Source organism: Chenopodium album, chromosome 6 (genome assembly GCF_948465745.1).
Source record: "Chenopodium album chromosome 6, dcCheAlbu1.1, whole genome shotgun sequence".
NCBI lineage: Eukaryota > Viridiplantae > Streptophyta > Magnoliopsida > Caryophyllales > Amaranthaceae > Chenopodium > Chenopodium album.
In genome coordinates, this window is record NC_137839.1 from 15102538 (window position 1) to 15174462 (window position 71925).

General features: G+C 36.8%; 4 protein-coding genes and 1 long non-coding RNA gene across 7 annotated transcripts; all 5 read left to right on the forward strand.

Moving 5' to 3' along the window:
* Nucleotides 1-1890: 1890 nt before the first annotated feature.
* On the forward strand, nucleotides 1891-3431 carry LOC145634644 (chitinase 5-like). The gene is made up of 2 exons (XM_081686049.1): nucleotides 1891-2296; nucleotides 2899-3431. The coding sequence occupies exons 1-2, from the start codon at nucleotides 1891-1893 to the stop codon at nucleotides 3297-3299; spliced, it is 807 nt and encodes a 268-aa protein (XP_081542175.1). The 3' UTR covers nucleotides 3300-3431.
* Nucleotides 3432-8158: 4727 nt separating this feature from the next.
* On the forward strand, nucleotides 8159-19523 carry LOC145635901 (DEAD-box ATP-dependent RNA helicase 1-like). 3 transcript variants are annotated; one of them, XM_081687273.1, is made up of 10 exons: nucleotides 8159-8298; nucleotides 8675-8813; nucleotides 9285-9519; nucleotides 11782-12036; nucleotides 12725-12879; nucleotides 13245-13422; nucleotides 16252-16439; nucleotides 17715-17919; nucleotides 18447-18549; nucleotides 18890-19523. In XM_081687273.1, exons 2-10 carry the CDS (start codon nucleotides 8695-8697, stop codon nucleotides 19000-19002), a joined length of 1551 nt encoding a protein of 516 aa, XP_081543399.1. In that variant the 5' UTR covers nucleotides 8159-8298; nucleotides 8675-8694; the 3' UTR covers nucleotides 19003-19523. The 3 variants fall into 3 exon arrangements, with proteins under 3 accessions (XP_081543399.1, XP_081543400.1, XP_081543401.1); XM_081687274.1 differs by lacking the exons at nucleotides 18447-18549; nucleotides 18890-19523 and adding an exon at nucleotides 16636-16708 and having other exon boundaries at nucleotides 17715-17913; XM_081687275.1 differs by lacking the exons at nucleotides 18447-18549; nucleotides 18890-19523 and adding an exon at nucleotides 16645-16708 and having other exon boundaries at nucleotides 17715-17913.
* Nucleotides 19524-32272: 12749 nt separating this feature from the next.
* On the forward strand, nucleotides 32273-34329 carry LOC145634645 (uncharacterized). Its single transcript, XM_081686050.1, has 3 exons — nucleotides 32273-32425; nucleotides 33318-33627; nucleotides 33726-34329. Exons 2-3 carry the CDS (start codon nucleotides 33334-33336, stop codon nucleotides 34197-34199), a joined length of 768 nt encoding a protein of 255 aa, XP_081542176.1. The 5' UTR covers nucleotides 32273-32425; nucleotides 33318-33333; the 3' UTR covers nucleotides 34200-34329.
* A 1942-nt stretch (nucleotides 34330-36271) lies between these two features.
* On the forward strand, nucleotides 36272-36930 carry LOC145636717 (uncharacterized). Its single transcript, XM_081688277.1, has 3 exons — nucleotides 36272-36361; nucleotides 36431-36631; nucleotides 36739-36930. Exons 1-3 carry the CDS (start codon nucleotides 36272-36274, stop codon nucleotides 36928-36930), a joined length of 483 nt encoding a protein of 160 aa, XP_081544403.1.
* Nucleotides 36931-37910: 980 nt separating this feature from the next.
* On the forward strand, nucleotides 37911-43739 carry LOC145634646 (uncharacterized). The gene is made up of 3 exons (XR_014113461.1): nucleotides 37911-37943; nucleotides 38099-38178; nucleotides 43581-43739. It is a non-coding gene; the product is annotated as an uncharacterized LOC145634646 (long non-coding RNA).
* Nucleotides 43740-71925: the final 28186 nt, after the last annotated feature.

Here is a 71925-nt window from a genome sequence, read left to right on the forward strand (position 1 = left end):
CTCCATTTCAAAATAAATATCCGAACTTGACTTTTTACATTATTCACATAATTTACTTTGACTAATATTAATAATTTATACATAAGAACAAAAAAATATAGTCATGTGAGTACTTATTAAAATCGTCTCAGTTTATAGTTTCCGAAAATTAACTGCATAATTTATATTAAGGATATTAGGGGCCTAATCAAACATAAACTGACATATTATTTTGAAATAAAGGGAGTACTAACAATCTATTAGAAACATGTTGTACATAAAAACTTATGCAAGCAATGATTCTAAATTAATACGAGTAATAATAAATAATAAATCCAACTTTAATATACAAGCAACCCATAGTCACATATACATTAATTAAAAACCTAATTATTGTACATCTAATAATAATTTAGCAAGAAAACTAACCGTCAAGAACAGGAAATCAAGCGGATTGTCTTAAATATGAATTTTTTTTTTTTTTTTTTTTTTTTTTTTTTTTTTTTGACAAACTTAAATATGATGTTAGAAAAGAAGAAAACCAACTACTTGTTTAAGCAGACAAGTCATCTACATACGTATTTCAAACTTCACTCTTTTTTTTTTTTTTTTTTTTTTTTTTTTTTTTTGTTTATGGTTTTAAAATTCGAGACCATCGTATTAATTGCAAAGCCAAAAATATAAGGGGTTATTTGAGAGGTAAATAGAAGAAATGTTGTGATTTTTAGTATTTCTTAGTTTCTGAATTATTCTTTATTGACCCAAAACAAAAATATTAAAGCTAAGGAAATATTTTTTTAGCTCAATACTGTGAGCTCGACCTCAATCAAAATTTAAATTGATATTACATATTAGTATTAAAATAATCGTAAATTTTATTTGTATACTCTTAGCTTTCACTCTATACGCTTTTTTCAACTTTAATTCCAATCAATTACTTTTCTATGCTTTTTTCCTTTTCAAACAGTTTTTATGATGTTTCATGCTAGCTAATTACAAATTATTTAGGACAAAGACTTTGTCGTCTGTCGTTGTAGTTGTAGTTGTAGTAGTAGTACTGTTGCAATTAAAATAAATGGTTCATCATATACCCCCTGAGTTTCAAGTTAATTCACCACATTCCACACTATTGGACTTACACCATATACCCATGAATTTTTACAAAAATGTATCATAACCCTTGATAATTACAAGATGAGTGTAGTTTGGTTAATTATGACACGAAACCACTCTAGATACCTTACTATTGAAACCATACCCCTTCCTTCCCCAAAATCTGAAACCACCCCAAATATCCAGATTCATCATGTCCATATGATTGATTTTTAGGGTGGGGAAAGGAGATCTAAGGTGGTTTCGTGGGTAGGAGGGAGGGTAGTTCATAGTTGGCTTCGGGGGTGGGGGAAGGGATCTAAAGTGATTTCAGGGCATAATCAACTCTAAAGATTGACAATGCCAAAATCTTTTAGTCAATAAGAATATTTGGTGCATTTTTCAGAGAACTCGAGGATATATGGTGTATTTGAAAAAAATCCATACGTATATGGTGAATAAACAAAATAATCGAGGGTATATAATGAAAACCCGTAAAATAAAAATAATCCAAATTCGAATCAATTTTTTTTTATACCTACTTGTAGTGTTATTGTCCTTTAGCCTCATAATAGTTAATTAGTTTAATAAAATTGTCCTAAGAAATCAATGCAACATTACCTAATTAACAATCTAACTTTTGGATTTGCACAATCCATAAACACAAGCAATAAGCACCTATCCTTAGGTCATAAGCTAGAAAACTTCTTCCTAGATCAATTAAGCTAGTGACCTCACTCTCACTCAATTTCCTTATATAAACCAATGCAATCTGGTGTTTATTTTCCACATTTCATACAAATCCTTATCATTCACAAAATGAGTTCCCTTAGACTAATCATCTTTGCCATGTTCCTCGCGGTTGCTTGTATGTCAAGCACCCTAGTCCAGGCTCAAAACTGTGGCTGTGCCAGTAATTACTGTTGTAGCAGGTACGGTTACTGCGGAAACACAGCTGAATACTGCGGCGAAGGGTGCCAACAAGGCCCTTGTTACTCTTCAGGAGGAGGAGGAGGTGCTGTTACAGTCCGAAGCTTAGTAACAGACGCGTTCTTCAATGGCATCATCAACCAATCACCTTCTAACTGTCCTGGTAGGAACTTCTACAGCAGGAATGCTTTCTTAAACGCTCTCAATAGCTATCCTCAGTTCGGCACTGGATCCTCCGACGTTATCAAACGTGAAGTTGCTGCCTTCTTTGCTCATGTCACCCATGAAACTGGATGTAAGTCTATTGAATACCTTTGCTTTCCTACTCATTTTTATTGTCACAAAAATCATACCAATGTTCGGAGTACATAAAATTAAGGAAATTTTGTGAAAAACCACCTTTAAAATCTTTGTTTTTTTAAAAAGTCATTTTTTTAAAAAAAAAATGTTGTAAAAAAAACACCTAATTTAAAATTTTTGTTGTAATTTGACGTTGACAATAGAACAAATGGCCATTAAATCATTAATATTCAAAGCTCATTTTCTTGCAACAGGTGGTGAATTACAACATAAATTTTAAAGTGGGTGGTGTTTTATAACATTTTTTTAAAAGGTAGTGTTTCACAAAATCCCATATTTAACGGGTGATTTTTGATAAATTTTTTCCTAAATTTGTTTGTCTCATTTGACTTTTTACGTTGTTTAAAACACCTTTAGAAATAAAAATACAATACAGAGCATCTCTAAATGTATATGCACAAAAATTATACTCATAAAAATCTGATATTCTTACTTTAGAGTATTCATTGTAACGAGTCTAATAAGATCCACGTGATCAAATTATTTCACAAAATGTTACACCCAACAAATAATTGATATCCAACTTGCTTCTTGTAGCTTTTTGCTATATAGAGGAGATTGTGAAATCAACCTATTGTGAAAGAAGCGCTGCATGGTCGTGCAATCCAAACAAGCAATACTATGGCAGAGGGCCACTTCAACTCACATGGAACTACAACTATGGAGCAGCCGGTAGAAGCATTGGATTCGACGGTATCAATGCACCAGAAACAGTTGCAAACAACCCTGTTATTGCCTTCAGAACAGCCTTCTGGTTTTGGATGAACAATGTCCACTCTATTATCACCTCCGGCCAAGGGTTCGGTGCCACCATACGAGCTATCAATAGCATCGAATGTAATGGTGGTAATCCAGGTGCTGTCAATGCTCGAATTCAGTACTATAGACAGTATTGTAATCAGTTTGGTGTTTCTCCTGGGAACAATCTCAGTTGCTAAGGATGTTGGCTACTACTCTATGCTACTAATCAACTTATGATTTCTAATTTATGCAAAATAAAAGGATGCCTGCTACAAACTCATACAATGAGCAGGCTTAAAATATGAAATAAAAGTATTTATTATGTTACTGTCTTCAAATTTCAGTTTTTATACGTTTCCTCTGTTTTATTTTTTTAAATTGTATCCTCTGACTATTTTTTTTCACGTCAAGATACGTGGGATCCCCTTCCTACCACACAGGGACGTAGCAAAGGCAGGGCTACTGGGGCAACCGCCCTAGGCCCCAACTTGAAAAGCCCAAGTTCATTTATGAGACAAGGCCCCAATTAAAAAAAAATAATAGACAAGTCATTACAGAAGAATATCAAATGCTTTTTATAGTTCCTTCTTCCATGATTATCCGCCTAATTAATTCACTTTTCAAAGTGATGAATAATTTGATTCTCTTTACAAAAAATTGTATCTCTTCCCAAATTCTAGTCAAATTAATTCCATTCAAATAAAGTTGAAAATTTTAATTACCGGTTATTTTACTCTTTAACTTTCAACGAGCATCAATCTAATTGTATGTAATCCTCTTAGCATGTCCTCCATCACTCATCAAATTCTCTTCTTTCCCTTAATTTTTATTAATATGTATGAATGATTTCAAGAATTATAAAATTGGGGGAAAAAATATCACATTGATTGGTTGTCTTGAACCGTTTCCGAAGAGGCAATGATTAATTTGTAAGTTCATATTCTTATATAATTATGTAATTTTGTAATATTGGGTTGATTTCCATTTAAAAATTGTTTCTACTATCTTGTACTTCATATTTTTTAAACTTGGTGGTTGTGGGTAGAGGTGCTGATGCATGAGGGGTTTGTGAGGCGTTGATTTGGTGGTTAGGGAGTGGTGATGGTGGTGCGGTCGAGTGCGGTGAGGTGGAGGTAGAGAAGCTGATGGTGTCATGGTGGGTTTAAGGTTAAGGTGACTTTATTTTATGCGTTAGTGGGTGTTGGTGAGTGGTGAAAGAATAGAAGATGCAATCACACACATATGGAATAAGGGGAACTTTCGTGCTATGTATCCGGAAAGAAAAAAAATAAAAAATAAAAAATAAAAAAATTTTGCACACCCATTTTTTAATTAGGGCCCCAATTTGTATATTTGCCCTGGGCCACCAAACCTTAGAAACGGGGCTGCTACCACATAAGAGGGGGGGGATGAGGAGCGGAATCCAGGTCACACCTAGGGGAGATGGAGGGATTAACCATACATCCACTCCTGACGCATTCGGAATTAATGAAGGAAATAAAAAAATAAGTGCAATTCCTAATATGAACAAACATATTTGCAAGTGAAAAATATATTAAAAAAAATATAAAAAAAAAAGAAAAAAAAAACTCCCAAATCCACTAGAAAAGAGTAAACGAATATTATTAAAGAAAATCGTTTCGTGTACCCCTGAGGTTTTGAAAAATGTACTATGTATCCTTGAAAACTTTCAAATGCACCAAGTACCCTTGAGGTTTGTAAAAAAGTGCACCACATACCCTGATCGTCTTACAAATGCACATATCATTTACTTATCAAACTAAATTATGTCCACGCACTGACTCATTTTTAATACTCCCTTTGTCCTTTTATTAGATTCATACTACTCACTATTACGTGAGGAATAAATGCTAAAATTAGGAATCTAACTAAGGGACGGAGGGATTACTTTATATTTATGGAGTAAACCGCATAAAAGCATAAATTACATAAAAATTTGAACTACGTTGATCATTCTAAATCCTAAAATTTAAGGTGTGAGAATTTGATTTATCAATTAAGTTTGCTTGATAATTAAATGTTTTAGCATTATACTAGCATTACATTGTAACAATTTAATAGAATTTGATGTTTATAGTCTATATGGGGTTTTAATTTAACAAAATTATCATTTGTTGTATGAGTCTAGGGGTATTTGGTGCAAATTCTTACGAACCTCATAGGTACACCGTGCATTTGAAAGTTTTCAGGGATATACGGTGCATTTTTTTAAAACCTTAAGGGTACACGGAACAATTTCCCTTTTATTAAAATATCAAAACTGCATATTAATGACGGCTCAAACTTTAAATAGTCTAAATAATTCCCTAATACAAAACTCAAGCAAAAATTAAAATATTAAAATCCGAAAAATGTTTAAACGCAGTTACAATGTTATGTCATAGCAAATAGCTATAGTATGTCCTATTTAATATGCTTACAAGTTACAATGCATGTCCTAACAAATAACAAGTCCGAATAAAAACTGTTCAACTAGGTAACCATTAAAAAGTTTTAGCTTATGTACCGTATATAATTTGGTTTTAATTTCCTTGTGAAAAAAGTGGTTTAATTCAATTTTAAAGTGCAAGTCGAAAGTGTCTATTCGTTGCAAATAGTTTATAATGGAGCTAATATAAAAAAATCAAAACCGATTTAATAATTCAGTTCGATTTCAATTAGAGCAACATCATCCAAATTAGAGCAAGTTTAGCCTCAAGGGTTAAGATTTGGGGTGACAACATCATCTTGAGTCTTAAGACTTATGTTTAAGACTTTCCTCATTTTTCTTCTTAAAAATTTCAAGCAAGTATCAAGTTAAGACTTGAGATTGGAACCCACTTCACCCACTTCACTTTTATTTTTATTATCCTTTAAAAAAAAAAAAAAAAAAAAAAAAAAAAAAAAAAAAAAAAAAAAAAAAAAAAAACTTTTCTACATATAATATGTCAAATATTAAAGTCTTATGGCTAAAGTGATAAATTTGTACAAGTCTTAGGGCCTGTTCTGATTGACTGAACTCAACTGAACTCAACTGAACTGAACTTATTAATTAGTGATTTTTAACTACGGATTAGTGATCTTTGATTATGTGTATATACAAATGTACATATTAAAATATTTACGAAAAATATACTATATAATTATGAAATTTATGGAAAATATATTAAAAACTTGAAGCCTCTTAACATTTTAAACACATATACTATTTAATTTAAAAATAAAATAGTATTATGACAAAAGAACACAAAACACTTACATGTATCCAACCCATTTAAACAAATTTTTTAAAAAAATATTTTAAAAAAAAAAACGAAAAGCTAACAGAGGCAACGGCCCAACAGTCCAACACCCTAACCCACTCTCTTTAATGTTTTAATTAATACATTTATCTAACTAGTATCTAACCCCAAATTATTATTATTATTATTATTATTATTATTATTATTATTATTTATTGATTATTATTATTATTATTATTATTATTATTTATTACTTATTGATTATTATTATTATTATTATTATTATTATTATTATTATTATTATTATTATTGTTATTGTTATTATTATTATTATTGTTGTTGTTGTTGTTGTTGTTGTTGTTGTTGTTGTTGTTGTTGTTGTTGTTGTTGTTGTTGTTGTTGTTGTTGTTGTTGTCGTTGTAATAAGAGCTTAAAAGAATGAAATTTGGCTTTATATCATTAGCAATATCATTAGACATAAATTAAGAGCTAAACTGAACTGAACTGAACTAAACTGAACTGAACTGAACTGAATTTCAACGGAAAAGAACAGACCCTTAGTGAGTTTTAACAAGAATTTGATGACATCATTTTTAATGGGGATCATCGAAATGATGTCACATCCAAGTCTAAACTAGCTCTTACAGCTCCAGTCTTACCGATCCAGTTCAAGTACGCAGTACTTTCTCTATGCACCACGTGTCATTTAAAGAAAAAAATAAATAAAAAACCCATTCAACCGGTAACCGATCATTGGGATTGAAGAAAGAAAACAACCCCCAAAGTTGGGATTATTCTAGAATAATCAAAAGTTGGGATTATTAAAAGAAAATGGAGCAAAGTAGGGATTATTATTTACAATTTTTCCAAAAAATTATTGTTAAAAATCTTATGTTGATAATCTATATGATATTTTCCTAAAGATGTTATTGTTTTTTATTCTTTCTATAGTTAAAGATTTAAACATTAACTAATTTATTACAATTTAGGTTGTTACTAGGTTAAGTCCCGTGCCATGCACGGTAATTTTTAAAACTTAATACTTATCATTAGTTTAACACTATTATTTAATTATAAAAAAATATACCTAATTGCAAAATAGGATGAAAGTTCTGTAATTACAAAAAAAATAAAAAATTTATTACACTAAAGAAAACAGAGAGAATAATATATGCACGACTAATAAAAATAACTATGAATTACATTACAAAGTTATAGATAACAAACTATTATTGCATATTATTGTATAAAAAATAATATCTTTGTTTGAATGTGTACAAATAGAATATACTTATCAAATAAGAAATGAAATATTATTGCATAGTTTGTATTAAAAACTTCTCTAAGAAGTTTAATTTTTAACCACGAGATGACATGTGTCAATCCTGGTTTCGCCTTTAATATAAAGTTATAGATTTATAGATTAAAAACTTCTCTAAGAAGCTTTGGCCAAAAAAATAAAAACTAAAAAAAAAAAATTGGAGGGAAAATTTTTAACTAGAAGATGACATGTGTCATTCCTGGTTTCGCCTTTAGTATAAAGTTATAGATAGATAGATTTATATATTTTTTTTGAAAGCAAAAAAAAAAAAAATCATATTTATATTTAAGTTAACTTAACTTATACGGAGTAAAAGATTTTCTAAAAAGAAATAAAAAAAAAAGTTATTGAAGGACATTTAAGTCTTTTATATTTGGTTTCAAAAAAAAAAAAAAGTCTTTTATATTTATTGTTTATTGATTGATTATTGATGATGTAAAGACCCGCCCATTTATTTATGAGACGGATCTAACCCATATTATAACTATGGCGGGTCATGACTTTTAAAGGCCTCGTTCCTATTTCCTACCTCTCTCAGACTCAACGTTCTCCATTAAGCGCACTCAACGTTCTCCATTGAAGCGTTCTCCGTTGAATCTTATCCTTGTATCCCCCATTGAAGCAGCTTCTAAGGTAAGTTGTTTGTTGTTGTCATCATCATATCAATTTCACAATCTAGGGTTTGTATTAATTTAATTATCAGTGCTTTAAGTTTAGGGTTCGTAAATTCTTAGATTATTAAACATCATATCCAAGAGATAAGAAATTTATGAGCGTAATTTGATTATTGAATCAAATATCCCTAAAATTATGTTATTTTTTGAGATAATTCAATAATCAAATATCCATTGAAGCAGCTTCTGAGGTATAGCCCTCAAAAAAAAAAAAAAAAAAAAAAAAAACCTTCTGAGGTATAGATTTATTTTATTTTATTATTTTATTTTCCTCTCTTTTATAATAATCAATTTCAGTTTCACAATTTATTATTAATTGTTAATTTAATATTCAGTGAAGGGCCTGTTACAAGCAATGGCAGAAACAACCCAAATTCAAAAGAGCACACCAGTGCTTCCATGGATGAGAAACCCAGTTGACATTGTTGATTTTAAGGAAACCCCTTTAACTATGCTCCCTTTTCTCGACCCTAGGTACCAACTACTTTTTTTTTTAAATTATAATTTGGTTTACTACTGCAATTGATATGAAATTCATTAGTTTCTACTCTTATTTGTGTTTATGTTTTGTTAATTTTAACTGGTTTTTAGCCTATTAAAATTCATGTGATGTGGTTAAGTCAATATTTTTCTTTTTTGTACTTTTGAAAATTTTGGGAAGTTTGAACTAGAAATTGTATATGTATGTAAGAAATACTTGTACATGTAAACACCTTGAGTGACTAAGGAAAGAAAATGTGATGAAAAGGGTTGTAAATTTTGAATTTGTTATGATAAAAGAAAAGTAGGGAGGTGAAGCATGAAGGGGACATGGGATCATGACATGAAAATTTCTGCTATTATGGATTAGTGTAGATATAGATATCGTCCATATCGATTTGTAATGTTGTTTCCGATTTGTTTTATTGGATTGATTGATGGTGTAGTGTATTACTTCTTTTACAGATTGGTTAAGGCTTTGAAGAATGTCCATATCTCTTCACTATTTCCTGTACAAGTTGCTGTTTGGCAAGAGACTATAGGTCCTGGTGCATTTGAGCGTGACCTATGTGTAAACTCACCCACTGGAAGTGGAAAAACTTTGTCTTATGCTCTACCAATAGTGCAGAAGCTAGCTACCCACTCCGTGAAATGTTTGCGTGCATTGGTGGTGTTGCCCACTCGTGATTTAGCTGTGCAGGTTTGTTATTTTAGGACTCTTAGTTTCTCAATTTATCTATTTATATATTTATTCATCTAATTCTTGCTTTGACATATGATTCTACTAGTGATAAGTCTTTCCTCAGCAATCATTTGTTTCCTAGTAGTTGTGCACAAATGTGCCATGTAATACATAAATTGGACTAATTGGAGGTTGGAGACTGACTAGCATCTTTGATTTATTAATGACACTAGCATGTTGATTTTTTGGTGTTTAGAGAGTCACAAGGGCGGGGTGAGAATCGATCCTAGGATCTCTTGGAATCGGGAGAGAAGGTCTAACCACTTGAGCTATCCCTCACTCTCACACAAGCATGTTATCCCCTGAAGGTTCTTTACATGTATTCTGATGAAAGCTAATAACTTTTGATTTTTAAGTTCTTGTGATCAGTGCAGCTAGCTGCTGGTTTGTTTGTTTGTTTTTTTCTTCCTCTAAGGGGATTAGAAATGCATTTACTCTGTATTGTTAACCAGATCAAATTGAATAATTTATAATTTGATCTGTTACATAATACTTTGTAATTCCAATCTTTGTTTTCTTATAGCGTTGATGTCATGTCAGAGAAAAAAATCATTTAGTATCTAATTGTTGAATTTAGAAGTGGTATAATTAAGCCAAACTTAGCTTAAGCATTTGCTGTCTTGTAAGAGAAAAATTATATTGCTCCATGTCAGCGTGAAATTCAGAAAGCTTAAAAATGATTAGGAAAAATTCACTGAGGTCCAGTTTTGTGGCTTGACTGAGCCTGCCTCATGTCATCAGCTTAAGTCATAGGATAAAATACAGAATTTTAATGTTCCATCAATGAAGCTGTATCAACCTTGTTATCATCTTCAAATGTTCAATAATGCCTTTCAATTAAAGTATTATAGATATTAAGGAAATTTTCACATTTGCTACCACCTAAAACGCCTCGCTTCAGCTACCTATTTATATTTTTTTTTTTTTACTTTGCTACCACCTAAATCAGACTTTGTTAAAAATCACTACCACTTAACGGAATCCGTTCGGATTTCCGTTAAATTTATTTAAAAAAAAAAGAAAAATTAAAAAGATTTTTAAAAAATTAAAAAAAAAATTAAAAAAAACCAGCAACCCCACCCACCCCCTCCCCTAATCTGCCACCCTCTCCCTCCCCTAATCTGCCACCCTCCCCCTCCCCCCTTCCGGCGGCCGGCGCCGGCGACCTCACCCCCTCCCTTTTCCCCACCCAAAATTGACAATCCTAATCCTAAGCTGACACCCCCAAACCCAGACCACCACCGCCACCGTAACCCCCCAAAACCCCCCAAAACCCATACCAACACCACCGTAACCCCCTTTCCCCTTCCCTCCACCGGAAATCGGCCCCTCTCCCCTGATTCCCCCACCGAAATCGACCCCCCTCCCCTTCCCCTACCCTTTTCGGCCATCCCTAACCCAAAACCACCACAACCGAAACCCTAAAATTCATTTAGGGTGGTTTTGGGGTGGTGGTTTAGGGTTAGGGACGGCCGAAAAGGGTAGGGGAAGGGAGGGGGTCGATTTCGGTGGGGGAATCAGGGGAGGGGGGCCGATTTCCGGTGGAGGGAAGGGGAAAGGGGGTGGTTTTCGTTCGGGGTGGGGGTCGGAGCTCAAGAACGGGAAAGGGAAAGGGGGGATTGGATGCGCATAGGGTGGGGGAAAGGGAGGGGGTGGGTTCGCGCGGCGGCGCCAGCGCCGGCAGGGGGAGGTGAGGGGTGGCAGTGAGGAGGAGGGGTGGCTGCAAGGTGGTTGGAGGGGTGGCTAAACGGTGGAGTGGGCCCACTAATGGAAATAGTAACAGAATAAGGCATGTGGTAGTGATTTTTAACAAACTTTGTTTTAGGTGGTAGTAAAATAAAAAAAAAATTTAAATAGGTAGCAAATGTGAAGCGTGGTGTTTTTAATGGTAGCAAATGTGAAAATTTCCAGATATTAATTACTACCAAAAATAATGAAAACACACTTGCAAAAGAAAGGAAAGTGATTTCAATGTTTGTAGTCTAGAATAGAGATCTAAAAATGAAAGATTAAAATTGTTATATAAGTTAAAGAACTTGCTTCCTATTAATTGAGGTCAGCAGAAAGTTAAACCACTTATTATAGATAATCAGAGCGCATAATTAAGTGGCATTATGGAGGTTGCTATCTTGCTGGTGTGAATCCTAATTTAAAAACGGGGGGATGTGGTAAGTAATTGTAAAGGAATGCATTCATATACTTTTGTTTCTAAAATTTCAGGTAAAAAAAGTCTTTGATGATATTGCTCCAGCAGTTGGCTTGTCTGTTGGTTTGGCTGTCGGGCAGTCCTCACTTGCTGATGAAATTTCAGCACTAGTTAAAGCATCGAGACTTGAGGCTGGCTTCTGTTATGATCCTGAAGATCATGCAAACAAATTACGAAGTGCTGTAGACATACTGGTAGCAACTCCTGGAAGACTTATGGACCATATCAATACTACTAAAGGCTTTACACTTGAGCATCTACGTTATCTTGTAGGTAGCATACCTTTCTCCTTAATTATCTGCACACTTTAGCTTGTTGGCCCTATTAGCAGTACCAAAAATTTGCTGGATACAATTATAGTAAAATAGTTTGAGACATTTTGGTTGTTCCTTTTTGTGTTTAGTTTCCTTGTTCTCCGAAGAGCTTAATACATTTAATCATCTGTATTGGAAAAACCATTTTTCATACTGGGTGATGGAAATAAATTATAAATTATTCTTTATCAGTTCCCATTTGCACATTTGCAAACCCCCTTTTATCCTTGCATAAATGATGGGTGTTTTGTGAAAGATATATTAATGTCTTAGCAACATGTCTTTAAATTCCCAGCTTGTTTTTGTCACGAGTAGGATTACTAAACTGGATATATCTTATTATTCATGAATGAAAATGTGATCATGTTGGCATGTTGCTTAGTCAATCAACTTGGGATAAACCTTTTCTATGATTAAGGAACTTATATCTCCAAAATAACTGCTTTAACTTAAGAGTGCTTAAACTTAAGAGTAAATTGCTAGTTACATCAGAACTTTCTGAAGTTTGTAATCTCAAGGCCCTTTTATTCTCACCTTGATTTTAGTGCAAAAAGAAACATACGAATTTTAGATCTCGAACCCTGTTTAATAGATGCTGTTTGATTCCATATATAAATTTGATGTTGCTTGGTTAATGGTGCAGGTAGTTGATGAAACTGACCGATTATTAGGGGAGGCCTATCAGTCATGGTTACCTGCTGTGCTCAAGTTGTCCAGTCCAAATGATGAAGTGTTTGCACCTTGTGTTGAAGCCTTTTCCGCTTCAATATGTGGTTCTTTCAAAACCATTAGGAGATTGTGAGTATGATCATGGTTCATTCCATCCCTAGCTATGTATATAATATGTGCTGGGTTAGCTCTTGCTTAACTTTTCTTTTTTGTATGTCCTTGATTTATCTTCCCTTGATGGATTGGGGCCGAGCTAGTCATAATTGTGCTGAACACCTGCTCTTGTTTGATTGGATATAACATCTTGGTGATGAAAATCACAATTTAGTCAATATCCTTGCATATAATATTCTGCTATCTTTACTTGAATCAGCCTTGTTTTCATTTATATATGATTGTACTTTGATCTTTAGTTTTGTAAGAGTTCATTATGCATAATTAATGCTCTTTTGTGCTTCAGGCTTGACCTTGAGTTTATCTTCATTCTATTGCAGTGGAGTTGAGAGGGGTTTTAAGGATAAAGCTAATCCCAGGCTTGTGAAGATGCTTTTTTCTGCTACACTGACCCGAAATCCTAGCAAACTTGGTCTGCTGGATCTTCATCACCCTTTATTCTTAACAACTGGTCAATCACGTTATGCGTTTCCTGAAAAACTTGAGTTTTTCAAAGTGGTATGGCAGATTGTTTGTACTTGTGATATTGTTGCAGTGTCAATATGTAGTTTTCTTGAAGTTATTATATTAGCTGGTGATGTGCTTGTGCAATGTTCATCTCGTTATCTAATTATTTCTGGACTCCAATTTATAGGTCATTTTAACTTAACCGATTTTGTTCTTCATTTTTACCTAGGCAGAAGTAGAATTTGAAGGGATGACAGTAAGGTACACAAAGTGTCCTCAATAAATTTGTATGGTAGTCCATATATATAGGTTAAGCTGCTGGTGTGAATGTTACCCTAGAAGAAAAACCCTGTAATTTAGCAACTTAATAATTAAACTCTAATATTAGATATGAGGTCATGTCAGATTGTTTTAATCTTATGTTTGCCAGTATGACTAGAGCAGTTGTTCCCAACATACTATAGTACTAGGGGAGGAAGTGAAGCTAGCACACTTAATTTGCACAATATAGCTCAAACAGAGTTTGTGCTGGCATTGGACTCTCAATGCAACTACTATTTAGGTCTTTAGTATTTCATTCACTGGACATCTATTTGCCCTGGCTTTGGTTTTCATATTCTTCGAAGATAGAAGATTCTGATACCCTTGATACAATGATCTTTGTAGTAGCTGCAACAAGGTGCTGAAGCTCTTGGGTAAGATGGGTGATGGAAGGCTTGTTCAATCGGTACAGTCTTTCCATAAATGCTGAAATAAATCTAGCATACCTTAACAGAATACCCAGTAAAATTTGCAGCAAAGGTAGTTTTATTCTGACTTTCTGAGAGTACCTACTGAACAATGTGCGCACCAAAACTTAAGAATGTTAAAGTATAGGTTTTCTAAGAGCATAGCAATTATAAAGTATAGGTTTTCTAAGTACTGATTTCTTTAGGATTGGATTATTGGAGAATAAGGTGTATGCCATTTATTATACGGTCATAGCTTATTTAGGAGATTAAATCCAAGATGTCAGAGATATAATAATTTTTCACAATATGGTTAATCGACAGTTTATGCTGAGAATTCAAAAGGGACAAGTCTTTGCATTGAAATAAAAGGGATTTAACTATTTAAGATAGCAATTGGGATTTATGGGATTCCAATTGAGGTTTGGAGATGTTTGGGAGAAAGAGGAATTGATTGATTGGCAACACTAATTGGTTATGCAATATTTTTGGAATTTAAAGATGCCAATGAAGTGGGGGAATAGTACTCTAATCCTTTTGTGTAAGAACAAAGGGGATATCCTTGTGCCAACTATCAAGGGATCAAGCATATGACTGATAAAACTTTGGGAGCCACTGATTGAACAAAGGTTAAGGAGAAGTGTATAGATCTAGAAGAACAAAATTAGGTTTATGCTTGGTAGATCGGCTATGGAGGAAATTTATTTTATGAGGTAGCGAATGGAGAATCATCAAGGCATATGAGATATGACAAGGTACTGTGGGAGAAACTTTGGTGGACTTTAAGCGCAGAAATATATTGACATCATGAATTCTTATGTGTTTTTTGACGAATTTCAGCCTCATTTTACAATCTTACATTTAAAGAGAAACAACAATCTATTTAAATCATCCTATTAACTCACAATAGTGTTGGCAATAAGCTTATTTTACTGGTCTATCCAAAGGAGCCAAAGACGGAAAGACCCAAATCATATTTTGCTTCAGATATGTAGTCTTATGGAAACAACCTTCTTGTTGGTACCAATGGTACACGCTGAATTAACCTCATTGTCAATCTGCATGTTACATAACTTGCATCCCTCACCTAGCGCAGGAGCCTTGTAGAAGCACTGGTATAATGATGATTTTGATAGGTTGAATTCTCCTCTAAATCATAAATTTGTTCATTTTGATTCCTACTCCCTTTTGTTCCCTTTTATTTGCCTCGTTTTCCTTCTTGAGATGGCCTCATATTACAATGACAATGAGGAATTCCATTTCACTCTCATATTCATCTCATTGGTCTCAATAATTTTGTCTCGTATCAACTCCATCCAACCAAAAAATTTATAAACTAACTAATTCTTAATGGGGCAAGCAAAAGGGGGGGGGGGGGGGGGTAGGGGGAAGTTTTTACTTTTGAACTAATCAAAGTATGCTGATAAATTAGGATTGAGGCAATAAAGTGTAAGGATGCATTTTAGCTAGGGAAATGCAGCTTTCTCATTTTTGTTCAAGTCTCTTATTCTCTATGTTCTCCCTTTACAAGTTTATTGTTAGGAAAGATAACCCCATGAGATTTTGCTTACTTCATCGACAACAAACAAAGAGGATCTCCTGCCCCTGCTTCATTTAGGGTTTGCAGCATTGTCATTTGGGTCGTAGCTTCTAGTACGCCTACCTTATTATGGCTTCACTTGATTTGTGGTGCATGCCACCTTCGGCCTCCATGTCAAATTGTCAATGTGGTTATGACTTTGAGCATAGAATTTTCTAGTGTTGTGTACAGGGTCTGTGACTGTAAGACATGGTCTTATCCATGTTGTTAGACTTTTTGTTACTGAGTCAATATCACTGGTGCCATTTTACAGGAATAAGGATTAACTATACATTTAAATGAGCCATCTGATTTGTTCATTATACTCCAAAGATTACGAATAATAAAGTGTTTGATTTTCATTTTAAGATGGACTAATTCAAAAAAAAAAAAAAAAAATAAAAATAAAAATAAATAAATAAAACCACCAAATGGATGCTGTAATACAATATATGATACAATGGTGATAGAATTCTTCAATTTGTCATTGTGATAGATTGGTAAATCCTGGATTTATAATGTGAATCTGGATTTGATTTTGCTGAGATTCTCTGTTGTACGTTATCTGTGCAGATTTGTGAATCAAATGATAAAGCACTGTATCTAGTTGCCCTTCTTCAAAAGTTAAAAGGCGAGAAATGCATTGTTTTTACCTCATCCAAAAAGATGACCCATAGGCTATGCAGCTTGCTGAAATGTTTTGGAAATCTTGAAATGAGGATCAAGGGATACTCAAGTTGTCAACATCAGGCTGTGAGAAGGTGTGCTCTTTGCCCCTCCTTTCGATGCATCTTAAGAAATACACTTATATAATACATCATTATTGCTTTTTAAACAATATACACTTATATAATGCATCACTTATGCTTTTTTAGAATATGTAAGAAGAAATATTGATACGAAGTAGTCAATTCTTTAAAGCAACTAATTTTGCGTTAGATTAATACTTATTGTTAGTCAAAACAGGCACAAACGGGGCGTTTGGTTCGCAAACTGGTATGGGGTTGGAATCAGGAATAAAACCATAATGGTATGGGTTTGGAACTTGATTCTTAATACCATTTGTTTGGTATGATTATAAAATGCAATGTTTTTCTTTTATTTAATGCCTAAATGTATGGGAATGAGCCAAACCCACCTTCCCCCCAAGGTTTCTAAACCCCATACCTTGGGGGTTTGAGGTATGGGTTTGAAACTCATAAAATCATAAAACAAACATAAAGTATGGGTTTAAATCATTCTAAACCCATACCTTATACCTTAATTATGTGAACCAAACACCTCAGTGAGTTGTGATAGAGGATGTGGTGGAATAAGTGAATTGTTGCCGTAAGCATTTGACGTTCTTGGGAATTATTCAGTACCCATAAAACTGAGAAAAGTTTTGATGGCTGTATCCTGTATCTTTTAGCGAGAGAATTTATTTGCTGGTGAAGACCTATTAATGGATAAGCAGTAAAATTCTTATGAAAAAAAAACCACGATAATTGAAGTAAAATTTAATGCACATCTATTTTGCATATATTTGACATGTTCAGAGGTTTGTTATATGGAGTTATTTGTAATTTTTTTTACTGAAACAAGTAGTATTGATATAATACTCAAAAAAAGTTTCTTTTCCTCATCCTCCCCTCTCCTCAGTCATACACCTTGAAAGTCAAGCATACCCATGAAGATACCATGCGTTTATCTTTGGTGTACTATAGAGTTCTACAATTAAACTCTGAAGATGGGGGAATGATTCGATTGGACATACCATAACCATGGCTTGTAATAACATTCTAGTACTGTTAGTTTAAGTCCTTTCCCCGCCTTTTCTCTTTAGCAAATAAGGTTTCGCATTTAATGCTTGTAAATCTACTTCTGGATTTAGATTGAGAAATGGTTTTACATGGATTTACTTCTTAGATCACATCTGCTATGTTTTTGGTGTATTGCTTTCTGCTTTTTACTGATATTATTAAATTGATCGCTTGTCTCACTAATGTGTATGTAAAAGGCCATTAGTTGAATTGTAAATTTCTCATGTTTTGCAGCAAAACACTAGATGCATTTCGGAAAGGAGAAGTGGAGGTGCTCATTTCTTCTGATAACCTGTCCCGAGGAACAGATGTTGAAGCAGTAGCAAATGTCATTATCTATGACGTGCCACGTTACATCAAAGCATATCTTCATCGTGCTGGAAGGACTGCTAGAGCATTTCAAATAGGGCGATGCTTTACATTGCTTCTAAAAGATGAAGTAAGCTGCTAAGCGTTTCTTTGACATAATACTTATGTTTTAATGGTTGAAGTTATCTGTCGACAAGTGTGAAAAGGGAAGTGTTTCATCTGAAATAAAATCAAGGATGTATGTATGCCTAGTTAAGTGATGAAAACTTTGTTTCTTAAACCATGATGCCCTCGAAGAATTGAAAAGGAATACCATACTGGAAAATTTGAAGTACCTGTATTCCATGATTTTACTTTGAACTACTATCCTGAATAGAACTTGACATTGAAAATGATAAAAGGTCAGGGATAGGTAGTAGCGGGAAAAGAAACAGAAGTGAGTGTGTTTAAAGTGATGTGATGGAGAGAGTAGAAAAAAAAAAAAAAAAAAAAAAAAAAAACTTTTTCTTGATTAGGAAAGAGATAATTGTTTTCTTATTTTTTTTTTGCTTTTCCTGTGTATATTTCAGAGTATGGAAGTTTGTTTTGGGATGGAGGGAGTGTGGCATGATCACTAGATTTGCATAAACTCATTAAGTTTTTATCTCTCTAATTCAGATGAAGAAGTTCAAGGCACTGCAACAGAAAGCAGAGATCAGCTCTACAGTTTTCCCTCTTTCTTCGGAGTCAATTCAGTCCCTTCAGCCTGCTTACACATCTGGTAATTTTGTTACCTACATGCAGCCGTGTATATTATGAATGAAATGTGATGTTTCTGAAATTTTATTTAGTTTCTCCGTGCCTTTTAATTTTTTCTAAAATGTTGCAGTACTTGGATTAAATGAATTTTCTTCAAATTTTAAATTCTTGAACTTCTTTAATATATCCACATTACATCAGTGTTGTTTACTTCTATTGTTCCCATGATAGAATGTACCACTGCTCCTTTCAATCTATGTGCCTTTTAAATCTTCTGTATTAGGATGTGTGTTATGGTTCATGTCCACTATTTGTATTCTGATCTGTCATGATTAAACCGTTCTTCTCTTTGATTATTACAGCTTTTGATAAGCTGAAGGAGAATGTAGAATCAGAAGCATTTCGTAAACGCAAGGTTAACTTCAAGTCTACAAAGCCACGTAGAGCAAAGACAGCGAAGATATCCAAGGAGTAGGCATATAAATATTATCTATTCTCCAACAAGAGCATCACACCTGTGGTGACGGGTGGAATTTGCAGCACCGGGAGTGTATACTAGCTGAAAATGTGCCTGACTGATCATGACTGACTTTTGAAACCAGAGTAGCAAATGATAGTGATGTCTGATGTGGGTGAAGCCTGAAGAGGAATTAGCGAGTGGTTTAGTACTTGTGGTATTATGGGTTGTGTACTCGAAGAGCTGGGTTTCAAATTTTGAATCGGTTTTAGGATAGCAGTTAAATTTGATGTACATTGAATTGGATTCAAAAGATATTAGGATCTTCTCAATTTTTATTTCTCTTAGCCGTCATAGAGAAATTGCATTTGTCATACATCAATTATCCACCAGAATTAACACCAAAATGTCATCTCCTAACTAGTTATGCTTCATTATTTTTTTTCTTTGAGGACTGGTTGTGACCGACGCAAATAGTAGCTTTATAATTATTGTGGATAATTATCAATAATACACAGGATAATTTGTTGAATGACTAATTCAAAGTTAGTTGCTATTTAGCTAAATTTAGTTGTTAGCAGTAACTTAGGATGTTAATAAAGTTATTTTAGTGGTGGTTAATGGGTTAGTAAGTTTATGCAGTTAGGAAATGGGATTATGCTTTCTATTTTTTAGTTTGTTTTGTTAGTACGTTACACTATTAAAATTTATGTACTGTGCTTTTTAATTCAAGTTAATCAAATCATCTTTTGCTTTCTACTATAATATATTGCTTTAACATTGTGGTATCAGAGCCAATTGTTTGATAGATAGACATGGGTGCTATGTGTGGGACAGTTCCCTCAAATGTGTGACCTCGCGATTGTGGTGCCTTGCGTCGAAAGTTCTCATGATATTGTGGCTTAGCGGTGTGTCCCATGTTGATAGCGGTGGTGCAAGGTAGTTTCGCAGGAGGGGAGGCCATGAGTTATGTGGTCTTTGGTTTGAGGGGAGATTTGCTATGGTTGTTCATCTCAAGTCCCACATGGAATGAGTAAGGAGGTGAAGAGTTTCTTATAAATGAGTGCACACTCCATTAGTACGAGGCCTTTTAGAAAGGTGCCTTAAATAAATTCGTGCGGGTTAGGCCCAAAGTCGACAATATCTAGAGGTAATCAATATCGGCTCGGCTCGATATGGCCTGAAAATTGGACAGGTTTGGGTAAGTCTAAAAATGCAGTTTTAGTTAAAAGGCCCGATAAGTCCGCCACTTTTTTACGAGTTTGGGCATGAAAAATTATGTTAAGCTCCGACCCAATTTTTTTTTATTATGGAGTGGAGTGTCCGTGCGACCCGTCAAGGTGGGTGACCACAACATAATTTACATAAGATTGTTATGACAACAAAAAACGAAGGTCAATATGATAATTTTTTTTTGAAGGAAAGGTAAATATGATAATTTGTATGTTCTCTATAGGAAAATGATCTTGGATTTCTTTTCTTTTCTTTCTTTTTATTTTTTTATTTTGATTAATTTTTTTTTTTGAAATTTTTAATGATAATTGATCTTGATGCATTAACATACATAACATCCCAAAGCATATTCTTCTCACAAAAGAAGTATGCCTTGGATCTCATTAATGAATATGGTTGAATATTAGACCAAATGTATTACAGTTCCCTTGCTCACTCAAAAGTTGTTAGTAGACCAAGGTGAACCTTTAGTATTCGCAACCAAATATCAAAGGGTAATAGAAAAGCTCATCCATCTCATAGTAACCAATTTCGCCAATCCTCTCCCTATGCATGAACTCAGGCACCCATGTCCTACACGACTACGTATCTAAACATTCGATTCGGTTATTTTATTAAAAAAAATTCATGATTTTGATCTAAATATGAAGTGTCCGATTGTCATACACATGTCCGAGTATCAAAGGTCTGATATGAGTTCTTAAGGTGAAATAAACAACACATGTAACATACTTCTCTCCACATTTTTAGTTAGCTCATCCAACTAGTACGTGACATGGTTATGCATTTGCAAGCTAAAATATGTTGTACAAATCTCATAATTTTCTTAAAAATAGAATTCTCAAAGTTGCTGGGGAGGGTGTCCCTTGTCAAGAAAATCAACCATTAGTTTTCGCATTTTGTTAAGGACATCACTTGTTTTAGGGTTGTTCATAAATCGGTCCGGACCGAAAAAATGGACCGGACCACCCTGGACCGAAACCGAACCGGATTCCGGTCTTTGGGTCTTGAAATTCATTTTCTCGGTCTTCGGTCCGGTCCGGTCCAAAACCCTATAAAAACCGGTCTTTGACCGGATCGATTTTTTTTATTAAAAATATGCGTGAAACCTTAAATAATGGTTAAAATTTTCCTTAATAAGCTTAGAAAACTTTAACTTTATAAGTTTTTTTTTACTAAACATACAAAAAAAGATGTAAAAATGACGTTAAAATATAGTTTTTCCTTTACTTTTTTCGTGTTTTCCATAACTTTATTAAAAATTTAGTATTCTTTTTTAAAAAAATTCTTAAATCGGTCCAAAGCGGTATGGTCCGGGATTTGGACTGATTCTTCCAGTCCAGTCCGGGTTTGGTCCTAGTTTAATTGGTCCGATCTTTGGTTCTTAAAATTCTAATTTTTGGTCTTCGGTCCGGTCCGTTCCGCTCTTGGATCGATGAACAACCCTAACTTCCCTCCCCCCTCCCCCCCTTTTTTTTTGCTACACTTGCAAATGCGCGGAGTTTTAAGAGAGTGAATTTGTTATAACACAATAATGTGAGTGAATAATTTATTGGAAAATTGTTCCGTGTACCCTTAAGGTTTTAAAAAAATGTATTGTGTAACCCTGAAAAGTGAAAACTTTCAAATGCACTGTGTACCCTTGATGTTTGTAAAAAAAAAAATGAAAAATTGCCACAATTAATCCCAACTTTTCTCCATCCGCCGATATTAATCCCAACTTCAGTTTACTCCCTATCACTCCAACTTTGCACCCTATTAATTTTTATCACCCTTAACCATTCATCCAACCTGACGTAGGAGATTACCAAACACGTGTCAATGCATGATAGGGCCAATTTTTATTTTACAAAAAATTAATAAATAAATTTAAAAAAATAAAATTAAAACCCTAACCCCAACAGGTGATAGCCCCTGCCACCTCCGACAGACGGCGACCCTTGCCTTTACCAGTCCCCTCGAGCGTTGGCCACCGCCAGACCCCCCTTCCCCTACTCCGTTGCCGGTGCTGGCCCGACTAGCCTCCCTTTTCCCCTTAAAACTTCCCGTAACTCTCCTCCCCCCTCTAATGTAGCGCAAATCAACAGCCATCGCCACCTTTGTTCGCCACCAGCCACCTGAATTCGCCACCAACCATAAGTCGCAATTCCACAAACGCCTACCACCGCAACACCATAATTCGTGCATTCAACAAAACTCAGCCCGCAACTCCACCAACAATACCAACTTGCAATCAGAAACACCAGACTAATTTTAACCACCAACAGTACTCCCCTTACACCGCTGCAAAGATTGAAGGTTAGGGTTCTTTCACGCCAGATTCCAACTCCCCTTCCCTTCCCCGTTGAATTTCGACCACCTTGCTCCTTCTCCGTCAAATCTCGACCACCTTGTTGCCTTGTCTGTCTAATTACGACCACCCTAGTGGATTCGAGAGTGAGGTTATGGAGGAGCTAAGCCGCCTGGGCTGAAGGGAGGGAGGTTGGTGCCTTGGTGGTGGTGGTCGATGCTAAGGATGAGAAGAGTTAGGGATTTTTTTTTTTTTAACTTTTTAGCCAATTAGGTTGCGACATGTTTTACAAGTAATACCAAGTCAGCACGGTTTACCTCTTCAACCGGTTTCAAGTCACTTGGGGTGATAAAAATTAATAGGGTGCAACGTTGGGAGTGAAAGAGAATAAACAGAAGTTGAGATTAATATCTACGGATGGAGCAAAGTTGGGATTAATGGTGACAATTTTTTTCGAAAAAATATACACCAAATATTCTAATCATCTAACAAATGCACATATTATTGACTTATTAAACTAAAATCACGCCCACACATTGACTCCCTTATATTACTTTATATTTACGTAATAAATTTGCCTAAAAACAAAAAAATAGATCCACAATTCAACTCCATTGATCATTGTAAATTCTAAACTTTTGGGTGTTAGGATTTGATTTTTTAATTAGGTTTACTTGATAATTAAATGGTTTAGCATTACATTAGAGTTACGCTGTAATAATCTAATAGAATTTAATGCTTAGTGGGTCTCAATCTTAAAAAATTACCATTTGTTAAGAGTCTATAGGTATTTGGTGCATTTTTTTGCAAATTCAGGAGTACATGATGTATTTGAAAGTTTTCAAGGGTATACAATGCATTTATTAAAACCTCAAGGGTACACGAAACAATTTTCCTAATTTATTTTAGTAAAAGTAATGTGGGGACCATGAAAGTGAAATTATGCGTGTGTGTGTGAGAGAGAGAGTAGTAAAGACCATGAGAGAGAAATTATAAATTAATTTGAGTAAGGATTTAAGTAGTTGAGAGAAATAATAAAATATAGTATAAAGCTACAATAATATATAGAAGTGATGCAATTAAAAAAACACTCAATTAAGACAAGTGATGCAAATAATAATAATAATAATAATAATAATAATAATAATAATAATAATAATAATAATAATAATAATAATAATAATAATTGGGGAATTAGAGAAGGAGGCTGTTGAGTTAGTGAAGCGGATTCAGAGGTTCTCGTCGACGCAAGACATTGGGGCTCGTGCTGCAGCTCATATCTTCACTAGGGTAGGATTTGCTATAGCTAGAGGAGTGGGGGCCCAGATTGTATCTCGGCTTCCCACTAATTTATTGTAGGTTGTATGACTTTTGTTTTTGAGATATAATAATAATAACAATAATAATAATAATAATAATAATAATAATAATAATAATAATAATCAATGGGTGTACTAGAAATCCAAAAGCATTATGTAGTTGCGAGTTTGCCAATTAAAGTTGAATACTCCCTTTGTTTCTATAAGATTGTCTTAAACATCTAGTTCGCATTGTTAAGAAGAAGTTACAACTTGTGAAAGTTGTGAGTATGGGTGGGCACAATTATTGGTAAGGAGAGCCTAGCGAGAGCAAATGGGTTGTTAGTGGGAAAATGAATCAATTGGTTTACTGTTTACTTCTAGTCGCAACACCTTGACATTTTCCCACTTACAACCCATTTGCTCTCGCTAAGCTCTTTTTATAAATAATTGTGCCCACCCATACTCACAACTTTCACAAGCTGTAATTACTTCTTAGCAATGCGGCGAACTAGATGTTTAAGACAATCTTATAGCAACACCTTGACATTTTCACACTTACAACGCATTTCCTGTCACTAGGCTTTCCTTATCAGTAATTGTGCCCCCCATACCCAGCTCACAACTTTCACAAGTTGTAATTGCTTCTTAACAATGCGAACTAGATATTTAAGACAATCTTATAGAAACAAAGGGAGTATTCAACTTTAATTTAATCCTCCTTAAATTAAATATTGCGAAAGTATAAATTGAAACAACTCTAATGAAATCTAACATAAATAAGTTTGTTCAACATATCAATCAATAATAAAGGTCAACTATAAGAATGTGGATAGTGTACATTTTCACGTGTTGCAACTAAAATTGAATGAACCAAATACATAATAGAGTTTTTTCTCAAAATTATTCTCTTATTCCATGGTATTATCTATTGAATATAATTATTCAAAAACACACATCTATAATATTATTAACACCCAAGAGTTACATACTATGATTACATGTGACATCTTTCTTTCCACACACACACACAAAAAACAAATAACAAAAAATAAAAAATAAAAAATAAAAAATAATATATATATATATATATATATATATATATATATATATATATATATATATATATATATATATATATATATATATATATATATATATATATATATATGTGTGTGTGTGTGTGTGTGTGTGGCATCTTCATGTCAATATGACATGGAGCACATTATTAAACCTTCTTAAAAATAAACTAAGGCATGACATGGAGGCTAATAATGTTTAACCTACTTGAAAAACTTTTTATATGAGTAACCTCTCTCTATATAATATTTTTGGGAAATTCTCACTGGTAATCACAAACTTTTATTTTTTCTCAGTGGTAAAGTCTGAAACTTTTAATTATCAATGGTAATCATTAATTAACATAACTAAGCCAATATTAACTTAAGTTAAAGAATTTATTAATTCCTTAACCATGGTTTAACTATTGCATTGCAAAAGGACATAACTACACCTACCAATTCTTTCTTCTTCCTTTCTCTTTCCCCTGTCATTCTTGCTCCTTCCGTTCTTTTTCCTCTTTCCCTCTGCACTTCCAGCCACCGCATCCCCTGTCCTAACAGACCTCCTCCTCCACCTATCCAACCACCAGCCACCTCCTCCCCTTGTGGCGTTCAGCCTCCCGCACCTCCAGACGACCAACCCAGCAAAACCGAATCCCAACGAATGCAAGATCGAAGCCCCGACCAATTCGACCTAAAACCAACAAATTCGGCCCCAAAATCAACATTATTCAACCATCAACTGAAAACCCCAGGAAATCTAAGCCAAAACCCCATCATGTTCGAGCAAATTCGAACCAAAACCCCCTTTCGAGCAAAAATTGACCCAAACCCCCTATAATACCTGAATTGCGCAAATAACGATGGGAAATAATTGAATTTCGCCCCCAAAACCTAGAAATTTCGACTAAAAATCGGGGAAGGAGAGGAAATTGGGGAATTGAAGGAGAGGGAATCGGGGAGGAGATTAGAGGGAATCGGGCAAGCAAGGGACTGATTCCGGCGTCCTCGAGAAGTGGTTTTGGTGGTGATGAGAGGAGAAAGGGTGGGTCGGGAATAGGGGGAAGGGGGCTGGCGGTTGACTGGTGGCAGGGGAGGGGTTGGATTTTTTTTTGGTTTTTTTAAAAGAAATTTTAAGGACATTAATGTAAATTTATTGTTATTTACCCAATATTTAACCCTTGTTAATCATTAACTGATGTTTTAATATCATTAAGGTTACCATTTGTTTAATAATATTAATTAGTGATTACCATTGATAATTAAAAATTTCAGAGTTTACCACTGAGAAAAAATAAAAGTTTCTGATTACCAGTGAGAATTTCCCAATATTTTTTAATTTAATAGAAAACTCTTCATATATATATATATATATATATATATATATATATATATATATATATATATATATATAACCAGCAACTAATTAATCACACTAATGGTGATTATTTGGATACTTGTATTCTAGATTGAATAAGCATGAAACAATCTTATAGAGTAATATTTCATCATTAATTATTTGGTTTTGTAATGTAAATAAATAAAATTTACATGTTATTAATCTTATTCTTATATTTCTCTAACTCATCATGCGTCCATTGAAAGAAATCGTTTGCCAAAAGTTTTTATTTTGTAATTTTTTTCTTTATCTTTTGTATTGGCTTGAGGTTTTAGTATGTGCTTATAATTTATAGTTCTCATTCATAATATATAGGTAATAGAGTTTCAATTATTCTTTTAAGTAAGTGCTTATTACAATTTACATTTCTCATCAATACCTATATACTAAAGTAATCCCAAACATTATCCCTTAATACAAGAGACTCAATTCTTCCAAAATATGGGGAAAGAGAACTCTATTTATTTTACAAAAGGAAAAAGGGACCAGAATAGAATGAGTTTGGGTTTTCAGTGAATTTTAATTAAAAAAAGGGAAAGATAGAGTCCCTTGGTTAAATAATTGATTCCCCTTGGTTAAACAATTGAGTCCCTATGTTCAACAAGAGAAAAAAAAAAAAAAAACAAAAAAGGACTATGTTTTTTTTTTTTTTTTTTTTAAATAAATATTTAGACATTTTGTGAAAAACTACCTAATAAAACACTTTTTTTTTGCAAGAAACTACCTAATAAAAAAATGTTGTAAGAAACTACCTTATAAAAGGGTAAATGTTGTAAGAGACTACCATTGGTCGGACAGTTACTGTTGACTTTCATTTTCTAGTGTTGACCACATCACGTGCCAATCACGTGACTTTTAATTTACCCTTTCCCTCTTTTTTTCGACATGTGATATGGTCAACGCCGGAAAATAAAAGTCAGCGATGACTTTTCGACCATGGGTAGTGTCTTACAACATTTACTTTTTTTATAAGATAATTTCTTTCAACATTTTTTTTATTAGGTGGTTTCTCGCAAAAAGTGTTATATAAGGTAGTTTTTCACAAAATGTCATATTTAAGACCAATCAAAAATAGAGTCCCTTCCTTTTTTAGAATAAAAATAAGACATAGAATTACAATGTTCTGAATGTTTATTTTCTTCATCATCTTCAATTCATTACATCCTCGACCTTCCAACTCCACATTTCTCTTCAAAATCATGACCACAATACTTTGGTTTTTTTTTTTTTTTTTTTAGTTTTTTTTTTTATTTTTTTTTTATTTATCTTCTAAAAACGTTTCTTACAATATAAGAGATAAATTGGTTTGTTATCTTAATCTTCTTTCAGTTATAAAAAAAAAAAAAAAAAAAATTCCCACAATGTCTCTTATATTATTATTACTAGATGAAGCCCGTGCGATGCACGGTTTGTTTGATTTTTTTAAAATAATGTTTCTTTTTTTGTATTTATGAGCCTAAAATTTGTTATATATTTAGATAAAATTCCTAATATTAAAAGATAATATATAATATTTAATTAATTTAAACTTAAAAATCTCATTCGCCAATTTTGCATACATGGCATTTAAATTATTTAATTCTAAAAGAAATTAATAATCTCTTATTTAATTGGCTACTACTAAGATTTATAATTCTACATGGCGCACTGAGAAAATTAGATCCTACGTGGCTCTCTAAAAACTTGGGAAAAAACTCCCCTTTATATATATATATATATTAGATTATTAGAAAAATAAAATACTTTTGATAATTAAAAAAAAGAATTTATTACTATGTACTTTGAGATAATATTACGTAATATATGACTTTAGATAAAAAAGAAGTTTGTTATACTTCAAAATATTACGTAATATAAGGTTCTATGTATTTACTCTTTATATTTACATATTTACGTTCATAGCAATCATTCTTATTTTCAAAACAATATTCCACTATTTTTTTCTATCTCAAATGGCACAAGTATATGATTTTGTTCGAGAAATAAATCCAACAAAAGAAACATGGAGTGTTAGAATAAAAGTGATTCGTCTTTGGACTACTTCTAATTTCTACAAACCACAAGATCATTATAATGTTGACAGTTGAATAGGTTGTAATGGATGAAAAGATAATATGTAAATTATTTAGGGGGTGTTTGGTTCAAGCATATTAGGTTTAAGGTATGGGTTTGGAATGACCAAAACCCATACCTTGTATTTGTTTCTTGAAATTTCATTTTTCAAACCCATATCAAAAACCCATACCTGGTGGGAGGTGGGTATGACTCATACCCATACCTTTAGGTTTAAAATTAAAAGGAAAACTATCATTCATAGATAAAAACCAAACACATGAAATTAAGTATCAAGTTCCAACCCCATACCACTCAGGTTTCATTCCTCATTCCAAACCTATACCATTGTTTGAACCAAACGTCCCCTTAGAGGTTACATCATTTTTTATTATTTAATTATGCAATATTTCTTAAACTAAGGGCTTGTTCATATTTACTGAACTGAACTGATTGAAGCTGAACTGAACTGATTGGAGCTAAACTGAACTGGATTGAATTGAAGTGAACTGAACTGAACTGATTTGAAAAATTAAAATATATGAAAACGTTTATGAAAATTAATGATTATATATATATATATATATATATATATATATATATATATATTGTGGAAAATATAAAAGTGTTAAAAAATAAAAATAACTTTGTAGTTTAAATTATTGTATTTTAAATTATTAAGTTTTATAATATTATATTTTAAATATATATACTTCCTACGTTTTTTTTATTGCATTATGACACGCTTGCCAATGCATTACTTTAGCTGTTAATATCTTCTATTATACTTTTGTAAAAATTACAAAAATTTGATATTTGAAAAGAAGATTTCGAGACGAATCTAACTAGATCCCTCATGATTATATTTTTCCTAATGGATAAATCACAAATGATGGTCGAAGAACATTAAGTGAATAGTGTAAAAGTCCTAATGGTGCAATAAAATAAAAACGGAGGAAGTATAAATAAAAAGCATTCTTCAATATTTTACTGTAGTCAATCGCATATGCTGCGGTTTCTAAGAAAAAAAAAATCGTTCCCCTTGTTATGAAATATATATTTGTGGATGCCCATTTTACCCTTGTATCACTCCAGAACTTTCTAGATTTTAGGGTTTATTATTCTCCAAGCAAACCATATCAATTGTATTGTGTGTGTGTGTGTATAAATATAAACACACAGATTATTTCTCTCTCCATCTCTCATATTTTCACTTTATTTTATAACACCCCTAAATTTTTATTTTACTAGAGTGTATCCGTGTTAGCGCACGGTATACATGTAACATGTATATTTAGAAAGAAAAAATAATAGGAAATATGGAAGTTATTCCAAAAAAAAAAATGATGGAAGTTACTTAATTAATGGGAGATTATTAAAGAAAAAAAAAAAAGTGGATTGCTAAATACCGCCAACAAAATTTATCAAACCACCAACATTTCAAGCAATGGGAAAACATTACCCTTACTAAAATCTTCCCCATTTTCTTTCTGTAACTTTATTTCATGTTTTCCGTCCACCACTTCTAAAACAACCACATCAACCACCACCGGTACCACCCATGCCACCATGTCGACCACTACAACCCAAAACCACCGCATCAACCACAACCATCTACACCAGACTGCTAATAATAATTACAGTTAATCATAATAATTATCTAATACTAATTATCTAATAATAATAAAATTAATTATAATTATTATGTAATAATAATAACAATTAATTAGAATAAGTTTTTTTTTTATTAATTTTTTTTAGAAAAGCTGAAGGACCATAATTGGCGCTCGAAACCGGTTGACCACCACCAGTAACCAGAGGTCAAAACCGATTGACCAGTGTGGTCAATCGGTTTTGACCGCCGGTTACCGATGGCGGTTAACCGATTTTTAGCGCCAATTACCAGCCACCGAGATTTAAAAAAAAAACTTAAATTCAAAACAACAAGCTAATCGGTAAACTTACCTCCTTCCCCGGATTTCCATCCATGCCGTCGCCGTCTACGACCCGACACTGACACCGACGTGTGCTCACGTCGCCACCTCCTGAACGCTGCCGCCGCTTGGTACGCCGGTTGCCTCTGTTGCGGTGGTGGTGGTGGTTGTGTTTGGGGATCTTGGGGGGGTGGTTAATGAGAGAGAAAAAAGAAAGAGGAGAAAGATGGGTTTGGGTTTAGTATTCTAGTAAGGGTAATATGACATTTCGCTTAAAATGTCGGCGATTTCGATAATTTTTGTTGGCGGTATTTAACACTCAATGAAAAAAAAACCAAAACTTATGAGAGTTGAGGATTGAGGTTTTGGAGAAACCTCATTAAATGACTGTGTAATTATAATATACTAGAGTGTACCCGTGCAAAATGCACGGGATATATAAGAAAAAATATATTTAAAATATGGAAAGTTGATCTTGATGTTATAACTTATACTTGAACTGCAATGGTCGGTTTTGGACTGGTTGACTCTGTTGAACCTTGTTTAGCTTTGCTCTAGTGAGTATTAATAATCGTATTAACAATGTGCTGACACTTGTTTAGTCGTGCTGACACTTGCTCTGCACATGATATTCCCTGCTTTGCTTAGAAGCTCAAAAAACAGGGTCTTACTCTTTTATGTCGGTGGCAACACAATGTAGCTAGATATTATGGGGTTTACTTTGTCAAATTTATAGAGGTTACCCGTTTAGTGTTATAGGGGTTACTCGGTTAGTGTCATATTGGTTAGTGCATGTCTTGCTCTAAGAGTTATATTCTTTAATCTGTTGCAAATAGTTATTCGGCGAGGCCAGTTGCGCAATTACGTGTTGCACTTTTTTTTTTTTTTTTTGATGATAAGAGAAGTGGAAATTGTTTAGAGAGGGTAGTGCCTAAAAAAAAAAAAGTGAGGGTAGTGCCTAAAAAAATGCATATAATTGAAGGGTTGGAGATTTAGAGCACTATAGTGAATTGTTGATAAAGGAACTGTATATTAGATTCTCTCCGTCCCTTTTTTACATTCTTGCTTTCCTTTTTGGGTATTCCAAAATTATATTTCTCCTTTCCTTTTTAGTAAGTATTGTTTTTTCCAAATATCCCAAATTATCCTCTTTCTTTATTATTTTTTTTTCTTTTTTTCAGTTATATTATTAATACTCACTCTCATTTTCTCACTCTCACTTTCCTATTGAGGAACTAGAAATGGAGGAAAGTTAGACATTTACAAATGCAGAACAAGGGGTATTCATGTAATTATATATTTGTATAAACGAATGTATATTCTGGTATCATTGGATGATCAAATGGTACCACTGAATATACAGTGATACTATATATGTACATAATGGTATTATATATGCATTCAGTTGTACAGAATTTATGCATAAATAGTACCACCGAGGATTCAATGGTACCATATAAACTTTTAGTGGAACAATCATCATGTGGTCCCCCATCATGTGATACAATCCGACCAAAAAATAGGTGGGGTCCACCTACATACCTCTCTCTTCCTATCTCTCTCCTTTTTTTTCTCTCTCTATCATGTGTTTTAATAATATTTTAATCAATGTTATGCATTTACAAATGCCTAACTTTCCTCCCTTTAAAATTCCTCCTTTCCTATTCTCATTCCTAAATTTAGATGAATATGATTGGTTTTTAATTTTCTAATAGGAGCATGTTATTCGTTTTTTATTTTTTTATTTTATTTTTTTTTTTTTTTACAAAGGATTGATGACATGGTATCATTAAACATTAATATATTTTTGTTTTACTCAAAGACATCATTCAGTGTTTTATACTTCCCATTGTGTTTTGTTTTATTGTTATTTATTTTATTCTTAATTTCTTAATTCCCGTATAATTTTACAAACATAAATGTAAAAAAAAAAAAAAAAAAGAAAAAAAAAAAAAAAAAAAAAAAAAAAAGGGACAAAGGGGTAGATTAAAAAATCATCAATAATCATTCCCCTTATTAAAAAAAAAAAAAATCGTTCCCCTAAATTTTCTCAAAAACATTTTACGCTTGAGTAACCTAAAATTTTCCTGGTGGTCTCCCTCCTCTCAACTATCAAGCAGCAAGGTTTCTTTCAAATTTCTCGAGCGAATATCTGAATTGTTTTGCTAAACAAGGTTTGATCTAATCCCTTTAATTTCCTTGCCGAATTATGTTTTTGTGGTCTGAATTTGTTGTGATTTGAAACGTTTCCCCAATTTTGTTGTGTGGGTGAATTTTAATTGTTGAATTAGCTTTAAATTTGATGTTTTTTCCTTCTTTAATTGTCGAATTTTGCTAAACCCATACCCAATTTCGTTTTTTTGTTCTTGAATATTAATGGAAGCCATGAAAAAATTATGAATGTTTTACCAATGTCAGATAGTAGCCTCGAAATAAGTATAGATCCATTACTTTTTGCATTTGGTGATTGTATTGCCATCGTAATTCCGCCTAAAAATTCAAGATGCTACTCAAGCTTATTATAATATGCTACTATCATATTTTAACATGGCTCAAAGAATGTCTGATGAAGCAGAGCATCCAACCATGGGAATTGAACGGAGACCCACCTGATTAAATTCAGCAAATAATAAGCATTTAATCCAATATTTATAAAACCATTAGCCGACAAAGTAAAATTTAATAATTAAAGAAAGACCCACCATAATTTAGAATTAGAAAAACAGAGTATTACTATAGGAGATAGAAAGAGAAATGGAAATCAGAAAATGGTGTGTGTATGTTTGAATGTGAAAGAGAGTAATAAGAGTGAGGGAGTGACTGATAGTACCCACAATGCATTAATCTGTATAATAAGGTAGTAATATTAATTTCATGTGTTTATCTACTTTTAATTGTAGTATAGTAATATTAATTGTAAGTACTTAAACTTACATTTATGACATCTGTTTTAATAAAACATTAGTATCCCCTTAATTTTATTGCAAGTTAGTTATTTTAGAAGCGTTGGAGTTGTCAGGCAGTTTGTGCTTTAATATCTATTCTTTCACTTTGGATGTTGTTTAGCCATATCTAGTTTGCAATGAGTACCCAACGGGCATCTTTCACTTCGGATGTTGTGACCATACTTTTGGGAATTCTGCCTGACCATGTCTTCTCCCTAGCTGGTGGGAAAACTGATTGGGATGTTGTTGCTAGAACTTTAAACACCCGAACTGGAAAGAACTTTACATCACTTTCTATTATGAATTGGTTCACGAATATGAAAAACAAACACAAAGCTTGGAATGAATTAAAGAACTGGACTGGTATTGGATGGAGCAATGGTTGCCCTGATGTTGATGTTGAATCTGAAAAATGGCAAGCCTTTGTTAAGGTATTTGGTTAACTATTCTTATTGTTTAATTTGTTTACTATAGACATATATTTTTTCCTTCGACTAATATATTTCTTTAAAACGTTATCGTTTTTCAGCGATATAGATCCATAGCAAAAGCATTTCTTAAGACTCCATTACAGAATGAGGAAGAATGGGATAAGATTTTGATTAGTGGTTATGCAAAGGAAGTATTGAGTGTTGAAGGCAGTGTTGAAGCTGAATCATCTTGGGACCCTGATAATGTTCATGAAATTGAAACCCGCATCACTTGGGATATTGATGCATGTCTTGATCAATTAAAGCGATCCTTTATACCCAAAAACCCTTTTGATGAAGTTCTCAATATCTTGGAGTCCATGGGGATTATTGCAAAGTATGGGGAAGCCTTTGTTGTGGATATCCTCGATAGCTTTCGTAGTACTCCCGGTGCCATCGATCTTTTTATCTCTTTGCGTTCTGATGTTGGGAGACTTCATTTCTTGAGGAAGCATTGTAAACTTGAAGATGAAGTGTATAAGCCAAACACTTCGTGTACTTCATTACTTGTGAAAGGATTGTATGACAACTAGTATTTTAAGTTGAAATTGTGTGACTTTATGGTTAGTTTTATGTTTATGATTAGATTTTCATTATGGATTTCAGTTACAACTTATGTTGGTGTAATATGATTGGATGATTTCGTCTAAATTATTTCTATTATGTGTGTTTCACAGTAGAAAATAGTTAATGGGAAGCCCTAAATGGCAAGCGGTTATGCAATTCAACTTCCAAAATATTAAATGGCAAGCGGTTTGGGGTGAACCGCTTGCATAATTGTAAATGGCAAGCCTTTTGATGTGAACCGCTTGCAAAAGCCCCAAATGGCAAGCGGTTCGTACCGTGAACCGCTTGCCTTTTTTTTTTTAAAAAAACTACCCATTTTATAACTCATTCTCACGCCTCTTTTTTTCCATTTTCACTCCACCCGCTCTCTCTCCTCTCTTTCTCAGTCCTCACTCTCTTCTCTCGATCTCTTTCGTTCTCACTCCTCCCTCCATTTCTCACTTCCTTCATTTTAATCTCCTCTCTCGATCTCTTTCTCACTCCCTCCATTTCTCCATTTCTCAGTTTCTCACTACCCTCGACCAAAACCCGCAAAAATTCGAGCAAATTCGAACCAAAAACCGTATAATTTCGAGTAAAATTTTGACTGAAATTTCGAGCAACTTTAGAGTAAATTTCAAGCAAATTCGTGCAAACCGTGTGGGTTTTCAAGTTTTTAGGTCAATCCGACCATGAAAACTCTAGATTGGTCATAAAACCATAATTTCAAGCCAAAATCAGTGTTTTCATGGCCGCGGATCTGGTTTGGTTGGAGATGTGGGTTTTGTTTGGGTGGGTTGTGGGTTACGGATTGGAGGGTGAGGTGTGGGGTGGTGGGTGGGTTAAAGTTTTGGTGGAGATGTGGGTTTTGTTTGGGTGGGTTACTGGTTACAAAGGATGGAGGTGTGGGGTAGTGGGTGGGTTACGGCTTGGGTGGAGATGTGGGTTTTGTTTGGATGGGTTGTGGGTTACGGAGGGTGGAGGTGCGAGGTGTAGGGAGATGCGGAGATCTGGTTTAGGTGGGTTGTGGGTTTTGTTTGGGTGGGTTGTGGGTTATGGAGGGTGGAGGTGTGGGGTGGTGGCTGGATACGAGTGGGTGGATCAGGGTTAGGGGTAGGTTAGGGATTCCGGTGGCTGGGTACGGGCTTGTTGGTGGTGGCAGTTGGTGTGGGGTGGTGGCTGGTGGTGTGGGGTGGTGGTGGTTAAAAGTTTTTGTGTATTATCAATTTTTTTGTTAATTTATTTTTTTTTTTGTTGAAAATCAGAAACTGTAATATTACAACAGTTAATTAATAAAAATATTAATGTTTTTACATATGTTTTGATGTGTATCAATTTAAGTGAAAAAAAACAAAAAAAAAAATTATTTTTATTTTTAATACCCAAATGAGCAGTGGTTTGGCGCCAAAACCGCTGTCCTTTCACTACAAATGGCAAGCAGTTCTGAATCGCTTTCCATTTTAAAGACCAATGGCAAGCCCCCTAAGGGCATGCGGTTCAGAACCGCTTTCCATTAGGGGGTTTGAACCGCTTGCCATTAACTATTTTCTACTAGTGTTTGTATTAACTTTTGTTACCATTATGAGTCCAAGTTATTTCTTTTGAATTCCTCGTTTTTTTTAAGCTTGTCTAAAGCAATTTGCAATAAATGTTTTGGTAGTTATGTAGAATGGATGATGATTTGGTGAAAGAAAGTTTGACATGTATAACATTGCATGAGCTAAGGAGATTGACGTCCCAAGTTGAACGGATACCTTTGCATGTTGGTGAGGAAACGGGAAGTCAATGGATACATAGGATGCTGACCGGCCATCATAATTTGTGCAAAAAACAACTTCGGCTAAGTAGAGAAATATTTATAAGTCTTGCTAATGTTCTTGGAGAACAACAGTTGTTGAGAGATGGTAATGGTAAACATGTAGGCATTGAGGAGCAATTTGGGATATGTTTGTACATGCTTGCCAAACCTGCTTCCGTTCGTGATGTTGCTGAAAGATTTTAACACAATATAGCTACTATTTCGAAGTATTTCCACGAGGTATTAGAGGCATTGCAGACAATGTCAACTCAAATAATTCGACCATATCAAAGTTTGAATGAAACACCCCCTGAAATTCAAAATAACAACAAATACTGGCCTTTCTTTAAGGTACTTATTCACATTAAATTTACCTACATGTATAAGGTCCATGTAATGACCATATATTTTTGTTCGCAGGATTGTGTTGTTGCCATAGACGGTACCCTTATACATGCAGTTGTTGCAGATGTTGTAGGCAAGGCCTTCAGAGATCGAAAAGAGGGCAAATCATGGAATGTGATGGCTGTGTGTTCACATAACATGGTTACTCACATTAATGTAGGTTATGAAGGCAGTGCACATGATACAACTTTTTGGAGGCAAAGTTTAGAAGATGCAGTAATGGGATCCCTTCATCCACCGTCTAGTACAAACTAAGTTACATTGCGATAAAAAGATAGAAAAATCCATTACTTTAGTTAACTAACATTATGATTGATGTACAGGAAAATACTATGTGGTCAATTTCAGTGTATCCTAATACACTCGGGTACTTGAGTTCACACGGAGGACCTAAGGTGAGGTATCATTTTCCTGATTTCAAGAGAACAATTCCTCCACGAGGAAAGTTTGAGCAATTCAATTACCTACACTCTTCTTGTCGAAATGTAATTGAGAAAATTTTCGCGGTTATGTAAAATAGGTGGAAGACTCTACAACCTAATTCGATGTCGTAAATGGACTTTTGTTATCAGTTGTGAATAATCGTTGCTTGTTGTACTCTACACAATTTTATTTGTTTACATGAACTAAGGATTCCATTCACGCACCAAGTTGAAGTCATGGGACCAACAGAAGATCATACTATGTACGATGATAACAGAAAAGCAGCTATGGATATTGTGCGAGACCATATAACTGATCAGATATGGGAGTCAATTCAGAGGAATGCCGAGGTAATGGAGCAACTTAATGGAGAAGAAGAAGACGAAGAACTAACTGATTATGAAAGCTAGTAACCGTTGTGTCGTACTCTCATTTTATCAATGAGTTCAACTGTAAAAAAATAGAACCATTTGAACAACGAATATAATTAAAAAATTTTAGTATTGTTGTTGTTGTGAATTGATTGGAACTGAACTGAACTGAACTAATTGGAGCTGAACTGAACTGATTGGAGCTGAACTGAACTGAACTAATTGGAGCTGAACTGAATTGATTGGAGCTGAACTGAACTGAATTGAACAGATTAGAGCTGAAGTGAACTAAACTGAAATTAAGTAAATATGAACAAGCCCTAATTAATTACTTTATATTTTGGGTTGATATTTTAAGGTGATAAAATGAGTTAAGTATAAAACAGGGGACTTAATTCTTGCAAAATATGGGGAAAAGGGACTCTATTTATTTTACAAAGGAAAGGGGATTGAGGTTATCTCCAATGGCAGGAGATGTTTTCAGGTACAAATATTTCATTAAGGCCGACGTTCAATAATTTATTGAATGTGGCAAAAAAGAGGAAAGAAATTGGTTTCCCAATTTCCTTCACAAGTGACAAATGCCTGTTGCCTAAATAAAAAACAAAAAAAAATTACTCTCTATTCCTCATAGGCTCATAATAAACCGTTTTACTTTCTCTCTCTTCTTCATTTTCACTAGTATTTTCTCTCGCCTCTTCGGCGATCTTCCACCATTCTCCTCTCTTCCATGGGTGATTTCTAATTTCCTACTTACTCTATCACTTATGAACTTGTTTCTCGCTAATTTCATATTCGTCACTTAATTTTTGTGCATTTTTGTTAGTTTTTAGTGGTTTTAATTTTCGATTATTAGGTTTTTTGATTTTGTTCTTTCGTTATTTTGTAGTGCTTTTTGCTTTGTAAATTCTGCAATGGTGAAGAAGAAGAGTAAAAATTCAGAGGTAGATGATGTTGATATCATCGCACGTTCGTATTCTAATTTCTTTTTTTACAAAATTTTTTTTAGTTGACGTTGATTTGCTAATGTTTTTGTACTGTGTTTTCATGATTTTTTGTTAAATTTATAAAAATTTTCAAGTTAATGTGTTTAATTTTGATTTATTTTGATGTTTATTGTATTTGATTGCTTATAATTGATTTAGATTTTTTTGATTTTGGGTGTTTTGAGTTGTTGTAAATGTGTTGTTATATGTCCAAGAACTAGTGCATGTTATTTCCAGAGTTTGCAATTAAATCTTTTGCTTATTAGTTATTAGGTAGAGTATGAGAATTGGAATTGTTCTTGGTTTTAGGTAGAGTATGGGAATTGATAGGGATAATTAGTATAGTACATTATCACATGGTTGTGATTATGTAATTTGTTATTGAAGCTTATTTGCAATATGTTATTTGTGGTAGCTTAGGTTCTATAAAAGAATATGATCATAAAAGAATTGGAAATCGAGTAGTATTAACATACAAAATGAATGCAAAGAGCGGATGAAGGAAATAAGAAGGTGAGAAAAGAAATGAAGTTGTGGATAGTGTTGTCCATGAAAGTAGTAAAAGGGGAAAGAAGAAAGCAAGAGAAGAGAATAATTATTCTTCACAAGGAGTGAAAGTTAAGGAAGAGGCCAACAATAAGCAATTGAAGATAATGAGGGTACTTCCGATAAACCGATATGATTATAACAAGTATGCTCTCTGACATTCCATTTAATATGTTGATGCACCATATATTGTCTATGGTAATTTTGTGCTAATGATGGGCTAATGAATCGTGATCGATAATAATTGATAATTTTTAGTTTGCTTTCTATTCATGGAATAGTTTAGATTAGGATTAAAATAGTTTGATCATGGTAAAACTGCTAATAAAAATAAAGACAATTGTTCTATAGTTCATCAATATATAGGTCATTTTTGTGATTATATGGATCACTTTTGTAATTATATGCAGTGGCGGAGCCACTATAGGAACATGGGGGGACAACTGTCCTCCTATATTCAAAAAAAAAAAAAAATATCGTTAGCATAAAAAGATACAGTGAATACGTATATATACATTACATAAACACTATGTAACACAAAGTTAAATGATGGTCTAGTGGTTGTTAGGCCTTGAACAAGGCTTTTTTTTTCTCCTCTTGTTCCTAGGTTCGATTCTTCCCACATACATTTTTTTGTATACTTTTTTTTCCTCTTTTTGGACTTAATATTTATTTCATTTTATAGTTTTTACAAAGTGCTGCCATTTAACTTCTTTTTCTTGTTTTTGGGTTTTTTTCCTTTTTTTAATATACTTGTTTTGGATTTCATTTTATAATATATAATTTATAAATGTAAAGTATTACTCCCTCCGTTACGATTTACTCGCAACAATTACTAAAAATGGCCAGTACACATTACTTGCAACAAACTTATTTATTTCCCTTTATGGTAAGTTTTTTTGTGTGATTTTACAACATTACCCTTACTTTTTTTTTCTAAACACCCTAATTAAACTTCTAATTTTGTATTATTAACTTAAACCCTAACATTAATTAACTTAAACATTTCTACCAAAATCATTCACCTTCCATCCAAATTCATCATCATCTTAATTGGAAACCACCACCACCACCACCACCACCATACTACCACCGCAACTCCACTGTACTTAACCAGAAATTTCTCTCTCTCTTTGTTCATCTCCCCCAATCTCCACCGCAACCATGGCTATCTATTGTCTCTGGAACTCACTATCGATATCCTCTTGGTTTTCGTCGCCTTCTCTCTCTCTTTACCCAGAAATCGGGGTTGTTGTGGTGCTCTATTTACCCAGAAATCGGGGTTATCGATCTCTTCCTTCTCTTGGTAATTTTCCAGATCTGATTGTTTTCTAGGTTCCATGGATTTGTAGAGGGTTCGCGGGCTTCGTGGTGGGTGGTTGTTGATAGGTGGTGGTTCGTTTGTATATGGTTTGTGGATCGTGGTTCGTGCTGGGAGCTGGGTCGAAATCGAGGTGTTGGATCGAAATCGTGGGTGGTGCTGGGTCAAATTCGTGGTTTTGGGTCGAAATCGGAGGCGGTGGTGGGTCGAAATTGTGGTTGTGGGCGCAATTAGGGATGGTGGTGGGTCGAAATCGTGGTTCTGGTTTCGATTGTGGTGGTGGTGGTCGTGGTATGGTGCTAGGTGGTGGTGGTGGTTTGCTGCTAGGTGGTGGTGGTGGTTTGCTGCTAGGTGGTGGTGGTGCTGCTGATAGGTGCTAAGTGGTTGTATTTGATTTTTTTTTTTGTTGGATTAATACTAAACACATGCCCTTATATTTTGTTAATTACACTTACCATCTTTTGCCTAGGAGTCCGCAAACTCCCTCTTTGTTGCGAGTAAATCGTAACGGAGGTAGTATAAGTTCTTAAATTTCTTACTATTCTCAGTTAACTATTTAATCAAGTACAACCTTTTTTATAATGATTAATAATGTGCTATTCAACTATTTGTAATGAATACATATCTTTATATTTTTTATCTCTTAATTATGTGTGCTTAAATTCAAATTTTTTATTTTATAGTGTTTGGAACTAAATTTCTAATTTTATTTTTACAGAACACAACACACTATAATAATTTCATTAGTCATCTTTCTTAAAAAAAAAAAATCATTAGTTAAATAAAGTTGTGTTTAATTCTTTTCGAATGCAACCCAAATCCCTTTATATCTATTTTCATATTGTTTAAACGCTTATTATTTGATATTTTCGTATTTTTTAATTATCAGAGATCACATAACTTACAATTGGGGTTCACCAAACAATTTTTATTTATTTTTTGATAATTTTCTTAATATGCAATAAAACTTATAAAAACTCCTCTTTTGCCATATAAGAATAATTATCTTTTCCATAACAAAAAATATATATTAAGAAATTTATGTGCACATCTTTTTTTCTTAAAATTTTTGTCGATTTTATTAAATATTTGAAATTTGTCCCCCCAGATTATAAATCCTGGCTCCGCCACTGATTATATGAGTCACTTTTGTAATTATACCTTTATTAGTATATGAGTAATATGTGCTCAATTTTTGTGGTTATATATGGGTTACTTTTGTGATTATATAGGTCACTTTTGTGATTATATATGCCACTTTTAATTTGTAGTTATATCTTTATTAGTATATGGGTAATAAGTGACTGACTTTTGTGATTTTGGGTGATATGTGACTGACTTTTGTGATTATATAGGTCATTTTTGATATTATATAAGTCACTTTTGTGATTATACCTTTATCAGTAATAGGGACTTTTGTGATTATATATATAGGGTCACTTTTGTCGGTATATGGATAACTTTTACCAGTATAATGGTAACATAATGAAGATCCTCAAGTTTGTTTTTATGTATAAAGTTGTTGCAGGAAGGTGGCTTAAATTTGAGGCTAGTCTAGTTTTTTGTTCTTATGTATGTGCTTGTGTTGTACTAATGTCTAATTTTAGACTAGAAATTATGCATTTTTATTATATCAGAAGTCATCTAGAATCAGCGACATTTATCATTGGGAATCCTATATAGTCTTGGTAAGTTGGTAGATTGTGGAAATTTAGTGAACCTTTGTGGTAAGCTAGTGGACCAAAAGTCATATAGTCTCTGATCTATGTTATAGTGCAAAACTAGTCAAAACAAGAGACATTTCTTCCATATTTCAAAATGATTAAATCAAGTTTTAGAAGAAATGCATGTTTGCTTTATTTTGACATTGGTGGGTGAATTGTGTTGACTGGTGGAGCATCTATGAAGAGATATGAAAGTGTTTTTTTCAAGGCTATTAGTTCAATTGGTAGAGCAATGTACAATTGTGTACATGATATGGGTTCAAGGCCCGCACAACCTACATACAACTTGTTTATTGTTATGTGTCGTTTATCACCAATGTTGGTGTACTAACAGTCTTCATTATAATTTCTAATTGGCATAGCACTCACTTTAATTGGAGTCACTTTTGTACTCAATTATGGTCATTTTTTTTTTCCTTTTTCAGGCTCACTTTTGCCCTTGCTTATGGTCACTTTGGTCCTTCATTAAATTCACTTTTGTCCTTGAATAGGATCACTTTGGTCCTTGATTAGGTTTAATTTTGCTCTGAAATAGGGTCACTTTTGTCCTTAATTAGGGTCACTTTTGCGTGCCCTTGAGTAGGGTCACTTTTGCTCTAAAATAGGGTCACTTAATTCTTAATTAGGGTCACTATTGTTTTGATAAGGGTCACTTTTTCCCTTAATTAGGGTCACTTTGGTTCTTAATAAGGGTCATTTTTGCCCTTCAGTAGGGTCATTTTTGCGATTTTGCCCTTGATTAGGGTTACTTTTGTCTTTTATAAGTGTCATTTTTGCCCTTGATTAGGGTTACTTTTGTCCTTGAGTAGGGTCACTGTATCCTTAAGTAGGATACGTTAGTGCTTTTGGTAAGGGTCAACCTATCCTTGATCAAGGTCACTTTTATCTCAGGTTAGGATCACTTTTACTATAGCACAAGATCACTTAGACATTTTGTAAGCTACGACATTAACCAAAATACAACATACCATTAGCTATAATCATGCACTATCAACAATATACATAGGCTATGTAGGAGTTGAACCCAAATCATGTACAACTATTGCACATTGCTTTACCATTTGAGCTAATAGGCCTTGAAATCAAACACTTGCACCAGCATTCAAAGACCATGTACACCCAAACAACCACATCTAACCATTTTTATTTCGTATCCATATACCCCATAATCAACATAATTTATTACCACACATTCACATGAAAGGATAACTCCTTTAATTCCATCGAATGGCACAACATGTTTTTTTTTTGTTAGTGAGTTGATAACAGGAACACATATAATTCAATAAATTAAGCAAAAACAACTTTGCCATTGGAAGATTTAGTTGAAATTGCAACTTGTGAGAAATCAATCAAAATTAAATCAACAAAATACGTACATACAAATCAACACAGTTTATAAATTTGTTTAATGAGAGAAAAAAAAAACATGAGACGATTGACACATAATTTCATATAAAATACAATTCGAAGGTCTAATAACAATCAAATCATAAGCAACGATAAACAAATTATGAAATATAAAAAATCAATTTATAGATAGATTACCTCAATTTTGATCAAAAGTTAGGTCATCAATTTCGACAAAAATCCTTCAATTTGCATATCTGTAATCATAGAAGGTTGCATTTCTTCTTTCCTTTGAAAAATTGAAGTAGCCCTTGCATTAAAGTTAGACACTTAGAGAAATTGAATGCAATTGTGCAACTCAGGACGAAATATGTAGTATTCTTTGTGTTTTGGTCTCCAAATTTTTAAGTATAATGACGCTTGAATTTGCCTTTGTGATTGCAGAAAAACTAGAATTAGGTTTATGCAATTGAGAAATTGATTGATTTCTCCACTGAGGATAAAACATTTGAGATAAGAGGTTCCCCTATTTCTCTCTCCTCGTTGATGTTTTCATGTTCTCTCTCCTCCATTGTTGCAGCCTTTGAGAGTTTGAGCTTCTAATGAACATTCGTTATTTTGGAAATAAAAAAACAAAAAAAATGTATTGTTTATATATCTTGTTCAAACGTGCGAAAAAGTGGATGTACAAAAATTACTGTACACCGAGGGCATATAAAATTTTTCCATTTTCAGGTGACTTAACTCACCTTTAACCCAAGAAGAATTAAGTCCCTTGTAAAGAATTGAGTCCCTCCATTATTGCCTTGATTAAACCAGACAAATTCAATTCCTTCATTAATCATTCCTGCTGATTAGTTAAAAAATATAACTGCTCGAAATTAAGAAATTAAAGTGCAACAGCAATACAAAAGTTTTGCTATAGTAGTAGTAGTAGTAGTAGTAGTAGTAGTAGTAGTAGTAATAATTATAATAATGTTCTTCATTTATCTGGTTTATTATAGCTTATTTGTCTTGCATTTGTTTAACTGTGTGATTATATTAGTTAACTAGTAGTGGAGGTGATCGAATAAATTCCTCGTGCCCAAACCAACAAAAAAATTAGCGGGCAGCTTGTCGAGTTTTTCCGGGATGGGTTCGGGTTTTTAACCAAAAATACGCTTTAAGACTTTCCCAAACATGCCCTATTTTCGGGTCACATAATCCGGGTGCGGGCCAGACTGATGTGATCACCTCTAGGTGGTAGAGGGGTTTATTGTCCACGTGAGTCAGAGTTAGCTTATGAGATGGTACGGTTGTGATTTTAAAGAGAAATGCGGAGTTAGAAGGTCGAGAATGTAATGAAGATGTGAAGAAAACAAACATTCAAAGTATTGTAATTCTATGCCTAATTTTTGTTTCAAAAAGTGGAAGGGACTCTATTTTTTATTGGTCTTAATTTTTTTTTTAAAAAAAAACACAATTAAACCAAAGGGACTCAATTGTTTAACCACGGGGACTCAATTTTTTCCCTTATTTAATTAAAACCCACTGAAAACCCAAACCCAAACCCATTCTAGCCCAGTCCCCTTTCCCTCTGTAAAATAAATAGAGTCCCCGCCCTTTTCCCACGTTTTGCAAGAATTGAGTCCCTTATTGTATACTTAACTCATAATAATATACAGGCTAATGTAAAAAAAAACTTTGTGTAGAGGTTTGAACATGCTCTTCATGAAAGAAGAATTTATTCAATATCAAGATTTTTGGTAGGCCAAGTAAATAGAGAATATAAGTTAATTCAACATGCGTTTAAAATTAATTTTATTTACACCAATGTTCATGAGGAATTAAATCTCAACATTCGTTCAAAACTACTACTACTAAGATGTTCAAGAGAAACCAGAATGAAAGATTAAAGGAGGTTAAGGATAGGTGATGTTGACAATGAAATTCCTGTTCTAAAGATGTTATATCTCTTGTTCTTGTTGATGGTGCTCCTAAAGGACAAGGTATGGTAGATCCTCCTCCTGAAAATGCTAAAGATGATGTTTTTAATACGCTTCTAGAAGGAGAAGATATTGATTTAATGTGGTTTCTTGATTTATCTGTAAAACATGTCGAATATGGAGATTTATGGGTTTATTTGATTTTCTAATTAATTAGATATTAAAAGTAGATAGATAAAGTTTAGAATTCATGGTGATTTGAAGCTTAATTTTATGGTTGATTAGGGTGATAGCCATACATGGTAAATCTTTGAATGAATTGTTTCATTGGAAATATTTTAATTTTAATTTTGTTAATTTTTACTCTGTTAAAAATTATCCCTATCCAAACTAAGCATGCTTGAGTTGACCTTAATTTATTTTAGTTTGTCCTTTGAATTGTTTATTTGGATTTCTTGCCGGAGTGGTGGCACAATTTTAGTGATGTCATGACGGGGAATGAAAATGTGGAGATATCGATGTGGAGTGTGACAGAGTTGTGTTTTTTGTGGTTAGGTTGAGAGAGGGATGAGAATTTCTATGGTGGGGATGAGAATTTCGATCTACGGTAGAGGTGATGGCGGTTACTGTTGATTTACTTATTATGATGAGGATTGTCGCTTACTTTTTAATTTGTGTTTTTATACATAATTTTTGTTAATATATTTGAGTAGTTCTCTTAATTCTCTAAAAAAAAACTAGATTACCTAATTTTTTAACTCTGAAAAATTCTTCAAAAATATGAGAAATATGTAAAATTGGATAGAATCGTTAATTGAATTGTATAACATATTTGAATCATAAAATTGTAAGATTTTAAAATTTAAATCGGGATTTAAATAACAATGGTCAATATTGTATTTTCAAAATATGCTTTGGAAAGAGATTACAAGTGTTTAAGGGTTTTGGTTAACTGTATAAGTGAGGTGAATGTTACATTTATAGGTATTCATCTCATCCTTCAGCCTAAATCTAGAAGTTTCTATAACCTCCTTAAATGGAGAACTCAATCTAGAAACTAACCTTCTAAAAGGTCCTACATTGCGCTACTCTATGTACTTACAAGGAAGCAGACAAGTAGTGATGGACAATAGGTTTGGATTCATTAACACATATAATTGAATTAAATAACATAAATCTAAATAATAGTTAAAATTAATAATTTGGGTGTGCATATTTAAAGCACTAGTTTTTGCTAGAGCTATCAATTCAGGTATTCAAGTCGGGTTAAGTCAAGTCAAATCAGGTCTCGGGTCAAATAAGGATTAGGTTTTGTCAGGTCAATCTAACATCATATCAGGTTGATCAGGTTCGGGTTGGATCAATTTCGATTCAAGTTATTGCGGGCCGTCCATCCTTTCGGGTGTAGGTCAGGTCCGAGTAGTGTCAAATTTAGATCGGATTCAATTTCATGTTCGGGTTGTATTGAGTCGGGTTTCGGCGAGTTAATAGATAGTACATTCGGGTTTTGGTTAGGGTTGGTTGGTTGAGTAAGATAATTATTTGGTCCGATAATCTTGTTGGATCATGTTTTGTTTTGGTTCAAGTTCAATTTGAATAAATATCGACGTGGTCAAGTTAAACCTATATAATTACGCCTTCCATAATTTGATCAAGAATTATCAAGATTTTATCAAACTCATAGAGTATAAACGAAGTAATAGAGAACAAATGATATATAAGCCGAACAAATTGTACCAATATGTTGTAAGGGGTTTATAGAATTGTACCAATATATAAGCTGAATAAAAGGTATATAAAATTTTATTAAACTTCCATGCAATGACTCGGGTCAATAATATGTTGTGTTAGGCTATAACTGGTTTCTAGTTCTAATTGAGTCGGTGCTAGTTCGGGTTCGGATTGTTGTCGAGTCTGATTCAATCGGTTGACGGTTACTATCAGGTCGAGTGCATATGCGAGTTTAGGACATAAAGTATTGAATCAAATCGGTTGTCGGTTAACATCAGACCGGGTTCAGGTCGGGTTACAAGTCACTAGTTTCACTCCATTGTTCAGGTACAAGTCGGGTTTGGATCATTGCCGGTTAAGGTTAGGTTCTCGGGTTGGGTCAGTTTTTGATAGCTCTGGTTTTTCTCTGCGATTTATAATAATGCCAATCAAAATAGAGTTGATTTAAATGAACTAACTTATACGTCCTCCGTTCTTTTTTACTTGACATGCTTTGACTTTTACACTATTCACCAACTCACTTTTGATCAATTTTTCTGAATTATATGTAAGGAAAAACACGTTCATATAGGATCTTGTTAGATTCATCTAAATAAGTACTATCACAATTATATAACTTTTATAATTCTTACTTTGAGAGAATTAAAGTTATTGATGGTTAAATTTGTGTACCGACAAGCGTGATAAAATAAACATGTTAAGTAAAAAAGAACGGAGGAAGTATATAACATTTATTTTTGGAAAATTTGAATTCATTCAATTATGGTAAAGTTTTGGGTGAGACGGACTCACATGAGTCCACAATCTTCATTCTCCTTCTTCCCCTTTCTCTCTCCTCCCGCCCATCGACAAGGTGAATAAAGAAGCTTTAGTGTGCCTCCGAGCTTTCTTTTTTTCTCAACTAAACCTCATATTATTCCTGCTCTTCATTCATAAAACGAAGGCACTCAGAGTTCTAGAACAGAAGCAAAAAAAGGATGCGTAGTATGAAATATTTGTAAAGGCAGCAACGAGTTTCACTTAATCAATACTTGCATGAAACCCATTTCACATAAACTTGTTCAACACCATCTCAAAACAATATTATTTGTAAAGGCAGCAACGGGTTTCACTAAATAAATACTTACACAAAACCCAGATCACATAAACTTGTTCAACACCATCCCAAAGCAATAAGCTCATAAGCTCAATAGTACATGACTAATCGCAAAATACAAGTTGATCAATTTGATCAATTTAACTTGTGAATCAAGAGGGTATAAAGGAATTTTCCATCATTAAACCAGGGAGATATCAGTAAATGCCTTCTGGTTGACTCATCATTCTTGCCACTTCTGCATATCTACGTGTAACCCCCCCTCTAACGCCGTAACGTCTAATTGTTGATTGTGTGATATGGCATGTGGGCTCGAGGCTACCAAACATGTATGGGCTTCCAAGTCTGGCCCATGATTTTATACAGTATGTATGGGCTAAGTAATATGGGCCATATTATCGATTGTGTGATATGAAAATGATCTGGGCCATTGTTTATTACAGCTGGTCCGTGCCATCCTTTACTAACATACCATTGTTTATAATCCAAATATGTGTTATGCTTTTTGTATATGTTTTAGTGCTTTAATCAGTTCTTTGCTACAATGAATATAGTAATAACACTTACATATCATATTGCTTCTGTGTATTGCTTGTGTGTAGGTGAAGAAGCTACTTATATCCCGCCTTTAGTGCACCTAATTAGTCTATGTTGTTTTGTATAACTATCAAAAGGTCATTGGAGTGATTGTATTCGGTTTTGGATCCTCTACAAGTCTTTATTTTTGAAAATAGCAGGGTTAAATGGAGAATATTCAAATTTTTTGACTTCAATAAATGGGAAATATTAATCCTCACTCTCATTTTAGAATAAAATATTATTGTTCAATATAAATAATTTATAACTCTCACTCTCACATCTCTCTACAAGTATGTTTTTTTCAAAATCTCGGGGATCTCAACTCGATGTATTCGGCTATTCACAAATTCATAAAATATGATATATTGTGATTTCCTTTTGTTCAAACAATACACTCATTTCCCTATGTTGTTCATATTATTCTTTATGCATATTTCAAATGGAAAACATATGTAAGCCACATTAACAAGGACTAAACCAATTACAAATATAACTAAAGCACATTTTACTGGACAGATGGATGGAAATAAACATAACCTACATACTAACAAGGCCACAATCTACAATTATAGTACTACAGATAAATTAAAACTCACATAGTCAAAATGACCACCACATATCACAGTATATATTCACATAAACACTACCACATATTCACAATATATATGCACATTATATAGTGAAGTAACATGTCCATAGAGCTTCCAGCTCTTACCTAAAGCTGTCGCGCAGCTTGTGTGATTAAAAATGTCTAATTCATTAGGACATCAAAATTAGCTAATACCGTATTAAAGTTGTGCCACCAATGGCATATTAGTGATAAAAAATTGTTCTTGAAGAAACCAAAACAAAAGCCAACTGTAATTGTTACACAAAATACTGGATAGGACAGCAGAAACACATCTCATACCCTGCGCACTTTGAACACCGGGGGAGTTTTGCACAGCATATTCACCTCCACTTGATGCCCTTTGCTGATTTTTTGTTCTTTAATCATCTTTTTAATTCCTTCCCTCTTCATGTTGCAAAGTGCAATCCTGTTACCCTCCCTCTTCACAAAAAGTTTTACTTCATATTCTTTGTAGTTCATAAACACATCAGCTTCATTCTCAGGTCCCAGGGAAGCCAAGTGAGTTTTTGCAAAGGCCAAGGGCACATTCTGCAAAAATGTAATATCAACAAATGAATGGAATCATCTCTACAGATACAATAGCTTGTACTCAAATTAATGAATTATAAAATCAATATGACTAAGGCCATTTCATTAACATCACTCTCCCACTATAATTATTGTTTATTTATATTCCAATTAGGTGATTGGTTGACAGTAATCAAGGCTAAAAATTAACATAGCACAACAGCCTAACTTAGTTGTTTGCATTAACATGGTAAAAGACAAGACAAACACCACAAACACCACAATCCTTACAGAACTAATAAAGCCACGCATTCATATTCTTTGATTTTGATTGGGGGGGGGGGGTACTGGGGTACTGAGTTGGATAATTAGCCTCTTGTTACGCATAAGGTTGTACACCAAATTATATAACTGACGATCAGATTCAAAACATACTCACTCTATCAGTGGGTCTCGAAAAAAAACGCAGAAGTTCATATATACATTAAAAAAAATTCCTTACCAGTCTATTCACTTTCAGGTAGGGCTGCGTGAAAGTTGCCCTGAAAGCCGGCTGCTCCTCCCTAGTCCCATCAGATTGGGTGCCAGCAAAATCACTCGACCTCCCACTGGACTCACTTTGACTCCAAACAGATTCGCTTGAACTCCCATCTGATTGGGAACCAGTATCAGTACGGTAAAAATCACTTGAACTCCGTGAAGACAACAGAATGACATCGGACTCAGAAGCTTTGGGGACCACTCTTCCCCCTCTAAAAACCTTGACACAAAAGCACTTACATCCCTTATACGTTATCTCAAGCTTGTCCTGTAGGTGGATATTCTGCTCCTCCATGAACTTATCCCACCCATGTCCCCAATGTATTTCCTCCTTATCTCCAAACATTATATATACCTGTGAGAGGTTGTACCACTCACTGTCGTCTGCTCGGCGAGCCTTGATAAAAGGTGTATTAACCAGCTGATTGATTATTTTTGGAATTGGCTGCAAAGATGCATTTTGATTAGCTTAATACCATGAACTAGGACATCAATGGAATCAAATATAAGTAAGACTCTCACCAAGGTAATAAACATGGACTTGTTAACCGTGACTTGAAAAGTTAGCTTATTATTGGGTGCCATCTTTACCTAATACATAAAATAATAGCCATCATTATGCATAGAATATATAGTGTAAACAACAACACATGAGTTCTGTGTAGACAACTTCGATGGCAAACCGTTAACAACATGGTTGTTCCAGCACCTACTCAATTAGTTACAGCTACAACCACATAGAAGTACAACTACTACCATAAGACTCAAAAGTTGTTACAATGTACATGACATCTACCTAGGTGACTAGGTGGATTCTGTAAACTAAATCACTACCTGTCTCAACTGGGGTGCACAACTCTAATGCAAAAGCATTGATAATGTTCCAATCACATGATGTTCAAACACTATCCTCACCCATCAAAATGTAGATACTGAACATATTGTGACTAAATGTCTACCAACTAGACCTTTTGCTGTGTATAAAATTAATAATCCAAATAACAGTAAAAATTACATTGTAAATAACATATTTTTGTATATAATATTTGTTTCGGGTGAAAACAATGGGACCTTGCCGAAGGTCCAATGAAGGGGTGAAGATTGGGCTCGGTCTAAGTGACGTTGGGCCGAGGGTTTCCTGCACAGCAAACACACGTAAACTAGCCTTGGGGGTGTTGCCGAGGAAGGCCCCTCCGATGCTAAAGTCAGTACAATGTGTAGAGAGAGAAAGCTATGCAAGAGAATTAATTGCTTAAGGCTTTCTGTGCATCAATGTACAAATGTGATAATGATGGCTTTTATACCTTTGCATATATGGGAGAAGTGGGCCTTGGCCCAATTGACTTGCTTTGTGGACTGATCTTGACTTTAGCACAATTGGAGAGTTGAACCTTGACCTTGGGCTCTTAATTGGATCATTTAATGACTAGGCCCAATTGGACTAAATTGGACCCAAACAACTTGCCCCCAGACCCGATTTGGAAGTATGAAGGGTCGGGTTTAATTAATCAGAAAAAGGAGGGAAGTAAATGATTTAATTAATCCAAAAAATTTGAATTTAAACCGCAATTAATGAAATAACGGCGGCTGGATGGATAATTGTGGAAGTTGGACGGATAATGGGCGGTTAATCATGGGAACGTGTATTTAACGGTTACTTAGTGGGGTATTTAAGAGAAATTAAAGCGCGGACTCCCAGAATTCCCATTTCTGGAAATATAATCAAAGAGGCGCACCATCTCTCCTCACTTCTTCACAAACACAAACCCAGAATTCTCAAGAAAACCCAAGAACCCGCGTCAAAACTTCGCAAATTCCCCGAGCATTAAGCTTAGAAACTGAAATTCGTCAATACCAACTCGTAGATCGGCAAATTCCGCTTCAGATTAAGGTAATTTCCTTTGATTTTAGTTTATTTTTCTTCGAATTCGAACTCTTTCCCCTTTTTTCGACTTTTTCTTCGAAACTCAACCATGGTTAGAGGAGTTAGAGGTAGGGCCCGTGCTCCAAGAAGAGCAAGGCAGATTCCCGATCCTAGGAACAGGACTGGGACATGGAATGGACAAAGAGTGGGGTCTGACCCTGCTTAAGGGATCAGGGCGACTCCAATTTCTTCGGCGCCTCCTGAGGGAACGGAGGGGCCAAGCGTTTCTGGGCGGGACGAAGAAGTCCCCGCCAACCTTTGGGATATCCTCCTTGGATTTACAGAGTGGGAGGATGCCGAAGTAGCTTAAACCATGATAAAGAACTGCCCCTACTCATGGTGGGTAGGGAATGTTGAAGAATATCGGTTTGCCGAGCAGATTGAATTGCATTACGACATCCTTGAAGCTGATGGGTATTGGTGCCGAATGCCTGTGGCATCCGATAGGATCCATCGTCCACCCCCGGGATATGTGGGGGTGTACACAAGACAACTTCAGTATGGGCTGAGGTTCCCTTTGGACGTATTCGTCCTAGACTTGTTGATCCACTATAATGTTTCCCTATGTCAGCTAACTCCTGTCAACATCCGAAGGGTGATGACATACTTGTGGGTCTATAAGTTCTTCAAATATGTGCCGAACCTGCACTGCTTCAAAAAGCTCCATCGGCTAGTGCCAAACACTGAAAGTGGGCACGGAGATCATGGTCCTGGGTGGTACCGGATTGAGTCCCGGCCCCAGTACCTAACAATGTGGCCGAACGACTCTTCAGACAAGGACTGGAGGGGTCAATGGATTTGGGTCAGAGCGCCCACGGACCCTGACCACCCTTACGTCTTCAGCGCTCCCAGGTATCTTGCTGAGCCTGATCCCGAAATGGGAAGTTTAGGCCCTCCCGAAGATAACGGCTCAGATCTGAACCTTAATCAACAGAATATCTTTGCAAACTGCTGAACCGTGGGGGCGGCGGCCGAATGAAGCATATCCCGGAGACTTGGCTCCCGGATACGCATTACGTTTTCCAAGAGAACATGTTAGCAGCTGTCGGCCTCAGCCGAAAGTTTAGGGATGGTAAGCTTCTTCGGCTGGGGCCGAGGCCTTTTTCATTTATTTCTTTTTCTTTGTTTTTGCTTCGCACTTTCCTGGTGAGCCAATCCAGCATCTACTTTGCTGAACTGATCTTTGTTCCTTTTTTCTTATATTTAGAGCGAAACGAGACCAACGTCGGCATTGACTACAATCGTCTCGGCGTCAACCGAGAAAGAGTCATACTTGATCGGGCCCCTTCTATCACCGATCCGAAGCACAGGGAAGTTCATCTAGATCGTTCCCATCTCCAAATTGAGGCTGTTGCTCTGTATCAGAAGCAGAAGCCTTGGTGGAAGAAGAGAGATCCCTGGCTTCAGTTGTTAGACGAAGAAGCTGAAGCTGCCCGTACAGCCGAAGAGGTTGCACGGGTTATTGAAGCTTGTAAAGGAGGAGAAGGGTCCTCCAGGGCTGCTGAAGAAGAAGCAGCGGCCAGGGCAGCTGAAGAAGAAGCAGCGGCCAGGGCAGCTGAAGAAGACGAGGCTTTGCTGAAGACCTCGGTGAGTTTTTGGACTTAGTTTTTTTTTTTTTTTTTTTTACTAACATTCTTCCTGCCCCCCTGTCTTTTGCAGTCTCAAGAGAGCAAAAGACAAAGAGAAGGGAAAGCCCCTGCTCGTCCCGAAGATCAAATACAAGAAGAATCCGAAGAGCCAGACATGGACAAGCAGCCTCTTCACAAAAGAAGACGAAGGATGGCCATCATCGGCCCCACGACTTCCAGACGAGGCCGAGGACCGTCGGCATCGAAATAAGGGAACTTGAGGAAGGCGGTCGATCGCCGAGGGTTCCTCATCCACCACCTCAATCACCGCCGAAGACCCCTCCACCACCTCCTGAGATGGAGGTGGATGATGTATTCATTTTATATAGTATTTTACCCCCGTCCCTTGGTCATAATTAGTAGTGTTTTTGGCTCTTTAGAGCCACTTTTATTACTAATTGGTGTTTTCTAGTGTTTTCGTAGGTTTGGTTGACTTTTGCAGGGATTTATGCTTTTGGAGTATTTTCCCGAGATATTTAGGAGCAATCACAAGCACTGGAGAAGCACGACCAGATTTTATAGCCCAGGGCCGGTTGGAGCCATCGAACCGGTGATTAAGGGCTCGGTAGAGGTGATACCGGGGCGTTTGGACCGAGTATTCAAGACCCAAAGAGGAAACCCAGATTGGCCCGAAGAATTGGAGCCCAATCGAAGTCCAAATATTGGCCCAAATGATCCGCCCGGCCAAAAAGGCTGGCACCCGGAGGCGCGCCCGGCCGGGCGGGAGGAGCGCCCGGTGACGCGCCCGGCCGGGCGCGAGATAGCTATTAAAGATAAAAAGGCGCGCCCGATCGGGCGGTGCCTCGCCCGATCGGGCGCGTGTTTATTTAGGAAACAATTAGAGTCGTATTAATTTGTTTTAGTTTAGGATTTTTGTACGGAGTATAAATACTCCTCCGTAATACGTTTTTAGGTCGTCTCTTCTTTTGGGGAGATCTTCTTTTCTCTTCTTCTCCTCTTCTTCTTCCCTTATCTCCTCTCTTTTAGACTTTCTCTCTCTACTTAGTTTTCTCTCTCTAAACTTTTGTTCTTATTTCTTTGATTAATTCCAGATTTACTTTGGTGACGATTTCTCTTCCCTTAATCTTAGTTATTTATTTTATTCCTTTGATCATGATTTATTTTATTGCTTTGCTTAGTTTATATCTAATTATGTGTGAGTAGTTTAATTTCTAGGGTTTATGGGGATCTAATAAATAATATGAAGGGGTAAATTATTGTTGTTGATTATCAATGCTAGATTAATTTCCTATTGATTGATTTAATGCTCTGTGACTAGATTAGGCCTACCTTTTATGCATGAGTTTGACAATATTGATTCAAGAATCGAGAGATGAGAATTAATGTTTAGGTCTAGTTTCAATAGGCAAGTTAATTTATAAATGGTTAAATCAAGATTCGAGAGATGAGATTTAATACCGGTAATTTAATTGTGTGATTGTAATAAGTAGCGAGAGCCCTTTACAATCTGATTAATTGATGCATTGATGATTGACTATTATTGATTGTTGGTATTGCATGATGATTTCTTATTGGATTGTTTTAATGTTTTACAATTGCGGCTTGTAAAAGTATAGCAATATTAAATTGATGAATCGAGCAGATGTTAATTTGATATTAAAGGCCATTTTCGATAAGAACTTAGATCTAGTAAATTGCGAGAGCCTGTTAGATCTATGTTGATTAATAAATTGCGAGAGCCTGTTAATCATGTTATTTATGCCATGTCAATGATTGATTACCCTATTTTACCCCGGAATATTATTTATTGGTGAACCTATGCCCTAGATCCTTTTATATATTATTTTCTCCCTTTTCTTACTCTTTTTAGTTTAGTTTCATATTCAACTTTTAATATTGATCACTTAAATAATTTAGATTATAATATTTAATTAGGAGTAAAAAGACTTGTTTCCCTGTGGAGATCGACCCTACTTCCCTATCTACTTTAGTTAGTGAATTAGGTAATTATTTTTGATTAGGGGATACGACTTTACCCAGTCAAAATTTGGCGCCGTGAACAGGGAGCCCTGCAGGCACAACCGACTAGGCCTACGGATCAAGCATTTGCGATTACTCTAAGGAGTGGTTCAAACTATGAAGGGCCCTCTATGCCCAGAGTTGATGAACCTATTTTATTAAATAATGCTAATCTTGATTCCATTAAACCAAACAATGTAGTTGCTAGCCCTGCAGGGCTAGAAGATAATACTAACACATCTAATCCTACATAGCAGGGTAAAAATCCGGAGAAGGTGGCTACTCCAGACAAAGAGAAAAATGCTCAAAAGCCAATTATCAAACTTCCTTTCCCCAATCGTCAATTGAAGACAAACTTGGATAAGCAGTTTGGTAAGTTCCTGGAGGTGGTTAAGGATTTGAAGGTAACAGTTCCCTTTACTGAATTGATCACACAAATCCCCTCATATGCAAAATTTATGAAAGAAATTTTGACGAGAAAAAAGTCTATTAGTGAGGTAGAGACAGTAGCTTTCACTGCAGAGTGTAGTGCCATACTTCAAAATAAGTCTCCACCTAAATTGAAAGATCCGGGTAGTTTTTCTATCCCTTGTCATATTGGTAATCTTCTGATTGATAATGCATTATGTGATTTGGGTGCTAGTGTTAGCGTTATGCCATTATCTGTGTGTTCTAAGTTAAATATGGGTACATTAAAAGCTACCAATATAACTCTGCAAATGGCCGACCGTTCTTTCAAATACCCCCTAGGCGTTTTAGAGGACGTCCCCGTTAGAGTAGGTAAATTTTATATACCTGTAGACTTTGTTGTTCTTGATATGGCTGAGGATAAGCAAACCCCAATTATTTTGGGTAGACCATTCCTTAACACTGCAGGAGCAGTCATAGATGTTAGAAGTGGTAAGCTAACACTATCTGTAGGGGATGATAAAGTGGTTTTTAATCTGAATAACACCCTCAAGAGCTCCATGACTGAGGAGAAATGTTTCAGTGTTAATGTGGTTGTAAATTATTCTAATAAGCCCCAAGCTCTTGAAAAAGATCCCTTGGAGGCGGTATCTTGTGTTGTATCCCTTTCAGATGAGATAGAAAAATGGCAGAAGGAAGTCGATACAATAGAAAGAGCATTCTACAATGTTGGTCTTGGTTTCGAGGATGAACAAGTGGAACCGATAGAGCAAGTTGTGCAAATCGAGCCTACGGTAAGTGTTCCGCCAGATCGAGTTGCAAGTGTTGAACACAATGACAATTTGAAGCAACATTCGATCGAAGAAGGGTTTTTAGTGCGTAGCATTGAAGATCCCCCTGTCCAAGTCATGGAGGATCCACCAGATAAGGCGACTTGGCGTCCCACAGGACATGTCAGGAAGCCGCACCGCAGCCTAAACATCGCTAGACCGGGTGAGAAACCACCCGATCAAGCGTTAGGCCAAGGGTCTTAGGAATTGCACTTGGTAAGAAGGTCGTGCGGGACCTAGATAAACCAGCGCTTTGCGGGAGGCAACCCGTATTTTTAATTTTTATTTTTTTTAGACCAGTTTTTCTTTTCGTTTTCTTATGTGAGGAGAGATGAGGGAATTTAATGAGTTTTTTGAGTATTTGTACAGGTTTGAAGGAAAAGAGTTAGACAACTTTTTGAGAACAGAAGGAAATTTGCCCCTGATTTAGTCTCGGGCCCGACCGGGCGAAGCTCGCCCGATCGGGCGCAAGAGTAGAGTTCCAAAAACAAGAATTTTCGCCCGACCGGGCGAGAGCCGCCCGACCGGGCGCGAATTTTGACGCTTACGGACTAATTTGTCCGCCCGATCGGGCAAGCCTCGCCCGATCGGGCGCGAGAGCAAGGTGAAAATCAGGTAGTTCGATCGCCCGATCGGGCGAATGACGCCCGATCGGGCGCGAAGACTTGATGAAAATTTGGTCAGATCGCCCGACCGGGCGAGAAGTCCGCCCGACCGGGCGCGAGAATCATCTCAGAACTCTTCAGATCGCCCGATCGGGCGAGACACCGCCCGACCGGGCGCGAGCTAACTTTCGCGTCTCTTCTTCTTTCTTTCTTTCTTCTTTCTTCATTTCTTCTTTCCTCCATTACTTTCTCTCTCTAAAACTCAAATTTTCTCTGACTTCTCTCTAAGATTTCTCCTCCATTACCAATCCAAATTCAAAACTTTTTATATAATTGTAATCCTCTCTTCATCCTCTTCACTCTCATACAAAAATTTTTCAGTTTTAATTCAACTTATTTTCGGCCCATTTCTCTACATGGCTTCAAAGAGGGCAAGATCAATTTTTGGTAGGAACTCCAGCTCGAGGGAGGAGTACGACCCGGACTTACAGCTCCCGTATTGGCCGACGATCCGAATCGTGAGCCGGGAACAGAAGGAACGATTGGAGCATTTGGTCGGTCGTGAGGTAATCCCTTCTCGGTGGTTACACTGCCCTACCTTAGAATCATATGGTTTGTTTGATTATGTTAAACGATTTTTGAATGATATTGGCATGAGAAAATTCGTTGACATGCATTATCCTACATACCGAGAACTTACATGTGAATTTTTGTCCACTTTTCATGTTGTTAGTAGTCGAAATGGACCTAATTTATTTTTCAGGTTAAATAATAGAAATATTAGTTTAACTTTTGTTGAATTTTGTAAAATTTTTGAATTAAATTCTGAATTATCTCACCAGTGGCATGAAGATTATAAAATGGGTGATTTATATTTTGCTTTGACTGGTTTACCTGCCCCCGACCCCCAACATGCTAGCACCAAACCCATTCACCACCCTATCCCGAAAATCTGGCAAAGGTTTGCGGGATTGTGTTTCCTGGGTAGGGCCGAGCCTCATAACGCTCAAACCAACGAACTAGCTATAATAGGACATTATGTATACGGGTTCGGGAAATTGAACGTAGGCAGGTTCATAGTTCATCACCTGAGTCGGCATGCCACAGCCAGCACCACTTCCAAGTCCCCTATCCGTTTAGGTGGCCTTATCACTCGAATAGCGGTGAAAAAGGCCGATTTTGTAGTAGACGGACCCCACCAGCTGACTAACTGTGGACCAGACACCTACATGACTGCTAGGTATTTTGAAGATGTGGGGTGGGTTAGGCCGGATAACGAGCAGACACCCTTTTGGTGTATTCGGACTGGGAACGAGCAACCTTTGCCCATTTTTCCCCTTCCCAGTCCAGACTTGACCGCCTTTCCCCCAGAGCAACTTTCCTATACCTATGATGCTTTAGTCGCCAACGCTAGGGGACAGGCACCACCACCACCAGTTCCACCACCTCAGCCCCAGCCCGAGGTGGCTTTCTCTCCACCTCGTATGTCTCATTCCGTCTCTCATGTTGACTCTGACCCAGTTTGGGATTTTCAGAGTATAGGTCAGGCCCTAGGACGTATTGAGCATGCACAGACTGACCTTAGGAGGATGGTGGGCTCTATTGACCACAGGTTAGGGTACCTAGAGAGGAACCAGGGTAGAGCTCTCTACCCTATGTACGATGATTATGCTCGTCGGGGAAACATTCCCGACGATGCTATCCACCCTGACTGGTTTCAGCCCCTACCCCAGGGATATGGTAGGGATCCCACTGCCCGTGGTATTTACTCTGACTATTCTTCCTTTTTCGGGTACGGGCAGGACATTCCTTTCGGGGGACCGGCGGGGGGGAGTTTTCACGCTGACTATTTTGGTGGTAGCTCTTCTGGTGCAGGTGGTGCAGGTGGCAGTGGAGGCGCGGGCTTCGGCTCGATGGACGAGGATGATGAGGACTAGCTATGCTGGGCTAGTTTCCGAGCCAATGAGGACATTGTTTGGTTCTGGCTTGGGGGAGATTTTGGTTTGGTATTTTTCTTTTTCTCTTTTCTTTTATTTTTGGTGTGTTTTCTTAGGTTAAATTTTTTGTTTTCTAAGTTAGCTTTATTGCTTCATTTACATATAAAAATCCAAAAATACGTTCCAATGAATTATAAATTATGCTTCCCTGTGCCCCTTACTTTACAAATTTGTTTTGATCCTTGGTAATTGATGATAGGCATTGTGGATTAGTTGATCATGATATGATGTTTGATTGCCTTGAAACCTTTACATGCGTCAATTTTGTCCAACTACTTGTGAATATAGTGCTTGACTAGTTGATTTGGTAACGATTGTGTGATAGTTCCATAATTCCTGGTATGTCAATGAATTTGAGTATTGGTTTGCAACTATTAGTAATATTTATATGATTCATTATTATGCACATTGTGGAGGACGAAGGCACTTGTTCTTTTAGGTAGCCTCCAGATATTGTAGATACATTTGTTCCCTTCTTGCTACCCATGTTGTTGCCTTGACCTTTTTGTTGTTTATTAGCCACATTACAAGCCTATTTTGCCCCATTGGTTACTAGTCCCAAGCTTGGCTTGGGGGAGCTATTAGGTAGTGAGGTGAGGGAGTTTGTAGTGTGCTTATTATTTGCACAACTTGGGTGGGACTTTGAGAAGTTGTTTTGTTGTTATTCATGTTTATTTTTTATGAGTTTGAGAGTTATATTTTCTTGAAAAAATAAAGCATGATATTATGAAAAAAAAAGAGAGAAGTTCAAAGAGAAAAAAATGAAAAAAAAAATAAGTGAACTTCAATAGAAAAAAATGTTCAAATGTTCTAGTTGGAGGTTTGTAAAGAATAATTTTGAGCCTCAATGGAAAAATTTCAAGTTTGGAAAATAAAGTTTGTTTATTCACTCTATTACTCCATTATTATATCTTATGAGTGAAATTGTAAGAGTTGGGTTTATTTATTATGATTGGAGTATATTTGGTTGATGTTAGAGTTGGTTATGTAGGAGATGTTGATCATTATTTATTTTTGATCATGAGTTTTATTAGGATATTGCTCCCTTAAGCATAGCTTTTCTCTCACGTATTTCCAAATTTATCCTACCCTTTACCTTAGCCTTACATTACAAGCTTTAAAGACCTTCCGACCTTTGTGCATAGAATTGTATGAATGTGAAAGTGTTGCTTATCAATGCAAGTTATGATTTGGCATATTTCGAGTCGACTAGTAGGATTGAGCGTTCATTGTTTTTATACACACGAGAGTGTGAGTTGGGAGGGCATTGTTCACATTAAAGGGGTGGTTGGATAGCGATCGAGTACATCTTTTACTCGCCACATAAATGAGAGTCGAGTGTGTGAGCACTAGTCTTGAATTCTATATGCTCTTGTGGTTTGCTCTGTTTGACAATTGTTAGGGAAGAAAGGTAATTGGATGGACTTGATTGATTGACTCTGAAGCATGTTTATTTGATTTACCCTGAATCGTTTGTGCTTGATTTTACTTTCGGGGTGAAGCATATTTATTGATTCATTGATGAGATCTTTGCTTAGGGACAAGCAAAGGTTTGGCTTGGGGGAGTTTGATGTATTCATTTTATATAGTATTTTACCCCCGTCCCTTGGTCATAATTAGTAGTGTTTTTGGCTCTTTAGAGCCACTTTTATTACTAATTGGTGTTTTCTAGTGTTTTCGTAGGTTTGGTTGACTTTTGCAGGGATTTATGCTTTTGGAGTATTTTCCCGAGATATTTAGGAGCAATCACAAGCACTGGAGAAGCACGACCAGATTTTATAGCCCAGGGCCGGTTGGAGCCATCGAACCGGTGATTAAGGGCTCGGTAGAGGTGATACCGGGGCGTTTGGACCGAGTATTCAAGACCCAAAGAGGAAACCCAGATTGGCCCGAAGAATTGGAGCCCAATCGAAGTCCAAATATTGGCCCAAATGATCCGCCCGGCCAAAAAGGCTGGCACCCGGAGGCGCGCCCGGCCGGGCGGGAGGAGCGCCCGGTGACGCGCCCGGCCGGGCGCGAGATAGCTATTAAAGATAAAAAGGCGCGCCCGATCGGGCGGTGCCTCGCCCGATCGGGCGGTGCCTCGCCCGATCGGGCGCGTGTTTATTTAGGAAACAATTAGAGTCGTATTAATTTGTTTTAGTTTAGGATTTTTGTACGGACTATAAATACTCCTCCGTAATACGTTTTTAGGTCGTCTCTTCTTTTGGGGAGATCTTCTTTTCTCTTCTTCTCCTCTTCTTCTTCCCTTATCTCCTCTCTTTTAGACTTTCTCTCTCTACTTAGTTTTCTCTCTCTAAACTTTTGTTCTTATTTCTTTGATTAATTCCAGATTTACTTTGGTGACGATTTCTCTTCCCTTAATCTTAGTTATTTATTTTATTCCTTTGATCATGATTTATTTTATTGCTTTGCTTAGTTTATATCTAATTATGTGTGAGTAGTTTAATTTCTAGGGTTTATGGGGATCTAATAAATAATATGAAGGGGTAAATTATTGTTGTTGATTATCAATGCTAGATTAATTTCCTATTGATTGATTTAATGCTCTGTGACTAGATTAGGCTTATCTTTTATGCATGAGTTTGACAATATTGATTCAAGAATCGAGAGATGAGAATTAATGTTTAGGTCTAGTTTCAATAGGCAAGTTAATTTATAAATGGTTAAATCAAGATTCGAGAGATGAGATTTAATACCGGTAATTTAATTGTGTGATTGTAATAAGTAGCGAGAGCCCTTTACAATCTGATTAATTGATGCATTGATGATTGACTATTATTGATTGTTGGTATTGCATGATGATTTCTTATTGGATTGTTTTAATGTTTTACAATTGCGGCTTGTAAAAGTATAGCAATATTAAATTGATAAATCGAGCAGATGTTAATTTGATATTAAAGGCCATTTTCGATAAGAACTTAGATCTAGTAAATTGCGAGAGCCTGTTAGATCTATGTTGATTAATAAATTGCGAGAGCCTGTTAATCATGTTATTTATGCCATGTCAATGATTGATTACCCTATTTTACCCCGGAATATTATTTATTGGTGAACCTATGCCCTAGATCCTTTTATATATTATTTTCTCCCTTTTCTTACTCTTTTTAGTTTAGTTTCATATTCAACTTTTAATATTGATCACTTAAATAATTTAGATTATAATATTTAATTAGGAGTAAAAAGACTTGTTTCCCTGTGGAGATCGACCCTACTTCCCTATCTACTTTAGTTAGTGAATTAGGTGATTATTTTTGATTAGGGGATACGACTTTACCCTGTCAGTGGATCAGAAAACTCCCGATCCTAAGGGAGGGGTCCAAGAGGAGGTTCAAGAGAGTGCTGCTGAGCACAATGCTGAAGATGCTGTGACGCCCGATGCTGAGGGTTTCACAGCTGATATTGCAAGAGAGGTTGAGGCTTTCGTCCTCACACCTGAAGAAGAAGCAGAGGTCATAATAATTGACTCTGCTGAGAAGAAGGAGGAAACTGAGCCATCTAAGACTCAGGAAGGTCCATCGTCATCCTTTCCTTCTTTCCAGACGCTGCAGTCTGGAGAAATGGGTTTCTTGGCCTCCCGAATTCCAATTCCAGATCACATCTGGGACCTCATATGGGGCCAGAACCGAGAAGGTGCTGCAGCCTACTTCGGCAATTTTGCTGGCCTGTCCGAAGTAGATAGGGCGAGGATCTGGTCGCTGAAGGCCACTGCTGGGATGGGCGAATCCAGCAGATCAGTTCCAGACCCAGCAAGGTCTAATCAACTGCTGATGATGCAGGTAAATCTCCTTCCTTGCCTTTATCTCTTTTTCAGTTCAGCTCTTCAGTTCAGTTTCAGTTTTTTTTTTTTTTTTTTTTTTTTTTTTTTTTTTTTATTTACTGACTTGTGCCTCTGTTTCCAGTTTGTGCACAATCAGACTCTCACTGTAGAGCTGATAGATTCCCTACAAGATAGGGTGGATGCCGCTGAGTACGACAAGAAAGTGGCAGAGGAGGAGCTGAAGCTTGCTAAGCTGAAGCAAGCAGCGGCTGAAGAGAAGCAGCAGAAGGGTGAAGAGTATGAAAAGAAAGCTGCTGAAGCCCTTCAGTCCTTCTGCGCTGCTATAGAGAAGGAAGTTTTTCCCCCACTGATAGAAGGGGAGAAATTCCTTCAGGAGCACATGGGAGTGGACATCTCCAAATTCAAGGCTGCCATTGAGAGCCAAATCCGAGAAGGAGCTGCTGCACAAGCTGAAGTGCAACAAAAGTTGGAAGCTCTTGAAGCCAGTAGAATGGCTGCTGAAGAGGTGCTCCAAGCTCAAAATGTCCAACTCTCAGAGGCTGCTACTGCTGCTGAAGCCCAGAGAGTTAAGCTCCGAGAGGCTGAGGATCAGCTGAGGGTCAAAAAGGATGAGCTGACCCAAACTCAAACTGAAGCTTCCCAAGTTCAGCAAGAGCTGAACGAGCAGAAAGATTCCTCCTCCAAGCTCGCTGATGAGCTGAAGAAATCCAAGGAAGACTTGGAGGAGACAAAGAAGAAGTTGGCTGATGCTGAGGCTCTACTCAAGGTCCGTATCTACACCCAAGAAGAGTACGACATGGGCTTCAGAAACGGGTTCAGAGTGTGTCGAACAGTCTGCCTACATGCTGAGTCGAAGTTGGACTGGTCCAAATGCGCTGAATGGATCCAGGATCCCAAAGACCCTCACATGAAGTATGCAACCCCAATCGAAGCTGAAATCCTTGAGGCTGAAGAAGCCGAAGAAGAAGCTGAAAGAAAGGAGATGGAGGCTGAACAAAGGGAAAGGGAGGCTCAGCAGAGTGCAAAGCCTGCTTCTTAAGCTGCTGGGACTAAGGCCACCATGGGACCCAGTAATGCTGATCAGTCTGATCCTCGGGCTGAAGCATAGGAACTCGGGCAGTCGTCTTCAGAATCTTGCGGTTCATCGTGCGCTCAACTTTAGACTAGCCGCTTTCTAAATTTTTTGCCTTGTTTTTTGCTTCAGCTTGCCTTGATGTACAAACTGCTTTCTTGTTTTTGTATGTACCTCGGCAGCTGTAATTTTCCGCTTGTGGGCGGCTGCCGATGCTTTATTATGTTCTTTGAACATTTGAACTTGTAGCTCATTTTCTGAGCATTACTCTCATTAATCTGATGCTTTTTCTTCAATTGCTTTGTCTTATTTTGAATGCTTTACTGTTTCTGAACTTGAGAAATTTCGCAAAAATTTGCTAAGTACAAAGCTTTCTGCTTGAAGAATTTTGCTGAAGATAAACTTGCACTGATAGTGCCTCTTGCCCCCCCAGAAATCTGAAGACTCAAGTCTTTGGATTGCTGAGTTGGGTTTTGTTTCTTTAACTTTAAGACGAAGCTGGATAAAAAATTTCTAACAGTTGCTTTTATCCTTGATTTTCTGTCTATCTTTAAAAATGGATATCTGAAACACAAGGCCATCTGAAGGCAATGTTTCAGATAATGGCTTTCTGGGATACAAAGCTCAATTAAGGCAATATCCCAGACTTGTCCATGGACTCATGCCCTAAGAGAACAAGTCTTACTGAAGTTTGACTTCAGCTGAAAGACCAGAGTTCTTTAAAAAGACGAGTTTGTTAGCAATCTGAAACCCAGTTACCCAAAGGCGAAGGTTTCAGACGAGGCTGAATAAAAACCCTTAAAGAGTAGATAGAATAAAGAAAACTTGAAAGAATAAAAAGTTGCAAATAATTATAGAAATGGTGGCTATGAGGCCTTTCATTAATAATTCAAAATGTACTTACAAAGATTGTTCTGCCCCGAAGGGTTTACACATGATATTTCTTAAGTACATCAGCATTCCAGTGATTTTTCAGCTCAGTTCCATCTAACTGACGAAGTCGGTATGTCCCTGGCTGAAGCTCATTATAGATTTCATAGGGTCCCTCCCATGCAGCTGAGATTTTCCCATGGATTCGGCCTTTCTGAACTTCAGCAGCATTCCGAAGGACAAGGTCTCCAATTTTGAGAGGCCTTGCATGGACCCTTCGGTTGTAAAATTTGCTGATTCTCTGCTTATAAGCAGCCATTCTGTCTCGGGCTGAGTCTCTTACTTCATTGAGGAAATCGAGAGATTCCTTCATAAGTTGCTCATTCTCAGCCGAGAAGTGGTGCACTCGTAAACTTTCAGAGCCGATTTCCACTGGAAGAACGGCTTCGGCACCATACACCAGCTCAAAAGGTGAATAGCCCGTTGCCTCTTTTTCAGTCGCCCGAAGCGACCAGAGGGTTCCTGGAAGTTCCTCTATCCACTTGGAGTTTTGATCTTCAACCCTTTTCTTCAAAGCATTGAGGATTTGTTTATTTGCAGCTTCGGCTTGGCCATTACTTTGTGGATGACACACTGCTGAATATGCCAATTTGATGCCGAATTGATCTGTGTACCGCCTCAGCGGCAGATTATCAAATTGCCTCCCATGATCGAAGACAAAGACCTTCGGAATACCGAAGCGGGTAATAATGTTCTGCCAGATAAATTTCCTGACAGTTTGTTATGTGATATTCGAAGCTGCTTCAGCCTCAATCCATTTGCTGAAATAGTCGATGCCGACTATTAACCATCTTTTTTGGTAAGGTGCATCTGGAAAGGGTCCCAAAATATCCAGCCCCCATTGGGCAAATGGGAGTGGATTAAGGATCGGCTGAAGATTTCTAGCTGGCTGATGGATGACTGGTGCAAATTTTTGACATTTTTCACATTTTCGGACCAGCTCCTTAGAATCTGAGATCATAGTGGGCCAGTAATATCCGGCCCTCAATGCCTTGTGGGCTAGGGTCCTTCCCCCAATGTGGTTCCCACAGATACCGAGGTGGATCTCCCGAAGGATGTAATCTGCATCTGCTGGTCCCACGCATTTCTGCAATGGGGCTGAGAAGGACTTTTTCAGAAGCTCCCCTCTGAAGACGATGAACCTTGATTTGGTTCTCTTCAGTTTGGAGGCCAAAATTCTATCTTCGGGAATTTTTCCCCGAAGCTTGAAAGCTAGGATGGATCCATCCAGCTGGGATCTGGGTCAGCGCAGCACACTTCAGGTGCTTCGTCGACACTTCTTTCTCGGCGCACTTCCACATATACAGATCTGTTCAGCTCAGTGAGAGTTGAACTGGCAAGTTTGGAGAGTGCGTCGGCTTGAGCATTCTGACCCCTTGGGATCAGCTGAACTTCAAAAGTTCTCAACTTTGCAATGACTGATTTGATCTTGGCAAGATAGGCTATCATGGAGGGCTCTTTGGCCTCGTAGCTGCCACCGATCTGATATGCAACTAGCTGAGAGTCTGTTTTCAAGCAGACATGCTCGGCTTCCAGAGAGATGCACAATTCTAGGCCAGCGATTGCTGCCTCATATTCAGCTTCGTTGTTCGAAGCCTTGAAAGAAAATTTTAGTGCATACTCAAAGGATTTGCCTTCGGGAGAGGTTATCACTACCCCTGCCCCCGAACCATTTACGGTGGAGGATCCATCCGTAAACACGGTCCATATTTTCTTTTTGTCGTCTAGCGTCTCTTGGTACGAGAATTCGGCCAAGAAGTCCGCTAGAGCTTGAGCCTTGATGGCTGCTCTCGGCTGGTAGCTGATGCTGAATTCGGTGAGCTCGAAAGCCCACTTGGCCAGCCTACCAGATTTTTCAACTTTGCCGAGAACTTTTTCCAGAGGCTGATCAGTTAAGACCACTATCTGATGGCAATCAAAATAGGGCCTCAGCTTTCGAGCAGCTACCACTACTGCAAAGGCGACTTTCTCGAGTAGAGGGTAGCGAGTCTCGGCATCCGTCAGAGTGTGACTGACGAAGTAGATCGGTTGCTGAATTTTATTTTCTTCCCTCAGCTGCACTGCACTGATGGTGGCTGGGCTGACAGCCACGTACAGATACAAAGTTTCTCCCTCTGCTGGGCTAGCCAGTGTTGGGAGTTGAGCCAAATGCTCCCGAAGCTGCTTGAAGGCTTCTTTTTGCTCTTCTTCCCAAACGAGCTCTTTTGTTTTTGGGAGTTTCAGGGCTTTGAAGAAAGGTAAGCCCTTGTCCGAAGCTCTGGAAATGAACCTCGAGAGGGCTGCCATTCTTCCGGTGAGCCGCTGAACATCCCGCTTTGTTTTCGGCTCAGGAAGATCGAGCGCTGCTTTGACTTTGGAGGGATTGGCATTAATCCCCCTCTTGCTGACCATGAACCCAAGGAATTTCCCTGACTTCACGCCAAAGACACACTTCTTCGGATTCAACTTCATTTGATGTTTTCTTAAGGTGGCGAAGGTTTCAGCCAGGTCCTTAACATGGTCTTCATATTTTTTTCTTTTGACGATTGAATCGTCAACATAAACTTCCATGTTTCGGCCTTTTTGATCGGCAAAAACTTGATCCACCAGCCTTTGATAAGTTGCCCCCGCATTTTTCAATCCGAAGGGCATCATTTTATAATTGTACACCCCGGCGTTCGTGACGAATGCCGTCTTTGCTCGGTCGTCGGGGTGCATGAAGATCTGATGATACCCCGAGAATACGTCCATGAAACTAAGTAAGGCATGGCCACTTGTCGAGTCAACTAGCTGATCGATCCTCGGCAAGGGATAGAAATCCTTCGGACAAGCCTTATTTAGGTCCGTGAAGTCAATGCACATTCTCCAGGTACTATTGGCCTTCTGAACCATCACCACATTTGCCAGCCATTCTGGATATTGACAAGGCTCGATGAAGCCTGCATCCAGCAACTTTTTGACCTCGGCTGCGATGTCTCGGTTCTTACTTGCGGAGTAATTCCGCTTCTTTTGCTTAACTGGCCGACACGTTGGGTCGACGTTAAGCTTATGGGAGATGAGGTCTGGACTTATCCTAGGCATATCAGCTGCCGAGAAGGCAAACACATCTCTTTTGTCCCGAAGGAGTTGAATAAGTTCACAACGGGTGCTCGGATCAAGGTCCATCCCGATTGTTACACATTTCTCAGCATCTCCTTCGGCCAACTCAACCGTTTCAGTCTGCTGGTCCAGGTCCATTGCTGATGGGCTGGACTCTTCACAATCTGGCCTGCTGTCAATGCCAGCAGGCGTCTCAGACTTTTTCTTCTTTGGCTGGCTCTCTGAGTCTTTCGGCTCAGATGAAGAGCTAGCCTTTCCTTTTTCTGGCCCTTTATCTTTGGGCACAGAACCTTGGGCCGAAGCACTTAGACCTTTCGGCTTTTTTGTGCTCGGCTCTCTTTCTTTTTCTTTCTCCTCCTCATCCTCATCGTCGTCGTCAGGGCGACCAGTGGATGGCTTGAGGTAGTTGCACCTTCGGGCCTCCTTTTGGCTGCCCTGGACCCTTTCGGGGAAGCCGGCGTCTGAAACGTAGATCATCAGCTGATGATAAGTTGAGACGACCCCTTGGATCTCGTGAATTATGGGTCTCCCCAAAATCACATTGTACACTGAAGGAGCGTCGATGACCAAAAATTCAGTCATGACGTTCCTAGCTGCTTCATCGCAGCCGATGGTGACAGGAAGCAGAACCTTCCCATCAGGATAAGTTGAAGCCCCATTGAATCCGGATACTGGGTAGGATACCGGCGTGAGGTGCTTGGGCTTCAGCTTGATTTGATTATAGGCCTTTCGGAACAAAATATTTGCTCCGCTACCACCGCCAATTAGAACTTTGCTGACGTCGTGGTTGGCCACCGTGGCGATGATCACCAACGGGTGAAAGAAGGCTCAATCAGCGGATGTGAACGTCATGTTCGGCACCGGTGACTGGGGCGGCTGAATGTCAGCATGGTTCACCTGATGGGTCAGAGCCCTGAGGTGACGCTTGTGCTCCCTCCGAGAGCATGCTCCTCCCGAGATAACATGGATTGGAGGGAATTTTCCTTCCGTAGTTTTACTGTTCTTTCGGGGGAAGTCAATTTCTTGCCGAGAGTCCTTTTTGGATTTCTCAGCCTCTTTTTTCTCGCGGTGATCCGCGATATATTTTTTCAAGTACCCCTTCCGGACCATATCTTCGATTTGGTCCTTCAGCTGGATACACTCCTCAGTGTTGTGTCCCGGTGATTCATGGAACTCGCACCACTGATTTTTATTTTTTCGCTGATACCATTCTAGGAGTGGTCTCGGCTTTCTGTAACTCTGCTCCTCCTTCGTTACGCTGTAAATTTTGGCGCGCGAAAGAGAGAGCGGAGTGTAGGATTCGTATCTGCCCACAAAAGGAGCAGATTTTTCCTTCTTCGACTCGTTGGCCGAAGATTGTTCCGAGGCTTTCGCCTTTCCCTTTGCCTTTTGGCCTTGGCCTTCAGACGAGGGTGCTTGTTTTTGTTTCCCTCCCCCAGATTGAGGTTGGGTTTTTGTTTTGTTCCACTCTTCAACTCGGATGAACTTATCCGAAGCATTCAGTGCCTCCTCCAAGGTCTTGGGTGAATTCATGACCATGAAGTCGGAGAATTGCCCTGTTCTGAGACCGTGCTGAAGGGCGAAAACTGCCAGCCCTTGGTCCAGCTGAGAAATGCTGGACGACTCGTTGCTGAAGCGAGTCAGATAGTCTCGGAGGCTTTCAGCCTCCCCTTGCTGCAGACCCATGAGTTCTGCAGTAGTCTTCTTCCGACGGTTTGCCGTGGAAAACTTGCTCTTAAACTTGGAGGACAGATCGTCCCACCCAGTGATTTAGCCTTCTTTCACTCCCTTGGAGATCCACGCTTGCGCGACCCCCTTGAGAATGGTTGGAAAATATTTGCACCAAGTCGCTTTGGACCTGGGGCAAAGATGCATATGAGCCTCGTACGAGGCAATGTGGTCCTTCGGATCCGAAGTCCCATCATATGTAATGTGCGACGGTATTTTAACCGTAGGCACATGCTCTTCCAGAATCCATTGCTCGAATGGGGAACTAGTGGGTAGCATAACGGCCTTGCCTTTGTTCCTGGCCGAAGGGACCGTGCTCCGCCCTCTTAGAGAGGTAGGAGTGGTTTTCGTCCCTGGCTGGGAAGTTTGGGCCTCGGCTACAGGGAACGAGAGGCGGCTGTGCACGCTTGGCTCCCTGCCGCCGAGTCGGTCGAGTACGCTTCGGCGAATAGTCTCAGGTCGCTCTCGGTGGGCAGATTCCGGCCGAGAGGCTGAGCTGCTGCTCTTGTGCGTTTCTGGCCGAGAGGTTGAGGATCCTTTGAAAAATTGAGGGTTCTTTTTCCTCTCTCTTTCAGTTCTCCAAGTATCCTCTTCCCACTCTTCCAGCTCCCGGAAGGAGGGAGGCTTCCCCCCCTCATGGTCTAGCTTCCTCCGCTGGTGCCTGGTATGCGGAGGAGTTCGATCACGAGGTGGAGGCATGTTTTGTGCCCTCATTGCCTCCATGAGCACCGCCAGCGCTCTCGCCACTTCTTTTGAGCTGGGCCCCGTCAAAGGGGTCCTCGGCTGAGTGTGAGAGTGAGAGCGGATGGTCAAAGGTTGGCTTTGGGGCACCGAATGAGTCCTATGATCGGACTGACTTCTGTTAGACCGAGGGGGACTCGGTCTATGATGAGAGTTGTGAATTACGGGAGAAAGGGAATCCTCCCGGTATGACCCTCCCCCCGAACTAGCACCCTTGGAAGAGTTCCGGTCCGGCGAAGGTGATGGTGCAGGAGTTTTAGGCCTTTCGCCCGCTCCTTGACGTAGGCTTTTGTTCTTGCGGTTCTTAGCCATTGCTACTAAGATGATTGCAAGATGATTTTGATTGGCTTAAAGATTTTTGAAAGTCTTCCCCACAGACGGCGCCAAATTATTTCGGGTGAAAACAATGGGACCTTGCCGAAGGTCCAATGAAGGGGTGAAGACTGGGCTCGGTCCAAGTGACGTTGGGCCGAGGGTTTCCTGCACAGCAAACACACGTAAACTAGCCTCGGGGGTGTTGCCGAGGAAGGCCCCTCCGATTCTAAAGTCAGTACAATGTGTAGAGAGAGAAAGCTATGCAAGAGAATTAATTGCTTAAGGCTTTCTGTGCATCAATGTACAAATGTGATAATGATGGCTTTTATACCTTTGCATATATGGGAGAAGTGGGCCTTGGCCCAATTGACTTTCTTTGTGGACTGATCTTGACTTTAGCACAATTGGAGAGTTGAACCTTGACCTTGGGCTCTTAATTGGATCATTTAATGACTAGGCCCAATTGGACTAAATTGGACCCAAACAATATTTATTTATTAATTTCCAGTTCATAGAACGAACCTCAAAACCCCAAAAAACGGACTCAATTTAAACCATATAATAAAAACACCATCACTTTTGTACACTATTACATCTTTCATTCTAAAGGTAATAGCAAAATATCAAACATTGATACTCAAACATCTTCTAGATTGTCTTTTATAATCAACCGTACTTATGCGTCTTATGTAAGCTGGCTAATAGGTATTCGCATAAAAAGTTACAAGGAACATATTAAAAACCTTTAAATCTAACTTTTATA

What these genes read in the sequence shown, in the direction of transcription:
- LOC145634644 (XM_081686049.1), top strand. Translation starts at nt 1,891, where the DNA reads ATGAGTTCCCTTAGACTAATCATCTTTGCCATGTTCCTCGCGGTTGCT. An exon ending in TGTCACCCATGAAACTGGAT is followed by an intron (nt 2,297 to 2,898) that starts GTAAGTCTATTG and finishes TGCTTCTTGTAG; the next exon opens with CTTTTTGCTATATAGAGGAG.
- LOC145634645 (XM_081686050.1), top strand. Translation starts at nt 33,334, where the DNA reads ATGAGTACCCAACGGGCATCTTTCACTTCGGATGTTGTGACCATACTT. An exon ending in AATGGCAAGCCTTTGTTAAG is followed by an intron (nt 33,628 to 33,725) that starts GTATTTGGTTAA and finishes ATCGTTTTTCAG; the next exon opens with CGATATAGATCCATAGCAAA.
- LOC145635901 (XM_081687273.1), top strand. Translation starts at nt 8,695, where the DNA reads ATGGCAGAAACAACCCAAATTCAAAAGAGCACACCAGTGCTTCCATGG. An exon ending in TTGAGCATCTACGTTATCTT is followed by an intron (nt 12,037 to 12,724) that starts GTAGGTAGCATA and finishes TTAATGGTGCAG; the next exon opens with GTAGTTGATGAAACTGACCG. An exon ending in CATTGCTTCTAAAAGATGAA is followed by an intron (nt 17,920 to 18,446) that starts GTAAGCTGCTAA and finishes TCTCTAATTCAG; the next exon opens with ATGAAGAAGTTCAAGGCACT.
- LOC145636717 (XM_081688277.1), top strand. Translation starts at nt 36,272, where the DNA reads ATGTCAACTCAAATAATTCGACCATATCAAAGTTTGAATGAAACACCC. An exon ending in AATACTGGCCTTTCTTTAAG is followed by an intron (nt 36,362 to 36,430) that starts GTACTTATTCAC and finishes TTTTGTTCGCAG; the next exon opens with GATTGTGTTGTTGCCATAGA. An exon ending in GGCAAAGTTTAGAAGATGCA is followed by an intron (nt 36,632 to 36,738) that starts GTAATGGGATCC and finishes ATTGATGTACAG; the next exon opens with GAAAATACTATGTGGTCAAT.